Below are 72,089 nucleotides of genomic sequence, written 5' to 3' on the forward strand. Positions count from 1 at the left end.
TTTTTTTTTAACCAAGTTGCAAAACAGTCAAAACATAAAAATTGACTACATTTCTTGAATACAACAACAACAAGAGGCCAACATTGGAAGGAGAGTTTCTCAATCTTTGATAATGTACTTGTACGTCCCTACCCACAACAGTATTGCCCACAAGCCATATTTAGATGAAAATATCACATGGCATGATGGCACTCAACTTCTGTTTTTGGAGGGGTTTTCCCGTAAAGACCCCCAGGGTTGAAATGTCAGCAAGGCTTAGGGAAGTGAGTGGATATTTCTTTAATTGTACAACGATTCAGCTTCCTGGTTATAAATAGAGCTGTTTCAGATCACATGTGGGTCAGGGACATTCCTTGTCATTGTCGTCGTCATCATCATCATCATCATTCATTGCTGTTAGGATGGAAGGAGGCATCTGAGTAGATCAGAGTGGAGGTTGGCCTATACTATACTATTTTTTGTCAGGTGAAACTGAAACCTGACTAGTGAATGCTCATGAAATGTAGAAGACCTATAGTCATTCATGAGTCATTGGTTTCCACACACGCTGCTGTCATGTATTGGTTACTCAGGTCACATGACCAGGAAACAGGTAACAAGAAGCAGGTAACAGAAATCTTTAGAGACACTCAGACACCCAATGTTATGTAACGTAATGTTATGATTGAGACCGGCCGGTTGAGAGGAGCGTTTGTTACTAAATAAAGAAACTAGCGCTTCCTTCACCTGACAAATATCACTACGTGATCATTTATAGTTTAACATTACCTTACAAAGTACATAAAAGCGGCAAATTTAGCATGACGCTACTTTAGGACCCACTGATGGATTCTACCTATATCTATGTGCCACGTCTCTGTTTGTATACGTATGTGTGTACGTACGTCTGTAATCCACATAACTCAAGAACCGTTTGCCCCACTGACTTCAAATTGAACACACACGTTCCACACCCCCACAGCGACGGCAGTGTCTGGTGTCGAGTCCGTCGGAATGCCGGTTGTCCAGAACCAGCACAAAAGCCTCTGCCCGGCCCGGGTTTGGATAAGATTAGGACTGGCTGGGAGGCCGAATTGGGGATCACATTTTCAGACGAGTGGTGGGAGCAGGCAACGGAGAGGGTTAATTCCTCCTCCTCCTGTGCTAGGCTTAGCCTCATTCAGTTCAAAGTTCTCCACAGAACTCATTACAGTAAAGCAAAATTATCTCAAATATATCCGGGCGTGACGGACAGTTGCGATAGATGTTCACAATCACCAGGAAATCTGTCCCATATGTTCTGGTCTTGCCCCAAATTGTTACCATTCTGGAGATCTTTCTTTGACATCATTTCTGAGGTGCTGGAGACAACCATTTTGCCTTGCCCCCAAATTGCAATTTTTGGAATCCCGGAGGAGGATGTAGTTTTACCCAAAAAGCATCTTAATGTTATTGCCTTCGCCTCATTAATCGCCCGCAGGAGGATACTTTTACAGTGGAAGGCAGAGTCCCCTCCCTCGGCCAAATCATGGTTGATTGACGTTATGTCCTTTCTGAAACTTGAAAAAATAAAATTCACAATTCGAGGGTCCTCTGATACATTTTATAACCATTGGCAACCTTTAATATCGTATGTAAGCAGTTTGGAATCACTTTCACCTGACTGAAGACACATGGTGTTGGTGTGCTCTGGTGGTGCAGATCTCTACTTGGTGCAAGATATATAGCCTAATATATTGGAAATCATTACACAGTATTTGAATTATTTTTATTTACTTTTTTTTGTTTTGTTTTTTGTTTGTTTTTTAATTAATTTTATGTCTCTTATTTTACCCCCTTTTAAGTTGTTTATTAATTATTTCTGTGAACGTAACCATGTGATCCCTTTCTTTGTATCTTAGTTATTTACTCAACCTATTGGTTTTATACCTGTATATATGTTTGTGTGTATCTTAGTTATGTACTCAACTTATTGGTTTTATACCTGTATATAATTTATGTTGTTTGTATGTCTGGCCTCGTGGGGAAAGATGGTGGGTGGGTGGGGAGGATTGGGAAAGGAGTTGTGGGAGAAAATATAAAAACAAAGAGTTGTATTTTCTTTCTGTGAAACTTGCATAATATGATGTCATACTCTTTGAATAAAATTTGTTTAAAAAAAAAAAAAAGCCTCTTCCCGGGATCCGGACGATTGATCACACCTGATCACCCCTAGATCTCCATATATGGAGCTGGCCTGTTATGACATCACAGTGATGTTCTGACATCACAGTGATGTTCTGACATCTGCATAGACTATTAGACTCCATATTTGAGCATGCCTGACAAAGGACTCCTTGTATGGGCATAATAGGGACACAGACATACCGGTAATAACTGGGTGGGTCATGCATTTCCAACTTGCATCATTCCAAGTAGGCCACTGCTCTAGTAAAGTATAAAAAAGGAAATATCAAAGTAAAGTAAAAGTACCTAGCGCGCGCGTGCGTGCGTGCGTGTGTGTGCACACGCGTGTGGGTGCGTGTACAGCTAGTATTTAAGATATATTGCTGGATTATTTGGCAGTCTCTATTGCATCTGTCAGTAGGTTATTCAGCCAGTTCACCTGCCAACGTGCCAGCCGGTCATGCCAGCATGCCGGTCACTCAGTCCAGCATGACAGTAATTCTTCACAGGATTATTGGCCGTTATTTGTTTGTTATCTCTGTGCTGCCTTGGTTTTCCGATCTGGGGACCAGTGGTCTCTGGTCACATGCCTGCTACTACTACTTCAACGTCATCAACCCATCAGCACAGGCTCCAGTACAGTTAGCTATCAGCAAAGAGAGAGATAGACTGAGAGCTCTGTGCGTGCGTGCGTGCGTGCGTGCGTGATAGAGCCATCTTATGTAACCAAGATACACTAAGGTCTCGTGCTCTTCCACTGTAAGGTGTGTGTGTGTGTGTGTGTGTGTGTGTGTGTGTGTGTGTGTGTGTGTGTGTGTGTGTGTGTGTGTGTGCGTGTGTGCGTGTGTGCGTGCGTGCGTGCGTGCGTGCGCGCGCGAGAGAGAGAGAGAGAGAGAGAGGCCAGTCCCCTCTCAGCAGTGCGTGCACGTGTCGTGCCATGTATGTGTGCGTGGGTGTGCGTGTGTGTGGGTGCGTGCACGTGCGCGTGTGTGTGAAACAGAGAGATTTGCTGGCTGAACCTGTTAACCTACTGAGTCACACTCAGCATGGCAGCTATCAGGCCAACACTGGTCCTCTTCTGTCCCTCTGTCTGGAGCATTATATCCTGACCTATATCAAAGGCCTGTATGTCACATACCAACCGTTAGGTAAATACTCACCAGTCACCAGGTATTCAAAAGTACAAATTACGAAGTACATTTTATTTTTATTATTTGTTTACTTGAGTACTGTAAGTTCATTACATGCATTTGATGTACTTACAATACTCAAGTAAGTGTATTTAGTTACTGGACACCAAAAGGAGGTCACTGTGACCCCAATGAGATTTGTAATTGTTTATCTTATTGAGGGGCGCTAGCCCCTCCTATGCCCAGCTTTGTGTGTGCGTGTGTACCACATAGCGATAATTTGATTGGCTGAGGACAGAAAAGTGAGGATGCCTAAAGTGATTGGCCGACATTTTATGATGTATGATGATAAGAGCGCACCCCACTTTATTTTTACCGAATCAAAACAGAAGAAAGTTGATCAAACAGCTATAGATCAGGACTTTGTGCTTCTCTTCTTAAAACATTTGCCTTTTATAATGATTCAAGTATGGTTGCATAACTTGCATTTTTTTTTCATTCATTCATCCATCGCATAATTGTAGTTCATTTGTTTACCCATTTACTTTCTCAAAAGCACTTTGCAACAGCTGCATTGAAAAAATGCAATGTAATTGGAATGTATCATTGTTGTTATTATAAACAACAAGATAGCTTAATGGAACTGCACAGTACGTACTGTGAGGTCCTAGCTGGCCTTTCTGGGTCACACTTATTAAGGCCAGGCTAATTTAAGCCCATGTATTTATCTTTGGGAAATATTTTAGCCGTCCATTTGGCTCTGTTGCAGCAAACACAGAGCATATCATTATACCCACTGTCAACAGCTTGCATAGCTACCATACTATTCCCAGACGGAGCCATATAGTCGATGCAGACACGCTGAACTATGCCACAATATTATTTATCCCCCTATACTCTCTAGCACTCAAGTATTAGTAAGTAATATTAAAGTACTGTCCAGATGGCAAACATGAAGTATTCCAGCTGGCATATATTCCCCACTTAGCAACAGTAGTGGAGTGCAGAATGTGGAGCCAACAATGGCATCCAGTGAGAACTGTAATAGCCACCAATTTCTGTGAATGGACCATGAATGGACCATGAATGGACCATGAATGGACCATGCTACAGGAGGTTCAATGTGTTCAGGTTTTAATGACATATTATGCAGAGTATGCACAAACGGTTCTAGAGCATTTTCTGAAGTCGTGGTGTAAAACACTCCCCAGTGACAGTGAGAAGCCGAAGAATCCAGACTATTTGACAGTCATGTGCGGCCCAGCTGGCTCATATCAACAGCTATCAACTGGGACAAACTGCTGTCCATCAGCAGAGCAGCTATTATCTAAACCAGTGGTTTTCAACCTTTTTCATATCAAGGTCCATTATTTATTCATCATTTGAGCCACGGGCCACCATTTCCTGAGTTTTAGCCTCTGCTCACACTCACACCCAAAACTAAAGAATAGTTTGTTATCGTTGGATACGTCTTTGTGCACAATTCCATGCTGTATTGATGTGGTACCATAGGGAGAGATAACAGGCAAACATTTATCAAAATAACAATTCTTCTACATTTCTCTTCAATTGTGTAGACTTCTTGTAAATTAAGTAATGCAGATTTTTAACAATAATTTAACTTTTGAGAGCATAAACCCCTCCCGAGTCCATTTGGTTTCATTTTACACTCTCAAGAGTTAAAGATCTATAAGGGTTCATTTGGTTACCAACTCTCCATCATTAGCTGGGGCCCACCTAACCCCCTCAAGGACCACTGGTGGGCCCCGGACCACTGGTTGAAAACCACTGGTCTAAACACCTCTCAGCTGTCTGTGCTTCTGTGTGTTCTACTTTTTCTTTTCCTATAATGGTACTATTCCAAACTCATAACTGTAATACCACTGGTGGTATACTATACACATAGTTATACGTTGCACTATTCTATTATTATTATTTTAAATGAGAAATTTTATATTTACTGGTATTTTTGTTTTGTTTTTATATATCTGTGTTTTGTTTGAAGCCAGTCGAGTGGTTTTATTTGACCTGCTGGTTGTGACCATAGAGTTATGGTTGTAACTTGTTTCTACAGTTTACTGGAGGTCACAAGTCAATGATTATAATCGGTGCATTAGATTGGTAGCGACCTCCAGTGGTGAAAAGAGATAGCATCAACCATGGCCACCATCAGATCAGTGATCACTCCACCAACCTCTCTCTCTCACTCTCAGGCCCTTTTCCACCCAAAGAACTTTGGTTCTAGAACTGGTTCCATTCCAGATTCTTGGAACCTTAACGTGCTTTCATGGAACCAGTGGACATTTTTTGGTTTCAGTATTCAGTTCCAACCTTAAGGTGCTTTCATGGAACCAGTGGACATTTTTTGGTTTCAGTATTCAGTTCCAAACCAACGTTTAGGGTTCTGAACCAATTCATTTTCAGTGGAAACACACAGGTGTGAAAAAGGGGCCTCTGTGTGTGTGTGTGTGTGTGTGTGTGTGTGTGTGTGTGTGTGTGTGTGTGTGTGTGTGTGTGTGTGTGTGTGTGTGTGTGTGTGTGTGGACTATGGACTATGAACACACACACCGCAAAGTTGCATGGACGCAAACACGCACGCATGCAAACACACGCACGCACGCACGCACGCACGCACGCACAGTCGCACACACACACACACACACACACACACACACACACACACACACACACACACACACACACACACACACACACACAGAAAGTCACAAACTTGAAGGCATAAGTTCTTTCGTTTATTTAGGTCTCAGAGGGTGAAGGTCAGGTGAACGTTCAGGCTTTAGATCTTCTTACTGGTCCTCTTCAGAACCACTGAGCCAGCTGTGGAGGTCTGGAGAGTAAAAGGGACAATTTTACTATATCCTCTATTATTAGAATGTTTTATTATTTACATGTCATGTCATATGACATGACAAAAACATTATATCATTAATGATATAATATAACAATATCATGTTAACCCAATAATGATATAATAATTATAATATAACAATATAATAATAATAATAATAATAATAATAATAATAATAATAATAATAATAATAATAATAATACAACAATATGAATATATTAACTCTAATGCTATGAAGGAGGGTGCTGCTGCTATCAAGGTTTATGTTTACAAAGCAAAACTCTCAGCCTCTATAGGTAGCCTATAAACAAGGTTAAAGTGTGTTGACCTCTACAAGCTTGTCCCCACAGATCTCTGAGGTGTGCTGATAGTTGGGGAATGTGCAACTCAGCTTGCCTCCCTCCATGTGCACTGTGGCCTGGGGAGACATAACACAGCAGTAAGACACACAGACCGTATGTCATAAAAGTGAGTTAAATCTGAAATGCTAACTCTAAATTCTACCTTGAATTTTTTCCCTCCAATAGTCTCCATGTCAGCCTCTTTGTCGATGGTGAACTTGTTGGTGACAGTGGCGTTGGTGGGGTAGACCTGAATCCAGCAGAACTCATTGTCATTCTGTGTGATCTCAGTGATTAACTTGTAGTCTCGCCCCTTCTCAATGATGTCAGCAGGTATGCCTGAAAGACGGAGGAAGTGTGTGTGTGTGTGTGTGTGTGTGTGTGCGTGTGTGTGCGTGCGTGCGTGCGTGCGTGCGTGCGTGCGTGCGTGCGTGCGTGCGTGAGAGAGAGAGAGACAGAGAGACAGAGAGACAGACAGACAGATGTATTTGTTGCATTTTATAATCAGGTATCTATATAGGCCTATACAAAAATTGTATTTGCCTCTGCATTGAATGTATCCTTACTATTAGGAGCAGTGGGCAGCAGACCTGTGCTGAGTGATACCTGGGGTCTAACCAGTGGTGGAAAGTAAATAAGTACAGTACATGTACTCAAGTACTGTCAAGAACTTTACTGGAGTAGGTATTTCCAATTTTCAATACTGTTACTTCTACTCCACTTCACTAATAGGCAGATATTGTACTTTTATTCCACTACAATTATTTGAAAACTTTAGTTTAGTTTACTTTGTAGATTTTGATATTACAAAACATGCATTAACCAATAACCACTTGTCCACTTCCCTATTGCAGGACTTTTGGTGTGGGAGGATTTAGGGCAGGACTGTTTTATGGAAGCCTCAGGTATTTACATTTAATATTTTACATTTACACTTTCCAGACAAACTTAGAACAGAACAAATCTCAATCAAAGTGCTCAGCAGAGTAGACAAAAAATCCCAACTAAGATTGAGCAGCATTGGGTTGTTTGAAATTATTTCCTCTCCTGCAGCGTTGTGCAATAGGTTTAAGAAGCTTCACATATTTAATTCAATGTTTGAATTAAAGTCTGCAGCCTACTCTTATGAACTAGTTCACAACAATGTGATAAAGTACTTTAATAATACAGTAATTCAAGTGGGGTGGGATATAGTGATTGGCACAGCTGTTACCTCAAAGTAGCATTGACTAATGGGCCAAACCCAACTGGCGTGTTTTTTTTTAGAGCTGGTGCTACTACATGCCCGCTGCTCAGTAGCTGCCCAGCTATAGTAAACATCACATTTCTATACAGGGATTAATATAGTAAAAACTAACTAAAGATGCCTTCTTACCGACCAGTTTGCAGAATTCGTCATATCCCTCCTGGGTCTCAGTCTCCCATTTACCAGCGAAGGCCATGGTGTCTAGTGAGTAGAATGGTGGTTGGAGAGGAGGAAGAGGAGGTGCTGATGTGAGCCTGGGAATGGTCAAGGTACTGAGGCATGAAACGGCTTCTACTTATATACAGCTCTGGCCACCTCTCCTCCCCATTCACCTCCCTCCTTTCATCTTCTCTCATATTGAGATTACTTTTTTATTTGATTGCATAATATGTTGTATGTTCTACAATGATGATCCCCCTCCGATTTCAAAGTTATGTACAAGAGATGATACAAATTTAAAGGATCTTGTGAGCAAGCTGCAGTTACAGCATATTCACCTAGACCAGTGGTTATCAAACCTTTTTATTTTATTTAAAGTACTCCCATGACTCTCAGAGTTACAGAAGCTAGGGTCCATTTGGAAACCCCCCAAGGAACCTGAGGGTCCCTGAACCCCACTTTGAGAACTACTGACCGAGACAAAGGTAAGGACAAAGGAAGGCAAAGCTCTCTGTCTACCGAGCAATCTTCATTCCTACTCTCACTTATGGTCATGAAGTGTGGGTCATGACCAACCAGAATAAGGTTGCGAAGTGGCCAAAATGAGTTTTCTTCGACAGGTGGCTGGCATCTCCCCTAGAGATATTGTGAGAAGTTCAGTTACACGAGAGTAGAGTCGCTGATTCTTCGCCTGGAAAGGAACCAGCTTAGGTGGTTCGGGCATCTGGTTAGGATGCCTCTCGGGCGTCTCCCTAGGGAGGTCCTCGAGGAACATCCCACTGGGAGGAGACCGCGGGGCAGACCAAGGCGCAGTTGGAGGAAACACATCGACTCAGTAGCCTTGGAACGTCTCGGGATCCCCCAGGAGGAAGTCACTAACGTTGCTCTGGAGAGGGAAGTCTGGAACACTCTGGTGGAGCTGTTGCCCCTGCGACCCGACTATGGATAAGCGGTCGAAGATGGATGGATGGATGGATGACCGAGACACTAGTGGTGCCCAAGGGCCATAAAGTGATTGTAAAGGTTTATTAAGACATAGAACAATGAGGAAATTCAGTCTGCAGTGTGTCACACTCTGTCCTCTGGGTCAATAACCTCTGCTCTGCAGTATACTGTGCAGTGCCTCAAAGTTTACTGCCAAGAGTCGGTACAAAATGAAATGTCACAAACTTAACTCGGGGAGTTTGAATCAAAAAGAGATATGCAAAATCAGAAAAACTATTGGAATGTCCTTTACTATTAATTGCTTGTAATATTGGTGATTTAGAATGAAGCACATTCTTGCAAATGTGTGAAACGGGTTTAAACTCTGTAAAAAAAGATTATTTAAAAGTTCCCCAATATCCATTTCTGAGCATATTAGAGACAAAATCACCGTTACTAGTCAATAATATATGTTGCAAATAAAGTACATACTGCAGGCCACTGCAGTATGTACTGCATGGATGAAGCCATTAGTTTCACTCATCCATGTGAGTCACTTGCTCACGGCCACGGGGCTGTATAGTATTTGAGTTACTCATTCACGTTCTCTGATTTCATCATTGCAGGGTCACAGTGATTTGATTAGACAACATAATTTTACTACGATCTCAAACAAACTTCATGGCTAAAAGTAATGAAATTGTCCTCTGGCCTGAACCAATCCCCAGGATGTTTAACGGAGTGAAACATCATATCTTAAATGTGAGTTTAGTTTGAAGGTATTTCTGCTTTATTGGAGTACTGTAGAAGAGTACTCATCTGCCCGGCCCCTCACCCTCTGAATACTGTGTAGAATATTCAGAGGGTGAGGGCAGACCACACAGGTTTCGTTTTGTTTTGTTTCGATTCGATTCGATTCGATTCGATTCGATTCGATTCGATTCGATTCGATTCGATCAATTCAATTCAATTCAATTCAATTCAATTCAATTCAATTCAATTCAATTCAACATTAATCTATACATAAAAACATAAAAAAGGAAAAAAATATAAAAAGAACAAAATCAAGAACAAAATCAAGAACAAAATCAAGAACAAAATCAAGAACAAAATCAAACTAGAAATGCACTCTGCCGTGCTGCCAACTTGCGCACAACTTACCCCTCTTATCAACTTACCGTCCCTCCCTCTTTAAAATATAACACATAAAGACGAAACCCACAAAGAAACATTTAAAATAAAATAATAGTTACGCCTTCAGCCAATCCCTGAATCGCCGAGGGGACGATCAAATTTCACAATCCCTGATTGGCCGAGGTAGTCACCGACATACACAGCCGAAAACAGTACTTGCGCTCTGCTCCCGCAAGTAAAACATGATAGGATTTTAAAGTAGTTTTGCCATGGGGATAAACAATTTAGATTTAGAGTGCTAGCCCCTCCTATGCCCAGCTTTGTGTGTCTCTGTGTGTAATACCACGGAAATGATTTGATTGGCTGAGCACGGAATGTGATGTACAGTGTATGTGTATGTGTACTGTATGATGATGTATCACAGTGGTTTTCAACCTTTTTCATTTCATGGTCCATTATTTATTCTGCATTTGAGCCACGGACCACCATTAGATGAGATTTAGCCTCTCAGACCCAAACTAAAGAATATTTTGATATCGTTGGATATCATTAATTGTCCACAATTCCACAGGCAAACGTTGATCAAAATAACAATTCTTCTACATTCTCTAATTCTGTAGACTTATTGTAAATTAAGTTATGCAGTTATGTTTAAAGAATATTGAACTCTTGAGTGTAAAATGAGACCAAATGGACCCTTGCTGGTTTCATTTTACACAGTTAAAGGTCTATAAGTGTCATTTAGCTTTAGGACCACTGGTGGTCCCCGGACCACTGGTTGAAAACCACTGATGTATGTTGATAAGAGTGCACTCACTGTGCTTTTAGCAGTGAAAATATCTGATCTACATTACTTGGGTACCAGTGACCAGGCTATAGCCTACTCTGGAATGATACAAGTCGGGAATGAATGCCTCTCCCAGTTATGCAATACTCTTGTCAGAGTACCTGTTGTATCCATCTGTTCGTTGTGTCCCTTTTATGCCCATATATGGAAATATCTGCACATCACTCCCTCAGATCCTCTGCAATACGCACACACACCAAGTTTGAAGTTGATTGGTCGGACAGTTCTCAAGATACACTTGTGACACACATACACCCACATACGTGTGCAGAGATTCTTCACATTTTTTAAAGATGGAGTGCCGTGATTTTTGTATTTTGTCCAGTTTCTCATGTGTCTATGAGGTGACAGTACTTCATTAGACCCCTTGGTGTGGTTGTTATGTGCAATAATGTCTTCCCTTTGTATTTAGGGTTTCTACCTAGAGGCTGAAATCTTGACAGTCAAACGTGCCAATGAAAAAAACAGTGATATCCTTTAACCCCCTTTATCATACAACAACAGCTGTGGGTGCGGCTTCAGTTAAGGTGGATCACCATTCACCACCCATCACCACCCATCAGGCAAACCATGCAGGCATGGCGTCGTGTCCACATAAAAACGTCATTTTAACAAATACTGTACACTTTTTTATATTCCTCCTTATATAATAAAAATCACACCCGTGTGAACTGAGTGGTGCAAGGTCTTATATAACCTGATCAGCTGTGGTCTGACGTAATGTCAGTGACCATAGTAACCATGCTCATTTTTTTGGGTCCCACGTACAGGTACACACATACATAGATACATAGATACAGACAAAGCTGGTTATTGGAGTGGTTTGCACCACTCAATAATACCTGATGATCATGCTTTAGGGTGGAAAGAAATCAAGGCACTCCATCTTTAAGTTATTAACTTAGTTATTATTAGTAGTAGTAGTATCACTACTGTGTCTGTTTCTGTATCTGCAGTGTTTCATAACTGCGGTAAACCTACTGCTGTGACAACTGAATTTCATCAACCTATATCTATACAGAGAAAATTCACCTGCTAAGCATGTCCAAGAGAAGTCAAAAGGCAGCTTTTTGGATGATTTATTACAGAAAGAACTCAGTTTCTTCTTTTGCTTCACTCCAATAATCTTAGAATAGAGCTTGACAATTATGTTTAGCTTGTTTCTATATTTTATCATAAGACCAACAGATAAAAAATGACAATTGTTTGATTGTTTCAGTAGTCAATTCATGTTGAATTTAAGATTGTCATCAGAAATAGTATAACTTAAGTATTCAAGTACATTCTAGTTACATGAGCAATATCGGATCAGACACTAAACTCAAATTGGGCCTTGGAAACACTTTTTGATATTTTGAAAAACGTCATCCACCAAGCATGTGGCATGCAGACTTGTGAAATGGTAGTCAAAATGCATGTCAAATTGTCAATGATGTGCAACTGCAAATGAATGATTACAAAAAATAATGGCAAACAATTATGGAAACTATTGCATCAGGAAGATCATCATACCGGCGGCCGCAACCAGTGACTTGCGTTGGTGCAACCACACTTGCAATTTCCCCAGAGTTGCACCTTTCTGGTTCATTTATTGAAATCAATGGAGCTTTTCTGACTAAACGAGATTGCCACCGACTTTAATAACTACTTCACAATCACAATCACAAGCAAGGTTAAAAATCTTAGGGCTAAAGCAACAAGACACAGATCAATAGGCCTATACAACTTCCTATGCTATAAGATGGTCAGGGGATCTTATAAGATTATACTAAGATCCCCTGACCTAAAATGCCCTAAAAGAGATTAATATCTGGCCAAGAGATTAAATTAAAGAAGGTGAAACAATTAGGATATAGATAGACGATACATAAAATAGACAGCAAATGTTGGAAAAAGTAGAACATAAAAATAAAATAAATACAACAGTAATCATAAACCAATCAAATAGTTAAACAAGAAGGTGAAATGGCAAAGGGATTATTAAGACTGTCTTATAAATGTACATTTTTTGAAGAGATTTAAAGGACAGTACTCTGTTTGCTAGTGTGAGATTCGCAATATGTAATTATACAGTATCCTGGGTGTGGTACTTTAGTGTGCCATACTCGATGCCAGATATATTGTGTAAAACGATTTAATTGGTATATGTGACAAATGTCACTGTTCATCAAAGATGTTGACCTTTGTATCATAGATGTCCCACTAAGCATTATGGTTGTTTTATATTTACTTTGGCAGAACCATTCTCATTTAGCTTCTTTATATCCAAGCCCATTAAAGTGATAAAACTCTTATGAAAAGGCCTTTATGTTCTTTCTCAGACAAATTTGCATTTGATATACTGTATCTACCATTCTGTCTACCATTTCATAGATGAGCCCTTATGGTACAATGCATGCATTTAATGTTTTTGTATTAGATAAGGTAAACCTCATTGCATACAGGAAATAATTAGGGGTGTGTATGACGTATTTTCTGTTACGCAGAATCTACAACCATCTGGAGTTATCCGGTGCATCTGCCAAAATAATGTTCTTAGAATTCTTAACATTTTAATACACCCTATTCAGCCAACAAGCTCCCCTTTATTTTAACCTGTTCCATAGTTGCATGGGTCATGGATTACCTCACATGTAGACCTCAGCTCAGTATACCATCTTGACCAACACAGGGGCACCTTATAGGGTATGGTTTTATCTGCACCTCTGACTGTAAGCGTAGCAATGAATCATGCCCCTTGTAAATATGTTCTGACAATTATGCCTTTGTTCATTTACATTTCAAATGACAACAACTCAGCTCTCCAGAGGAAGTGGACAGTTTTGTCAGATGGTGTGAGAATGCCCACCAAGACTAAGGAGCTCATTGTTGAATTTATAAAGAAGAAAAACAAAACAAAAAAAGCATAGGTAACGTGATTAAAGGGAGGTAGTTTAGGTGGTTCCCTCATGAAAATACCTGACTGCTCATGTCAATAGCAAGCTGGACTGGAAGAACGTGTCATCTGTTTTTCCTCAGGAAGCTCAGGTTATTTGAAGTCAGAAGATATCTTTTGTCTTTTTTCAAGGTATTTTCTTTTTTAATGTTTTTTTATTTTGTTCATATTTTTATGGAGGGATAGACAGTAGGCTGACAGGAAATGGGGAGAGAGATGGGGGGGTGAAATGCAGTAAAGGCCATTGGGATCGGGAGTCGAACGCACGGCACACTGCCAGACTGGATTACCAGCCAAGGTGCCTGGACCGCTGAGACACGGGCCAGGCCTTTCAAGGTATTATTAGCAAGTGTTATTTTCTAATGCAGTTGTCTCCAATAGTAATAGTAGCTGCATGAGGACAGGCACAAGATGAATGAATTGATCAATAAGGTAGTATTGATTATTGGTTTGACCCCAGTTTCTCAGGAGGTCATTACAGACCTGAGAACCAGAAGAGGGAAGCTTGGGAGTATCCTGTCACATGATGACCATCCTTTGTACAGCACCTCTTTAAAGAATACTAGAAGCTCCACTGAAAGTTGCAGGAGCTCTCTTGTTCCTTCAGCAGTTAGAATTTGTTATTTTATTGATTATTGTATGTGGCAAACTGGCCAAGTGTACATTTTGCACTTTTTGTATTATTTGATATGACTTATTGATTGCACATTTTTGTCTTTTGTTTACCTTTATTGTTGTTGCAGTGTATATTATGTCTTGGTCATATGGCGGCAAAACCAGTTTCCGCTTTGCAGATCAATAAAGTTCATCCTACCTACCCTATCCTACCTTTATTGATTCTCGGGGGAAATGCAGTTATCATAGCAGCGGCAGTAGCGAGGCGAGGCTACAGTTAGGGCACAGGTATGGGTAGAGGTACAATTAATGTAATTGCAATAAGTAAATGTATTACAATTTACAATTAAAATGTAGGCATTTAGCAGGTGCTCTTTATCCAGAGTGACTTACAGAGCGGGAGGGGTTGTAGGGTTGGACCAAACTTGTTACTTTTTGTTCTCTGTACGAGCAGTAACTCGGAGTCAATGGAGGAAGGGGAGACATGTGAAAATGTTGGCTGGTTGAAGAACAAACGTGCTGCAGCATTCTGGTCTCTGGATCATTTGGAGTAGTACACATGCTGGTAGGCCAGGCCAGTAAGGAGCATATTACAGTAAGTTTTGATATGACCGGAGGTCTGGTTATAAGGAGCTGGGCTGACTCCTGGATGAGGAAGAGTCAGATCCTTTTACAGTGTAAACCTACAGGATCGAGTGACCACTGCAATGTGTGCCTTGAATAAGAGCTGACTGTCCATAACAATACCAATGTTCTTGGCCATGGAACAGGAGTCACCAGGATGTTGTCTGTGGAAATTAAATAGTTAGATCCTGCATTGGGCAGGATTTACATGGCTACTACATTCAAATATAAGTACAATGTAATGCACTTGGTAGTTGGTAGTATGGTGGATGAATATATGGATGAACAGCAAAAACAGCAGCACACTGATTCCTGATTCCTTTGACCTTTGATGAAATTACTTTCCAAGCTGTGTTAGCCAGGCTTTCCGTGGAGCTTTGGTACAGGCCAGGTTGTGCTCACACTGCACAGACATTATTGTACTACCATTGTTTATCTTATGCGACTGTGTGCACAGCAGTGCTTGTCTACTTCACAATTGTCTTGCTTTCTTTGTTTTGCACAAGTGCATGATACGTTTTTTGCTAAATGTGCTATATTAATATGTTAATAGCCTATGTTAACATAATACAATCCCTTACAGTGGGGACAGTGGTCTATATTATTTGGAAATTGTATGCCTTTGGGCAATTGGGGGAAAAATGGGAATACATTTTCAAAATTAAAAAGTAAATATCTATGCTGCCCATGATTAGTGCTTTAGGCTGTGTAACATTAATTCATGCTAATATCGTATTTTAGCAGGATTTGATACAAATTGCCAGGTAGATTGTATCCTTTGATGTTTTTGTTCCTTATATTACCAGTTACCACACAATACAATGTCGCCCCTTGTGGACAGTTCACAGAGCCAAACAAAAGTGGCCAATCATAACAGAGGTCTCCAGCGGGCCTTACTTTGAGTGGCGTGAATACTAACCACTCAGCTACGACTCGGCAAGTCACTAACCAATAGTAAGTGCCATTTCGCTGCGGGGGGCGGGCTCAATCGCTATCGCAGGCAGAGGAGGGCCTGGCCACTAGAGCACAAGCGGAAGGAAAATGGCTGCCGTGGCTGCAGAGCCAGGAGCTGCAGTGGTTCCGATAACAACAACAGCAGCAGCGACAGACGACGAAGGCCACCTCGAACCGGGCCTGGGCGGGCCGTCAAACCGGGGAGCTGGCCTCGGGCCCGAGCCGGAGCATGAATACGCGCCGGTTATGGACCTGGTTGACCCCCATTTGAAGGATGGGGATGTGGTGGTAGAGGAATGCGGCCATGTCAGGCCGGAGCTAGAAGCCGCGGCGGGAAAAGCCTTCATCTCCCGTGCTGGCGGCGAGGAGGAAATCGTTACCGCATCCGACGGCGGAGAACTGTTGTCGAAATACGCGCCGTCGCTCTCGGGCGCAGGGGAGCGTCTGATAGCCGTGGAGCGTTTCTCTCCCGCGGCGGTGGTGGTTGAAGCAGAGGTCGGCTCTAATAACGTGCAGGCTGTCTACCACCAGAGCATCACCACGGCGGACTCTCAACCCTCAGCCGTCTTTCTGCACTCGTTCCCCGCTCACCCGCCCGTAGCGGAAGCCGGGCTGTCGTTGGCAGAACCGGCGGAACCGACCACCACCAACGACTATTATCTGAACCGAATCGAACCTAGAATATCCCAACCGGTGGATATTATAGACGGATATACGTCTTTGATAATGCCCGAGCTGGGGCCGCCCGAACCCGCTGAGAATAATCCCGGTTCCGCGATTTATAAGGATGTTGCGGAGGATGCTGGGCTGCGGGACGGTACCGTTACAGCGCTAAAGGACAGCCAGGTCCACGTAGCTCTCAGAACTGCCAACACGGACATGGACACAGCGACAGCATATATCAATAATTGTGATTTCTCATCGTCTAGTGCTGCCGGAACCCAGAACAAAAACTATTCCGCGGTTAAAGACGAGCTCCCGGTAACGGGCCAAGCCGGGTCGGTGACTGTGTCCCCGGCTAACGTTAGCTCCTCGTCGGTTTCGGGATCACGGACTCTGCAGGACCCTTGTCCATCTTCGTCGCCTTGCCGTTCGCCCAAACGGAGGCTCATAGACGCCACACACTTGAAGCAGGAGAAGTTGGGCATGGGACTCGAGCCCACCGCGGACCCCAGCAGCGGCGCCGAGTCGATACCCTCCTTGCCGTGCCATGTGGTTTCCGAGCCGCCTTCTGTGGACCAGCTGACTCCCGGTTCCGAGGTCCGGGTCTCCCTGGACCACATCATCGATGACGCGCTGGTGGTGTCCTTCCGGGTGGGCGAGAAGATATTCTCTGGGGTGCTAATGGACTTGTCCAAAAGGTAACTGGTGGTGACCACTGAAAAATACACAATTTGCAGTAGGCATAATTCAATGTCTCAATGAATGAATGGGGTGTGTTATCACTGTTATCTCTTTACCGAGTAGTACCGACAGTATGGATGGAAGTATGGACCAAATCATATGATATTATTTATGGTATCAAACAATACAAGCATTTTTAGATTGGGTCCTAGACAGTCCTAGAAAAACTGTTACAAATGGGGGTCCATGGCAAACTACAGATACTTAACTTGTACACAGTCAATATATACAGTAAATGCCTGGCGTGATCTTACTTATAATTCTTACAGGCCTATACCTACGCGCAGTCGAGTGTGTAGTTGCAGGAAATAAATGTAATACCACCATCTATGAGAATACATCGTGTGATCATCAGTAGCATCAGATAAATACTTTGGTTACTAGCTATGTCGGCCTATATAAGGGTATTAGGCAAATGAAATATTGGTATATGCTTTTAATGCAATTGTATGGGGGTTACTGTAGGCTTAGTCCTAGGTCTAGTAGGTGGTACTGGAGCACATGCCTGTGCTGCACAGTATGCACTCACACCTCAATAGTTCCTCAATAGGACACCCATGAGGAGATTATGTTCGGTCCATCCTGTAAGGTCTCATGTTTGTTAATATACATGCCATGCATTACATCATGTCCACAAGGTTAGTGCAAACATACCTACATATTCAGCCATGTACATACAGAACAACCTAACACGCTTCAATGGAACGCCTATTTATTAGTTATGTACAAAATATAAAGGATATGAGCACAGAAGTGTAGCTGTAGCCTAATATTTTTACATGCACTAGAGGGCAAATTATGTCTGTGTGTCCAGAGCACTTGAACACAGACTTGACCTACTTCCATAACTTGAATAATGCATTCACAGTCGCATCAGTCCTTCCTTGGTCTCATAAATCTGGTCAAATGTTAGAAGTCTTTTCGGGTTGTGTATGTTTGTATCATACTTGCAGTGTCCACTCTCAAAATGAAAATGTCTTAACCCTATAACACTTTATATTTGTATAGGAAACCTGATGCTTATTGCCATGAAATAACATAACGTAGCTCTAACCATATGGCAGCCCTTGTCGTGATGTAGTCAGATGATAAACGCTTATTTACATAGGCATGCAGTGTTCTGTAGCTTAATATCAGTAGGCTTGGCTCATGATTCATGGAATGCCTGAAGGGTGTTTGCTTCCAAATGCCTATTTCCTGGTAAAATGGTCTTCTGATACTCCTGTTAAAGAGAGCATCACCGTTTCAGGCTTAAGCTAAGCTTATTAAAACCCTGTGTTGGTAATGCCAACCAACCACTATGTGCAATATAAATAGTGGTTCATGTGGTTTGCATCATGGGCCAAAGATGCCATTTTTCAGTCCACCACCACAAAACTATCATTGCCTCAACTATTTTAAATCATGGCAAACATTCTAATAATTTAGAATGTTTGCCATGATTTAAAATAGTAGAGTGGTTCAGTGTATTATGGTAATACAAAATGATATACCCCAGATAAGGAAATCCAGTCCTTGCTGTCTGTTATGTATGAATAATAGTTGTGGAAACTAAAATTTGTGCAGCTTTCTTTCAAGAATCAAGTGGCTATTTGTTACACTAGTCTTATCCAAACATTCCTGACTTCAATGCCCCAAATGTAATGAACAACATAGCAGCAGCTGTGTGATGAAATCTAATATTTTCTGATCACTTTAGTCAGTGTATCCTACACAGTCTAATTAGTATATTTTTGCTTGGAATTTTAGACACATGAATAAAATGACCAGTGGGACAGGGCACTAAGAGCATTGAACATAAGAGACTATTCAGGTATGAACCCAATGACTAAACACCAGGCCATCCTGGGACCTGGTGTATAAAAGAACATAACATGGATGTGGAAAGTTCTAGTTTTTTTCTGTGAATTAACATTCACAGAAGTGTGCAAGTCACATCAACTGACCATCAACAAACATATTTGGTATAATTTGAAGATGTGTACTTTTTAGCACCATAACCTGCAGTCCATTTAGGCATAAATAAAAAGTGACATTATGCCTAAGCACCCATGTTTTATTATTTACAGTCAAAACAGTGCTACTGGTTTGTTCACAGTTCATTGTGTCTTGTATTGGGAAGATGGAGAGAATTAAGATGCCACCTATATTCATGGTGCTACAGCTACACAGAATCACACTAGCTTCTCTCAGTTTAATTAATGGGCTGAATATAGACACTAGCCTTGGAGAAGTGAGAGAGGAGTGAAGATGGGAGGAGGGAGGTGTTGATGAAGGGATGTGAGTGGAGAATGTCAACAGAATTGGGGGTGTACTCAAGTGTAGTAATTGTGGTTATTGCTGTGTGCATTAAACTGTTCGGCTCAGAATTTGATGTTCAAATTACCCTGAAACAGTCTGACTAAAATATAAATGTAATGAATTATGAAGAAAATCGATTATTTCAGAAGGAACAAGGGTGAAAAATAATTGAGCAATAAAAACGAATGAAACTAAATCCTATTTAGTTGGCTATGAAGAGGAAGCTTTTAGTGGATGTGAACGCGTGAATCTATTTTGCGTCCGAGCATAGACATGGTAACGCCCACCTGCCTCTGATTGGCCTAACGACACGGCCCGTCTTGACTGTCCTCCGAGACGAGAGGTTACTCCGTGGTGGGAAATAATACAATAGAATGACAGCTTGGCACGCACGACAGAATGCAGCCTTGTAACTAACTTGTATTTTTGTAGAAGAGGCAAACTAGTATTGTTTAATATGCCGTTTGCTTTGATTGAATAATTGATTGAACACAAGTCTACGTTGTACTATGATTTTATTTGGTTGTGTTCTAAATAAAGTGTTAGTGTTGATTATCGTGTATTAATCTAATTATAGTAAACTAATACTATTATACTAAAAAAGATAAAGATCAAGGGAAAATAGACCTTTTTACTGTACAATGTTAATGTTTCAAGTTTACACATACAAATAAATTACACAATAAATCAACACAAACACTTTATTTGGAACACACCCAAATTAAATCATATTACGGCGTACATGTTCAATCAATTATACCATCAAAGCAAACCGCATGAACAATATTAGTTTGCCTCTAATACAAAAATAAAACTTACAGTTCTCTTCATCATACCGTACTTGTATTATTTTCCACCACAGAGTAATCTCGCATCAGACTAGTATCCAGCATAGCTATATCCACCTCAGTGGACAGTCAAGACGGGCAGTGTCGGTAAACCAATCAGAGGCAGGCGGGGCGTTATCATGTCTATGCTCGGACGCAAAATCTCACACGATGTCAACAGCTGACTGTAGCTGTCCCTTTTGTCTTCACCCATTGTCCTCACTTCCTGCTCCCTGAGAACTTCCTGCTTGCCTGTGATTGGCCAGGAGGGTTCCATGGCATTGTTTTCATAAGGCATTATGTGTGTACAGTCACACAGGCAGGTAACATCATTGTCTTGTCACAGTATGTATAGTATGTAGGTATATTATATACACAACTATAATAAATCATTAACCACAGAAGAATATAAGGATAATGAGGTGGAGAACTAAAATTATACTGGAGAACACGTATGCACAAAGAAAACATGAGTTGTTTGGATAACAAACAAGTCCATAACATTTTTATATGTATACGCATTGTGCGTACATCAGAAAGAAGAACATTTCATGTGCCTTTGACGGGGGCACAAGACTACAGCAATCCCTTTATTTTAAATTGTTTTGTAGTAATAGTACAACATAAACATTATAGAGACTTTAGTTGTTACTGTACAATACTTTAAAACAGTTGTCATGTTGCACACAAGCTTAAAATAGCTCTTGTTTGCACCGCCCTCGTTGAAAACAATGTATTTCCAACTCTGCTCAGTTCAGGCTGCATGAACAGCACTCGAGCGCTTGGTTTCCCCTCTATATCGTAACTTAGATGGCTCTGGTCTGAAGGAAGCCAAACAAAAATAAGTTTTACTGTTATGTACCTGTGTACACAAGATGTAACAAAGTACAACCTTGAACCCTTGAACCTATAAGCATAAAAGGGACAGACATAATAACTGGGTGGGGCATGCATTTCCAACTTGCATCGTTCCAAGTAGGCCAGTGCCCAACGGGCACCGCTCTAGTACAGAATAATAAAGGAGCTCCTGTAGTAAATACTGTAGGACATGGTCATTATTCCGAATCGATGTGTATCGTGAATGATACACCTCATATCATGGCCTCTGTATTGTGGCAGGGAATACCCAGCCCTAAACTATAGTGTGCGCAGCAGTGTCTAGTGATGACTTTATTACGACTTGCGTCTTCATAAAATTTCATTTCGCACTGTTGTTCTACAGTGAAATTGTATGTAGGTGACGGTGTAAGGCTGGAATAAAAGTATTTTTTCAAAGACTTTTAAAAGTCTTTCAGTGTATTATAATGTGAGAGGGTGGCAAACTTTAGTCTTTTAAAAGTCTTTCAAAAAGTATTTTAGTAGACAAATTCACAGAGTGCTGCCTTGTAGGCAAGCATAGTTGTCGCTGTATTCAAGCGGCACCGCTTGACCGCAGCTATGGTTGATTCATCTATAGAAGGCAATAAACACACAAACCATCAGACACATAGCCAACAGTACAATTTCTCCCATATTAGGACAGATCTTTTGAAATACGGTACCCTTTTATAGAAACCATTTGACCCTTTTAGTTCTCAATCTGCTCTTTCCTTCCATCTCATTCAGTCTTCCCTCCTGGTCAGATTGTGTGATGTATTACTCACAATTCTTTCTAGACACATAAACTCAGCCCGAAAGGCAGGGGAAGGCAACAGATGTCGGTGGAATAGACATGGATACTTGGATAGGGCTTTATCTTGCGCCACCCCTTATCCCTAAACTTAACTTATTTGCCATTTTTTGAAAAACATTTTAAAATGGTTTAAATAGCTGATCTACCCTCTTAGCAACAAGTAAGAAAGCGATCACACGGCGCTGGTACCAACAGGACCCACCAACTAAAGAACATTGGATGGACATTACTGAGGAACTGTATGTTATGGAAAAACTAACATTCATACTTAGACTACAAGAAGATAAGTTCTATAAAAAGTGGGATCTCTTCTTTCAGCCTAGCGATAATGTATGAGTATTTCAATGAATGTACCCTTTAATGTGAAAAATGCAGCCTTGTTTTTGCTTTTGTTTTTTTCTTTTGCAAGATAGTAAAATATGGCAAATAAGTTTAGGAAATGGAATAAAGGGGGTGCATACTTAGTTTAGACTAGTCATTGGTTAGACATGGGTTAAGGTTAGGTTTATGTGTGCTGCCCCGTGGGAGGTTAGGTTTAGGGTGAGGGTTTGAGATAGGTTGTAGTTGTAGGTCTAACCAATGACTGGTCTAACCAATGACTAGTCTAAACCAAAAACTGTCTAAACTAAGTACTGCACCCGAGCCCAAGATAGGGCCAATAAAACACAGAACGGAGCTATCATCAGAGAGCCAGTATTATCCGTTTTATTACATCTGAATGTTGAATAATTGAATGCGATGGCCCTCAGTGAGATATATTTTTAACTAATTATATGAGTGTATTTTTTTGATGAAATTCATGCGGTACATACGAACAGTACTTCTATACGTCACACCTCACCTGTGGTATGCTCAGCCAAACTCGCAGATCCCAGATTCCGAATGTTGACGAACTGTACCGTATACTTAACTTTTCTGTCTTGTCTTTTTCATCTGTCTTTGTTCCCCTCAGGTTTGGTCCCTATGGCATTCCCATCACCGTATTCCCCAAGAGGGACTACAAAGACAGACCCCAATTAACTATGCAGCTACAACCAACCCAGCAACAACAGCAGCAGCCTCTCCAGGAACCAGAAAGGCCTGACGGTGTCAACGCAAATACGCATGCAGACCTGGACATCGCCTGCTCCGAAGGCTCCGACCACCAGCGTCTTAGGGGGGAGGGGCAGGCAGTGGCAGCAACCCCACAGCCCTCCCAAACTGCCCCTCCTCCTCACCCCTGGAGCTCCAAGCCTCCTCCGTTGTTCCAGGAAGGGGCGCCGTACCCTCCTCCACTCTTCATCAGGGACACGTACAACCAGGCCTTACCTCAGCCACCCCCCCGCAAGATCAAGCGGCCGAAGCGGCGGTATCGCTGCGAGGAGCCCACGTCCATCATGAATGCCATCAAGCTCCGCCCACGACAGGTGCTCTGTGACAAGTGCAAGTGCGCGGTGGGGAGCGGTAACGGTGGGGTCCCCCGGGAGGCGCGCAGGGGCCCGTCGGCATCATCTGACTCCCGGGGTGAGGACGCCGCCAAGCGGAGGAGGCAGGCTGATGGAGGCTCTGTGGTTAGCAAACGGCTACGTAATGAAACGCCACGAGAGGACAAAGGAGCACGAGGCGTGGCAGACAGACGATCTGCGTCAGGGCTACGAGTGTCTTCGGGATCTTCCTCTGGTCGAATCCCAAGGGGTGTGGCTTCTTCTTCGTCGCCTGTGTCCCACTCGGCTAATAGCAGCCGGGTCCATCTGAAGCTGAACTCTAAGCAGAAGGTTCTGGGAGCGAAAGGTTCTGCTGTGGAATGCTCCAAGGCACGGCATGTTCTGAAAAAGCTGTCCAGGACCTCTCAGCCCAGGATCCAGTCGACACAGAGCGCCTCCCAGCAGCCTCCCCATCACCGGAGACAGCCAAAAGACAGCTCTGCCAACGCCAACCCTCCACTGACGGGGCCCAAGACCATGACACGCTCAGCATCCCTACAGGAGGCCAGCCAGAATCAGAAGATCCACTTCACGCGCCGACTGCAGCACCTCAACACGGCAGTTGTCGGGTCGAATCCCCGCGCCACACCGCTCCCGCCTAGGATGCGCATAAAGCCACAAAGGTATCGTACAGAGGACAACCAGGTTTCACCCCCAAATCCCCCTCCCAAACAGCAGCTACGTCTGCCTTCTGTCAGAGCGAGCGCTCGCACACCTTCTCCAAAGCAGCCCGCTTTAAGTTCTGACCCTCATCCCTCCCCTGTCCAGGCTGTAGCTCAGCCCCTCGTCCAAGTCCCGCCCCCCGCTGCAAACATATCTCCTGATGTGCCTATTTGCCCCCCCGTGTCCTCCCCGTCCTCTTCCCCGTCTGCTTCAGCAGGTGTCACTAGCTTTGCTGTGGAGGTGCAGGAGGTCTCCCCTAGGCAGCCGGAGAGGGAGGGGAGAGAGGCAGAGGAGCATGATAAGCAAGGGATGACAGGAGGTTGTACAGAAGGAGGAGGAGAAGGAGTCAGCCAGGGGAGAGCGAGCCTGGTTGTGTATGTATCTGCTGAGGCCTCTTCATCCCACCCGCAGGCTGACTCCTCCTCCTCTTCAGGCTCCTTGGACCTGGAGGACCTCAAGTCCACCAACTCTGAGTGCAGCTCCACGGAGACCTTTGACCTCCTGCCTCCTGGAGACCTCCTCATCCACTCATCTTACTGCTCCTCTTCCTCGTACTCCTCCTCTTCCACCCCTCCCCCTCCTCCCTCCTTTTCCTCTCAATCCCTTCCTAGCGCCTCATCCTCATCCGCTGCTCTCACTGATACCTCTGCTCCTCCTTCCCTCACACTTCCTCCCCAAGGAAGTGAAGAGGGGCAGGGGGAGGAGATGGCCACTGAGGGAGAAGGAGAAGGGGTGGTTGGGGAGGATGGAGCTGGAGGAGGAGAGGAGCCCAAAAGGCGACGCAAGTCATCAACATGTTCTTCTTCATCTTCTTCCTCTTCTTCCAAAACCCCGACGTTCACCAAGTCGGTGCTGAAGTGCGCGGCGCCAGATGGCCGCACCGTCTGTGTCGGAGACATCGTCTGGGCCAAGATCTACGGCTTTCCCTGGTGGCCGGCTCGCGTCCTGGGCATCACCATCTCCCGGGGCTCTGGCACAGGCCTCGCTGTACTGCAGGAGGCTCGAGTGTCCTGGTTTGGATCGCCCACCACCTCTTTCCTCCCGCTGGCCCAGGTTGCCCCCTTCCTGGAAAGCTTCCAGACTCGCTTTGACAAGAAGAGGAGGGGACCCTACCGACGCGCCATCACTGAGGCTGCACGGGCCGCCAAGCAGCTGACGCCGGAGGTCCGCGCCCTCCTTACGCAGTTTGAGACGTAAGGGCAAGGAGAAACGAAAGGGACGGGAGTTAAGGACAAAGGGAGTTGCAGGCAGAGAGGGTGTGTGTGTGTGTGTGTGTGGGTGTGTTTTGTGAGTTGAGTCCTGAGAGTGTTTGTGTAAATAAGGGTCTATGTTGGGGAGGGCGGGGAACAAGGTAGGGCAGGAAATGGCACTGGTCCACCATCACCACCCCACCTACCCACACACTCAGCCCCACCTCCTGCTGCTTCTAATCTATACAGTCCCTCCAACCCCCCTCATCCCTGGATCAGAGATGAACCCCCCATCCCTCACACTCTCCATATCTCCTTTGCTTCAAAAGACTGAGGCAACAAACAGGATGTATAGATGGATGGAGTCGTGGAGAGAGAGAAAATCATGCTGTTGAATAATAGTAGTTTTAAATGTTTTATTTTTTTCATGATTCTTGATTTTCCTTTTCTATGTAAAGATTTGGCGGGCCCGTCCTCCCCTTTTAGTACAAGCATGTAGGCGAAATCACGATGGTGATAATTTTGTTTTTCTACATTTCTACATTTTCCTGCAGGTTCTGAGGTTATTACTGATGGCTGGATGGATGGTTAAGATGCACTTAGTCAAACACGAAGCTCGACACATTCTCCCCTGTGTCCACACCTTTGTTATTTTCCGCTAGCGGAGCTTGTGGGATGCAGTAGTGGTATGCTGTGGGCAGGTATCTGAGAACCAAGCTTTACATCCTGTTCTGCTGCTCACACTTGTTTGTGCCGTTTGTGGAATCAGACGTTCCCTTAGTTCTTCTGTATTCTTCTACGAAGAGGAAGTGTTAAGGTTGTGCTTTGATCACATTTAGAGAAGCGTACCTATTAATCTACCCATCATCCTCATTCTTTAAGATAAATAATTTCTGTGCTCCCAGGGTGATCTGCCTCTTCCACTGTGAACTTGAAACTTTTACATGTGCGGTATTATTATTATTAATATTATTATTATTATTCACACTAACAAAATTGGCCTTAATGGAGAAATAAGCGTATTTCACCTTTGTTTTGGGGTTGAGGTCGGAGAGAGGACTTGGAAGGGAACGCTAAAACAGAAAAAGCGATTTCTGTACTTTGTGTAATATGGGATGTGACCTTCTCAAGCATTCAGAACCAACAAACAACTGATGTTGTTTTTTAATTAGGAAGTAGCTGTGTCACTTCAACTGGGTCAAGGCCTGTCAATAGATCACAACTTTGCTGTTCCTGGTGGGTCCATTCAAGGTGAGAAAGTTTTCAGGTGCTGCTGGGAAAAGTCTAAACCCCTTCCCAGCTACACAACATACAGTTTAAAAGTAGATACAAGTAGATTTTGTTACATTTACACCTTTAAAGGGGTAATCCATCCTACTTGGAACATGTGTGTAACTTTGTCTCACCTTGTTATGTGGGGAGTGGGGACTCACCAAGCATACGTCTGTGACCCATTTTGTAGCCCTGTCCTAGTTTGAGGAGCACTATTGGGGGAATTGATGTAGAGACAGATTGTCGGGTAGGACACACTGACTAGAACCATTTCAGCACGAGAAATGTCTTGTAATAATGATGGCTTTTATTTGTCCTCCCTGGTTTAATTTTTTAATTTTGTAATGTTTATTTTATGGACTCTTTTTACCATCTGTTTGCAGATCAGAGAATACTGTATAGGGGAATGACAAGACAAACAAACAAGAGCCGTTTGGAAAAGAAGTAAAAAGAAAAAAAAAAAAACATACAGAAAAAAAGAGAAACCCCAGTTGAAGAATTGACTTGTATAAATGTTTTTTTCCTGATGTTTTAAAAAAAACTATTATAAATAAACTTGTCAAACTTCCAAGAATGCTGTTACCTAGTCGTCATTTTGGGAACTTTTTCTCATTGCTATTCACATTGACAGCAAGAGAACAAGGGTCAGCTAGCCTCGACATGGCCTAATGGTCTGTACTTGGCCTTACTGGGGGTTGGGACAGGGGATTTTGGTGGAGGTGGTTAGGCGTCACTGTGCCTTTTTAAATCGGGCACTGTGACCGGTTGTACTACCAAGTACTGGTGTGCTGAATGAAATTGGATCCACAGAAATCTATATTGGGCCTAAGCAGGAAGAGGGGCAGAAGCAGCATAACAGTTGGTGGGTGGGGGCATGCTCTGTTGACCTATCTCTCACCTGCAAACAGATCTGTGGTAAATTGGGTCTTCAGGGTTGTGTGTTTCTCTCAAAGTATCTCGGCAATTTAACCATCTTATTTTTGTTGTTGTCTTTTGTTTATTTATTCAGTTGTTTGAAGATACTCCTGATATGAATATCTCGTAACTCCAATGTTGGGTGTGTTTTGGGTGTTTTATTGTAAGTTGACATCCTGACCCTAACTCCGTCCTCTGCTATGCTAGAGAGGGCATATGAAGCTACACCCACCCAATATCCTAAAAAATAATAACTAATTGGAAAATGTCTATTTTCCACATTCTTTTAAAGTTGACTTTTTGGAGTAATGAGTTACTCGTCTAAAAACAGCAGATTTGTAGGTAAAGCGGTGGTATTCTTGCCAAGTAGCTTTTGGGAGAAGCACAACTCTTATTAGCAGGTTGGGATGATGACGTTGTATACTTGGAATGCAATAACGCATCATTTGGAGGTCCTACACCCTTCTGAAAACCAAACTGGATGGTAAAATCTAAAGTTGCAGGTGAATTTTAGTATGTGCTAGCTAGTAGTCCATACCAAAAGTTGTTTGTAAGTAGTAAGATTTTAAATGACTGCTAATTCATTAGTCACACAGCTATAGATACATAACAGGTCTATGGTAGACCAAAACACACACAGTCAAAGCATCAACTGCAATTAACACATTTTGCATTCCATTGCATTATACAGTAATAATAATATAATATAATCTTTATAGAGCACAAGTGCACACAAGTGCAGTTCAAAGTGCTTTACATAAAAGTAAAAAATTCACATGCAAAAAAAAAAAAAGAATCACCAAATTAATTCCAGCTCTTTCCACACATAATTGAAAACATTTAGTAGAAAATCAATGTTATTAAGGAGACAGTATGTCAATGAGAGTCTTGCTTGCACTTGCTTGCTGTAGGTTTAATTCAGCCCGTAGAAGTTCTACTGTTGTAGCAGTTAGAATAACTAATTCTCAAGTCCAGTAGGTGACTGTACATGTATTTGTCTTGGTGACACTGTTGCAGAGGCATGTTGATGGCTTGAACTAATAACACATGGACACAAGATACAGGGGGAACCACATGATGGGCAATATGTACCCAGTGTTGGTGGAGTTACTTTCCAAAATCTAATGAAAAATAGAAAAGAAAGGAAAAAAGTGATAAGTCACGTTAACATTAACTTTGCTCTTTCTGTGCAAAAGGAATGTAAATGTAATACAATACATTACTTGTACAGAATACCCTCAAAGCTAGCACAAAATGACTAGACATGGTATTAAATGGAAGATGATAGGCTAAATAGAATAGAGAAGAGTACTGCGATAATGTCATTTGGCTATTAAAATGCTATTTCAGCATTAGAATACATACAAAATAAAATAGGTTATATAATAAAAGTCTAAGTCTAATAGTGAATGGCATACAAACTGCATTTTCAGTGTGCAACTGCGTGATTTTATTAGAAGTTAGAACCCAAACAGTTTGTGAAAGTAATGTTACTTGCCATAGTAATTGAATACTATTGCCTAATTTCTATAATGCTTATGTAATGTGTTACCCCCCCAACACTAGATATCTTCAGAGAAAAAATACTTTCTACTTTTAGACTGTCCACAGAAAGAAAGAGGGTGGGTCGGGTGGGCTCAGCCTCATACATTCCATGTGTGTGTAAAAGTAAGGGGTCATATTCAGAGTCAGACAACCTGGGCATGTAAAAACAATGTCTTGTTTTTGCATATCCTTCCAAAATGTACATAGTTTAGCATCCTGTACTGTACATATGCAGTTTAACAGTGGTCTGAATGCAGGATTGTTTACAGTAAAGTGTCCCTGATGCAACTTTTGGGTCCAATGACATGCTTGTGCAAGAGCTCTATCAATGCAAATGTGCACCCACCCCTTCGTGTGTGTGTGTGTGTGTGTGTGTGTGTGTGTGTGTGTGTGTGTGTGTGTGTGTGTGTGTGTGTGTGTGTGTGTGTGTGTGTGTGTGTGTGTGTGTGTGTGTGTGTGTGTGTGTGTGTGTGTGTGTGTGTGTGTGTGTGTGTGTGTGTGTGTGTGTGTGTGTGTGTGTGTGTGTGTGTAGTGTAGAGACTGCAGAGCAAAAGGCTATATATATATATATAGTGTAGAGCCCTTGGGAAGTTGGGAATCCAGTCAGCTAAGTAGCCTATAGTTAATGTTATGTATTGTGCTGTAAAATAAATACGTGTTGAGGATTGTGTGATGCAGAAAACAGGGGAACCATCTTAGGAAGGAGTAGGAAGACTGTAGTTTTGCATTGAGCAGCATATCTTGTACTCCTACGGTTTCTGCCTCAGCAATGGGTGCCTGGCTTTTAAATGCGAGACTGTACGTGCTGTGGTCGAATAGCTCACAGTTTAGCCAGGATGCTTTGTGAATGTGACATAGACTACATTCTCTTGTTTTAGCCTTTGTCTGTTTTATCTGCCGGTGAAGAGTGTACCACTACTGACTCAGCTTTAATGGCTCTGAATAGCACTCAAATGTCTTTGGAAACCTCAGACCCTGTAGGAAAACGAGGCGCCACCGCTGATAGTTATTATTATTTTTGCATCAGACGCTCTGAACTCTGCTTTGAACAATAATCGTAACTTGTTTTCTCTGTTCTCCCTTCATTATTCCCGCTCTGTTTCCCTTTTCTTGTATTCCCTCTCTACTACCTCTCTGTCCCCCCTCCAGTGCTGCAACATTGAAGGGCTGCTGATGGGCGACTACACTTGAACACTGCCATTGGTGGAGAGACTGACGGGCCATGACAAGAGCTGTCCAAAGCTGTCCAATGAGGAGAGGGAAGGATAGCATAATGATATGGACATAATTATTATTATTTAAAAAAAAATGGGGTTGGGGCGGGATGAAGAATTCTATATTTATAAGAGATGCAGAGACACACTCGCCTACTAATCATGCTGTAAAACCCTGGGTTTGTTCTTGAAGGAAATTGCAGACAGTGTCAACATGTTTCAGGAGAGATTTGACTGCTTAAAATAATAATTGGCCAGATTGATGCAAATTATCACGCACATATCACAGAACACTGTGCGGACACAGTATTACAGTATATCCCAGTTCTGAACAGAATGTACACTGAGCTAGACGTAGGACAGACACCAAACTCAACCACAGTAAATGGTATACAGTGTAATTCTATTATAGCTCATGGCAGGTATAGTACCTGAGTTTGTGTTAAACAATATCCCAAATACCAATGCGCATAGGAACACATTCATTTCCCCCTACTGTGTTTACCTTTCAGAACTTCTTAGGTAGTAGTTTTTACCCAGCTACATTGCAAAAAAAAGAAAACGGAAAAAAAGAAAAGAAAAAGTCTATATTAGAATCTCATTCCTGGGTCTAAAATGACTAAATGAGTGTAACAATCTGCCTCTGATGTGAGATAATTTCACTTGTTTCCTATGCAAACCTTTTTTTGGACCCTAAAGTACAATAAACACAGAGGATATTTGACATAATGACAATGATGTAGGCACATAGTTCACATAATTGGCATACAGTACATACAAAAAGAATGGATATACCAACACATGGGCGGACGGCAATCGGATTCAATCAATTTAGGCCAGAACATTTTGGGTTGTTTCGTCTTTTTATCATCTTTTTGACCTAAATTTAACACAATCAACAACCTATGAATGTCCACAGTAAAGCACAGTCCAGTTTCCATGAAGGGCCCCTGAGAACCAAGGGCCCTGGGCCGCCGCCCCAATGGCTAATTTGGCCCTGGAGCATACTGTACATAAAGTCAGTGTTTACATACATTTGGGGAGATGTGGCTAGTGCTCAGAGTATAATGTACACTAAAAGATGGTGTCCCAGCAAATTAAGGTACTTTGAATTAACTAATTTACTTGTCTGAAGGAAATTCCACAAACAAGCAGATACATTTTCTCATTGATATTGATTTGAATCGATATTGAGTTAACCACGCAACATTGGTATATTATTTCATTTGTTTTATGAATAGGAAATGACTCCATACATGGCTACATTCAATGTGGATATTTGTTTGCAGGCTAGTGGTCAGTCTAACATTTATAGACAAATCAAACAAAATAGTCAATTTGTTTAACCCTCTATCTTGTGTGGTTGTCTAGATTTGCTATGCCTGAATTCTTCATAGTTAGTTATAATCTGACTGAAGTGAAAACTTGAATAAAATAAATACATTTTAAATGTGGACAGGGAATGCACTTTAACTACAATCTCTTTGGTTCCCAACCAATCTGTGATCCATGTAATTTGGCATGGCATCCACTCATGTCAACTTTGAACATTAAAATTATATTTATATAGGATATTTTGTTTGGTTTATTTGTAAAGGGGCAGATACAGTAGGCCCATTATCCCTGAAAGCACATATTCACATAAACATAGTTATATGACGCCACAACCATTCTGACAATGCTTCTATAAAAAGCCCTGTTTTGATAAATAAAATTCGCACAATGCAATATAATATACTGTTGTTTACACCAAACGACCATTAGCATAAAGTATGGGAAAACAACAGAGAAAAAGCATGTGTTGTACGAGAACCAACTCCGTACTTAAAGGACCATACTGGAGTCAATACGTTTATTAACAGCCTCAGCCATATATCGTACATAAACAATGGGACAATTGTCCCTTCAATGGCTTTATTTTTTAGACATGTTTATATTTTGTCCAGTTATTTAATGAATAATTGATGTTGGCCGAATGTAATTGTGTGGTTAATATGTTTGCATTGCATTCATAAGCAACCTTTTCTCCAGGGTCTATTCTTTGTCACTTTTCTCACACACACACCCCTATACCTAAACTTCAATTTAATTTTCATACCTCACTGACATGGCCTGAATTTAAACAAAATCTTTGGAAAATGGTCTGCAGCAATGTATAACATGAGTCATAGTCAATGGGATAAACACGCCAGACCACCAGTAAGGTCCTTTAATATACTGACAGAGTATACTGTTCAAGACTGAGCATGTTGGTTCTCTGGTCAAGTTTATATGCAGGGTAGCCTAGGAAACTACCCAAACTTTCAGCCAACCAAAGTGGTTGCAAGACACCCACCAGCCACAGTCAGGATTTGGCTGTAGCTGGTATTTATACTAGTCACCCTTGCAGGTAATCAACCACCACTTGAATTATTATCCGATTCTGTTTTATAAACTAAGACTAATAGTGAATGGCACTTGACTGAGAAAATGGTTGTATGTGCACAGCAAAACGCCCAAAGTCATGATTTTGTAGTGTAAATTAGGCACTATGGCCTGTAGCCTAGAGTGACTGAATATCACATACAAAAACGCTTGAATTGCATTCTGAAAGTGTTCAAATAAACTCAGGATTTTACTGTGCATCTAATATACTGGTAGGCTTCATACCTACGTTGATCTGTGATCTTGACGATGAAAAAAGCAAATATGTGAACATAAAATAGGAAGAATAGAATATAATTAAGTAGAAAAATATATAAATAAATGCAATACGGATTGCATGTGCTATGCTATAGGTGCAGAGGGCTGCCCAGGCTTTGCTGTCGCTAAAATGTCTATAGAATGATTCCCTGTCCTCTGACTGCAAACCCAAACCCTTTCGTCCCACTGGTATGTCATGCTAGTTTTTGTGGCAATTGAGAGGGGTCATGTGCAGTCCACAGTGGAGAAATGGTTGTAAATGTGTGTTCCTAAAAGATAATTAAAGATTTATTATGAGGCAATTACTTTACCCATAGCCTCACTGGAGATCTTACAGTATGTATAACCTTTACCTTAAATAGAACAAGGGGGGGGGGGGGGGGGGGGATTTGTGATTACAGTATCTACAATATATTATATATTTAAAAAACTGAGTTTTGTGGCCATTGTGACCTGAACGTTGATACAGATAGCTAATTTTGTAACAAAGGTCATAAACATGACTTCCCTTTTCTGGGCTGCCTGAAACTGATTATACTACAGTATATACCGGAGACAAACAACAGTGTGTATTCTATCCTGTTCACACAGAAAGCTACATCAGAGAACTCATGGTCGGAAACACTTTTCTATAACTTGGCCATGTTGATCACAGCTGTGTCATTCATTTGCTTATGAGCATGAAACATCCGATTGCAGATCTATTGCACTCGAGCAAAGTCTAAGAAATCAGCTGTCTCAACCCAGGCATTGACCAATAGAACGACTGCATCAGGCATTGTTGAACAAAACAATATAGTTGGTCATATAGTTCCTTTTTGTTGCCTTACCTGTGTATCACAGCCAGGGCACTAAGGTCACACGCTGTGTCCTTATCTTGTAGGTGACCTACTCACACACACACACACTCTCACACAGAAAAGCTACACAGACATACTGTAGGTTCACGTGTCCCCTCAAGGAGGGAGCATTTCAAAGACAAAAACTAAACACAATAATAGCTGAATTATGGAACCCAACATTCATTCACTTAACACCGGTTTACATTTCCTTCAATTCAGACTACATTCGCACTGAACTGAAGGCACAGCAGGTGTTTCATATACTGACACTGTACAGCCCCACTGTGGCTAGTGGTCATAATGTAGTCTATATTCAAACACTTTTCTTTCTTGATCTTGACTTGTACATAGCAATGCGTTTGAGAACAATCGACAGGTCTGTGCGGGGTCCAGTTCATCGTCATGAGAATTTTCATGTGAACCCAGTTTGTTATTGACCGAAGCTATCTGTATATCTCTAACAATCAGTAAACTTGCTTTTTGCCTTCGTAAAAGCTCTCACTGTCCCTTCTTTACAGCAATGCATCTATTTAAGGATTTGTTTTCTACTGTTAGGCATGAGCGAAGACTACCTTAACATCAGTAAGAATCAGTGTTTACTGTACATTAAGACATCATAACCTTTGTACATACAGTATGGAGTTGGGTAGGGTACTTGATTAGTGATTTATGTTGTACAGTCCAGTTGTCCGAAACCACCACTGCCAAACTGAACTTATGTGTTGCGTTTCACAACAGTACCCAAGTAGCAATATTTAACGCCCAACCCACACTGGACACGTTTGTATCGCAGAATGTCATGCTTTTATCATTTGGCAACAGTTATTGTCTGTTGGTAAGCATGGCAAAAATGTTTAGAAGCCATAATGCCCTGTACAACACTAGAGAGCTGAGTATTTTACATTGCACATGCATGATGTAACACCAGCTCAGTGGCCTTGTGGTTAGTGTCTGGCATGTCCGCCCTAGATTGGGAGGTCAGGGTTAAATCCCTTGACAAAGTCATCCCAAAAACTATAAAACTGGGACACAATGGACCACCTGCTTGGCAGCATCAAGGGTTGGACTGGGGAAAGTCCCTGCAACATGTCTAGGGGGTGTACTTGTACATTGTGTATGTACTTGAAGCCACCTCACAGTACAGATGGGCCACGTGGCTTGGTAACCATTTGTTCCCAAGGCTTCCTACTTATGGAATAAAGGCCTATTCATAGTCCAGAGGTGACCACCGAAACTACATGACGTGCAGACCACTAACCACCGTTTTGATGGTCTTAACTCTGGGAAAGAGGTTCTTTGTCGCCACCTTGTGCATATTGTTGAATGGTCATTGACAAAATGGGACAAGATGAGATGACACACTCATCCTAAAATCTTATTTTAAAGGCACAACATCTTTGTTAAAATGTACATTTTGTTATCATGTCCATGTCGGAAAATAATCTTTGACAAAGTATTATTACGCAGCGATGATTTATTCCATGTTTCATTATCCCAGTTTTCCTGTATATTAACATTCTTATGAAAAATACTGGTTACCCCAAATTTCTATTCTACTCTTTGCTGAAGGTTACACTGACCAATGATATAAATAACTGGATTGCCTTTCTTCCAATAATATCCCTCCATGGGAAGGAACTTATCTATACTAGATGTTCAGTGTGGTATCTGGACTTCTAGCAGTGAATTACCCGTAAACTTTTTACTACAAAAGGAAGAGATAATACCAAAAAGCAAGACACTCAGTCAACATTTTATTGTCTTAACACAGTAGATGACATTTCTCACAGTGCTAGACTTGACATGCACACAATCTCTCACACAGGCTCACAATCACTCACCATGTCCGACAAGTGTATACACTTGTGTAGAAGAGGTAAACACACACAGACAATAATATTTTGCATCATTAGCAGAAGCTTAGCCATGAGGTTCATTTGAAGTTCAAATGCATCCCATCATCTAGCTCCAACAGAGAAACCATGGCAACTGTCTTATGCCGCATTTAAAGCAAGCATGTAAGAAGTGTCTGGCTATATTATTAAAGAGGTGTATTTGCCACTCACTCAAACATGTACAAGCAGCTCCTTAGGGCTTAGAGTAGGTTGTGTGTTATCTGTTGTTGTTGTCTTTTTGGACAAAATTGACAGAGTAGGATCCTGTGTTGCTATCCTGGTTGACCTGAAAGTTGTTGGTAGACAGTCCAAAAGGACGCAGGAACATGTTCCCTAGGTCCTTCAGCTTACCTGGAGAGACACAGCATTTATGTATTCTTTGAATTACATTATTATTATTATGGACAGTAAAACCTTACTAACTCCATAATAATTATTCATAATTTCTACATTATAATAAATAAGGGACAGATGGGACATTTTGGGGGAGGGGTCAGAATAAATTATGGACTTAAATGAACAATGCAGGTTGCATTTCACTTGGTGAAGTGGCTGATGAACAGGGTCACATTCTAGAACCTTGGATAAGGAAATAAAGTGGAACATACTCATCATTTCTTCTTTCATCTTCTCGTTTCTCTCATGGATCTGTTGAGGCAACCTCTGTAGAGGGATGGGAGGGATGGGAGAGTATGATGAGTGCATGTGTTGCTGTGCAGCTCACAGTGGCCAACAGAAAAAGACTGCAGAGCAGTGGGTTGCTGTTTTAATCGCAATCACGATCTCGGCTTCCCACAACGAAATTAACATGAAAAGATTAACGAATAATCGTGGTAAATAATCCTAATCTCAATATTGAGCAAAATAATCATAACTAGATAAAGGTCTCCACCAGGGCAGGTCAGGTTGTGGCCTCCTGGTGGCGCTATAATAGGCCAATGTGAAAAGGGTGCCATTTCTTCTTACGCATGGCAATTGGATGATTTGAGGCATTTTGTTCCAAAAATGTGTTTAGCAAAAAATAATTTGGGGCAGAGGTTCATCGTTGGCATCCAGGGAGACAATTTGGCATCGACCGGGTTAGCGGTGCCGTTGATTAGCTGGTAACAGACGGATGGACGTGCACACGCACGCACGGACGGAGTGCAAAACATACTCTCTCCACATGCCTTCGGCCTGGTGGAGACAATAATCTTTAGACGATAATTATGCAGCCCTAGGCAGTTTTAAAACACAACTGTGAAAATTGTGAATGTGCAGCGAGGTAGGGCAAAAAAGGCCAGTGTGCTGATAAAACATTTCTTAAAACACCCACCATGCATGCCTCCCTGGCTGTGTGCTGTCCTGGGTCTTTGTCCAGGACCGTCTTATAGTCTTCCAAAGCCTCATCCAGCTTGTCTGTTTTCTCATAAAGTTCTGCCCTCCTCAGGATAGCCCGTACATATTCTGGGTTAAGCTCTATGGCTGCAGTGACAATGAACATGGAATATAAAATATCTATGAAAGTAGGAAAAAATATATAATAATTAATCACACACAAGTATTTGGTGTTCCTCACCCCTGGAGCAGTCTGCAATGGCCTGATCTTTCAGCTCCTGGAGCAGAGAAGGGAACAGGAGTCAGAACAGAACATGTTGATTTTATCAAGTTACAAACGGCTCAAAGTGAGCAAATTGGAGGGGTAACAAGAGGAGACATTGGGCCCAACAATAAAATATAGTTTATTTCTATATGAATTAAGGTCCTTTCATTTTTATCCCACGATTTTGTAACCCATTTTCACCCCTGTGTCAATTATCTAATGTGGTCCTGGGCTCTACACACCCGCCAACCTGGGGAGAGCAATGGACTTAAACTCATGCTTCCTTCATGCATGAGTGTCCAAGTCGCTCCTTTACACCTGACGGGGGAGTTTCCCTGGTTGGACGTAGCACGTGGAAGGAACACGTTATTCCAACCAGTTCCTTTCCCCTCCATCAGGCGCCCTGGCTGGCCAGGGGGAGGCAGTTTAGAGACCAGGATTACTGCATGTTTTTGTGAGGGTACCTAGGGGACACAGGGAGAACATGCAAACTCCACACAGAAAGGCCCTTTCGCCAACCCCGCATCGGGTATGGGCACTGATGACGTGGAGGAGAGGACACGCCGCCAGCGCCCACAGCGCCCTGAACGGGAATCGAACCCAGGACCTTCTAGCTGTGAGGCGACAGCACTACCGCACCACCGTGCCCCTTCGTTAAGGTCCTTTCAGATGGGGAACGTCCAGGTCTAGTTAGTCGTGTGCACGAAATGAGCATGCGAGCGACAATTTCATGGGACCGTGGCCACGGAAATACGCTTGCGTTGTCGGCCATCAAATTCTCTGCACGTACAAAACGCACGCCTCTCATTGAAAATTAATCACTAGGCGCGTCAGTCTCTCCCCGTCTGAAAAGACCTCAAGAGAGTGTGACCTGTGACGCCCCTCCTTCCTAATCCTGTCTGACTGTCTATCTTGCCTTTCGTACCAAGTGGATGCGTGAAGCTGCCCGGTTGGAGAAAAGAACCGCCCGCTCTTTACTGAAGCACACTGGACACACACCCAATGCCTCTGTATAGGACCGCTCTGACTCAGCGTGCTCTGGGGAGAGACATGGATAAGAATGCAACACACTCCGTCAAAACACAGTGTGGAATACATCTGAATTCACATCAAAGTCTAAATGTATAATCTAACAAAGAGCAGACATACATACATACAAGTCATACATACATACATACATACATACATACATACATACATGCATACATACATACATACATACATACATACATACATACATACATACATACACAACAGTGTCACCACTGTCTTTAACTGTGGTTTTTGCACTGCATTTCAGGTCCTGTGGTCCATGTCATCCCATAATGTATGATAGCTGTAAATATGTCTCTGCATCTAAACAACAACTCGATGTCTGTCATTAATTTGTATTCTGTGATTACAATGACAGACATACTCACCTCCAGCTTTGAACTGAGTGTTGCCTTTCTCTTTCAGAACCAAGCTCTCCTGTCTGCGACTCTGAGAAACACACACAAACATCTTGATATTACACTCTCTCTCTCTCTGTATGTCTCTGTCTGTGTTATTGTGAAATCCACGATCTCGACCACGGTCGAAAAATGATGATGATGTGTTAAAACAAAAAAAAACAAATGATCAATTACAATCATTTTTTTATTTTATGCATTATTATTACTCTATGGACCCCCTGTGTCTGGAATTGCCATTTTATGCTCTAGTCTAAATTAATCACAGATTAAAAGAAAAAGAAAATCAGCAGATTATTGCGACGTGTTGTCTGGCTACAGGAGACAGACACATCGATCACCGTTTCCTACATGTACATAGGGCAAAAACAGGCATCAGCTTCTCTCACCTCTCTCTCCTCTTCAGTCAAGTTCTTCTCCACTTCCCTCAAGTAGTCATCATCAAACTCTGGTGCCTTGTTCTCTTCTTCTTTCAATTCTAATTCTGTGTCCGAATCCATCCCACCTCCATCCTCAGTGCACTCATCCCACAGTGCTGCCTCTGCTGCTCCACCTCCAGCTGCTCCGGGATCATCAGCAGGTTCCTCCGCTCCTTGCCTGGTGCCTGTCTGTCCAGGGTCAGGTTCCTCCGCTCCTTGCCTGGTGCCTGTCTGTCCAGGGTCAGGTTCCTCCGCTCCTTGCCTGGTGCCTGTCTGTCCAGGGTCGGGGAGTTCGCTCTGTGTGTCTATATGTGCCAGAGTCTGATGACCTCCTGCTGCCTGGTGGTTTTCTCCCTCCAACACTCTGCTCCCGTCTGCATCCTTTTCTCTCTTCGTATCGCTGTCACCCTTACCTCCCTCTGTCCTTCTCGTCTTGTCTGAAAGCTCTAGAGTCTCCTGGCAGTCGTAGAAGTCTTCCTCGGCCAGCTCTTCCAGATCCAGGAGGCTGGAGACAGCAGGGCCTACAGAACTCATACTGGAAGACAAAGAAGCAGTGTTGTTGAATCTTCCTAAATTGCTACAGGCTACAGTCAGCCAATTCATTGCTGCCTCTTGACAGTCAATTTCATGGAATCCTACCTGCCATCTCCAGGACCATCTCCAGGATGGCACTGTACGCCAGGGGAATCTAACCGCACAGCCTCTCTCTGGGACATCTGTTCTGACTCTGAGAGACCCTCAGACCCTGCTATTGAAGGCTCCATCAGCAGATACCTGATAGGAAACAAAGACATAACCCCGAGCCACCAGTGAGGCCTTTGTCGACAGGAAAATAGCAATCAGAACCTTTTTAATCATAGGATCATATTGGGACTGGTTAGCCAACTCTGGTCGCCAAAGAGGAAGGTTATCTCTGGCTTTCCGAGGTTAAAAATAGCTAGGTTAAAAGCCTTTAGATTATCACCGATCCATACAGTTCTACGGAATCTTCGTCCACATTACCTGCCCAAAAGCAACTTCTAAGAAAAAGAGCCGGGGCGGGGAGGCTAACCCAGCCATTATTATGGTGAAACAAGGAGCGTTTAATAGCGAATCGATTTAGAGGGTGTAATAATAATGAGTGTTCGCTAAAGTGCCAATAATACTAATATGTTTATTTGTTAAGACATTGTTTCATTACCTCTTTAACAGTAGCAACGCTAATGTTGTTTTGTACTGTACGATGACATTTCCTTCCTTCGCCAATATCACTTCCGCATTGATGCCCAATCAGAGACGTAGACGTCATTTGGAAAAGGCTCGCAGGGAAATGAAGTCTCTAAGGGAACCACAAACTGAAGGAGGTTTTGTTTCAGAGTCTGCTTTCATTCACATTCATTGCCAATGGAACCAATCAACCGGTCGTGGCAGTTTTCCTCATAGATATATATATATATAAACTATGGTTTTCATACTAAAATGTGAGATTCACAGATAGACAGCCCGTTTGTGATGTGCCAAATGTCACCAGCAGAGGTCCCCATACCCATGCATGCAGACTACAGAGTTTGGAGTGTCATTGGCCCTCAACATCAATGTCCATGTGTTGGCTCTCACAGCATGAATGTTGGCTGTCGACAGCTCCTGGTCTCATTCTCATGTACATCATCTTGCCACTCACTTTTTGTATGCATGTATGTGTGCGTGCGCACGTGTGAGAAATATACACATAATATAAATAAATAAATATACACATAAAACGGAGCTGAACGTGAATCCCCCCCCACCGCCCACCCCTTTTTTCCCCTCACTGTATATGTTTCTTTTCCCTTTTTACCTCCTTTATGATGAATTCCTGTTCTGTCTATAGAAGTGTCTATTTGTACGTCTCTAAATGTTTTGATGATTTGAACATGGTGGACCCTATTGGAAACAAGTGTAATGCTTAATTGGGTCGTCCACTCACAGTTAACAGCCTTTGTATTGAGTTTGTGCTTGAAATGTACTGTAATTCTGCAAACTGTTAATAAATTCTTCAATCAATCAATCAATCATATATGGTCTTGTATAAATTCATCCTGACCTATACATTCCTCAAAGCGTCTTTGTTCACTTTAACTCATCACCCTATAGGTTACATTCATGTAAACAGGTGTTTTAGGCCTACAAAATACATAATAGGCTAGGCAATATTTGCATTTTCTTATAGGCTACTGAAGTCCACAGCACTTGAAATATACATTGTAGACTGACATCCACAGCACCTGAAATATAGCATATTGACATTCACCAGCCTTTATATATTTTATACTGTAATCAAAGTCAAACTGGAGACTACATTATCTTTGCTTCAACCCTCAATGTTTGCTATTGTTACTGTGAAACCTTTCACATTGCTCCCCATTCTGAGTCTGCTGCACCAAAAATGTAATTTCAGTACACATGTGTTATATGTAATCTCAATCAGAACAGAGATTAGGCTAGTGACAATGGCCCCAACATTTGGGGGCACTCATGAGCTTTGAAAAAAACAAATTATGTTTTATAGATTAAAGCTTAGAGTAGACAATATGAACCAAACTTGAGTTCCTTCAGATGCCTTCAGACCTCATGAGGTCATTTTTGTCAGCGGGATACTCTCCTACATGTAGGATTAATTCTAGTATAATGGTCTCGAAAAGACTACAACTGAAAATATGATATGTCTTGATTGACACTGATTGTATAACACCCCTGCAAAAACAATACAGAGGTACAGGAGTAGACTGTTGGAGATCATGTAATCAGTGCAGTGACCCATCTTCATGTTTTTTGGTACTGTCCCATTCTGAATTTATATTGAAGGAAATTCATGAACATTTTGAAGCTGTATTTGTAATCAACATCCACTTGCAGTTTGATAACTTATACCTATACAATTCAATTAATGTACTGTTAATGTTTCAAAGTTTCTTCCATTCATGGTTCTTTGTTCTTTTCATTCAACTTCGCCCCCACCACCCACCCCTAATGAATTGTGAGATTCAACCAGATAGTTTGTGATGTGTTCCTCGACAAAATGTCACCACCAGCAGTGGTTACCATTCCATGCATAGTTTGGAAAAGGAAAAGAATAATTGTTGCAGTCCTGAGTCAACACTGGAGTTACATTGGCCCCTCTTCAACAATTATGTGTTTGCCATCACAGCATGTTTGCTGCCAAAGTTTGTGCTATTGCCATTGAGAATGCATTGGGCGTTTAAGTTAAATAACTCAGAAACTACAAATAATTTAAAAGTAAAAGGTTCCAGCATGTGTCTCCACAGTAAGCTGAATTATAAAATGTGTGAATGGAGTTTCTAGGTGAAAGTGATTTTTTTGACGTGCCATAGTGCTGCCATTGAGCCCCATTGTAAATTCCTCAAATTTGAAAGCACTATATTTCTAAAACTATGGAACATTTCAAAGATTCCTTTTCAGGCAAACATGTCCACCGTAAGATGAACCTAAATAGGTTTGAATGGGGTTTCTAGGTGTAAGTATGTAGGACTAGTAGCATGCCAAAGCTTGTGCTATTGCCATTGAGAATGCATTGGGCGTTTAAGTTAAATAACTCCGAAACTACAAATCATTTCCAACTAAAAAGTTCCAGCATGTGTCTCCACAGTAAGCTGAATTATAAAAAGTGTGAATGGAGTTTCTAGGTGAAAGTGCTTTTTTGACGTGCTAATATCTGCCATTGAGCCCCATTGTAAATTTCTCAAATTTGAAAGCACTATATTTCTAAAACTATAAAACATTTCAAAGATTTATTTTCAGGCAAACATGTCCACCGTAAGATGAACCTAAATAGGTTTGAATGGGGTTTCTAGGTGTAAGTATGTAGGACTAGTAGCATGCCAAAGTTTGTGCTATTGCCATTGAGAATGCATTGGGCATTTAAGTTAAATAACTCAGAAACTACAAATCATTTCAAAGTAAAAAGTTCCAGCATGTGTCTCCACAGTAAGCTGAATTATAAAATGTATGAATGGAGTTTCTAGGTGAAAGTGATTTTTTGACGTGCCAATATCTGCCATTGAGCCCCATTGTAAAAGTCTCAAATTTGAAAGCACTATATTTCTAAAACTATGAAACATTTCAAAGATTTCTTTTCAGGCAAACATGTCCATCGTAAGATGAACCTAAATAGGTTTGAATGGGGTTTCTAGGTGTAAGTATGTAGGACTAGTAGCATGCCAAAGTTTGTGCTATTGCCATTGAGAATGCATTGGGCGTTTAAGTTAAATAACTCAGAAACTACAAAACATTTCAAAGTAAAACGTTCCAGCATGTGTCTCCACAGTAAGCTGAATTATACAAAGTGTGAATGGAGTTTCTATGTGAAAGTCCTTTTTTGACGTGCCAATATCTGCCATTGGGCCCCATTATACATTTTTCAAATTTGAAAGCACTATATTTCTAAAACTATGAAACATTTCAAAGATTCCATTTCAGGCAAACATGTCCACCGTAAGATGAACCTAATAGGTTTGAATGGGGTTTCTAGGTGTAAGTATGTAGGACTAGCAGCATGCCAAAGTTGGTGCTATTGCCATTGAGAATGCATTGGGCGTTTAAGTTAAATAACTCCGAAACTACAAATCATTTCAAAGTAAAAAGTTCCAGCATGTGTCTCCATAGTAAGCTGAATTATAAAAAGTGCGAATGGAGTTTCTAGGTGAAAGTGCTTTTTTGACGTCCCAATATCTGCCATTGAGCCCCATTGTGAATTTCTCAAATTTGAAAGCACTTTATTTCTAAAACTATGAAACATTTCAAATATTTCTTTTCAGGCAAACATGTCCACCGTAAGATGAACCTAAATAGGTTTGAATGGGGTTTCTAGGTGTAAGTATGTAGGACTAGTAGCATGCCAAAGTCTGTGCTATTGCCATTGAGAATGCATTGGGCGTTTAAGTTAAATAACTCAGAAACTACAAAACATTTCAAAGTAAAACGTTCCAGCATGTGTCTCCACAGTAAGCTGAATTATACAAAGTGTGAATGGAGTTTCTATGTGAAAGTCCTTTTTTGACGTGCCAATATCTGCCATTGAGCCCCATTGTAAATTTCTCAAATTTGAAAGCACTATATTTCTAAAACTATGGAACATTTCAAAGATTCCTTTTCAGGCAAACATGTCCACCGTAAGATGAACCTAAATAGGTTTGAATGGGGTTTCTAGGTATAAGTATGTAGGACTAGCAGCATGCCAAAGTTGGTGCTATTGCCATTGAGAATGCATTGGGCGTTTAAGTTAAATAACTCAGAAACTACAAATCATTTCAAAGTAAAAAGTTCCAGCATGTGTCTCCATAGTAAGCTGAATTATAAAAAGTGTGAATGGAGTTTCTAGGTGAAAGTGCTTTTTTGACGTGCCAATATCTGCCATTGAGCCCCATTGTGAATTTCTCAAATTTGAAAGCACTATATTTCTAAAACTATGAAACATTTCAAAGATTTCTTTTCAGGCAAACATGTCCACCGTAAGATGACCCTAAATAGGTTTGAATGGGGTTTCTAGGTGTAAGTATGTAGGACTAGTAGCATGCCAAAGTTTGTGCTATTGCCATTGAGAATGCATTGGGCGTTTAAGTTAAATAACTCAGAAACTACAAAACATTTCAAAGTAAAACGTTCCAGCATGTGTCTCCACAGTAAGCTGAATTATAAAAAGTGTGAATGGAGTTTCTAGGTGAAAGTGCTTTTTTGACGTGCCAATATCTGCCATTGAGCCCCATTGTAAATTTCTCAAATTTGAAAGCACTATATTTCTAAAACTATGGAACATTTCAAAGATTCCTTTTCAGGCAAACATGTCCACCGTAAGATGAACCTAAATAGGTTATAGGCCCATAGCCCATGGCCTTGGATGGCATACTAAAGCATGCCTGTTTTCATCATTTTTGAGGATTTGAAAAAAAGAAGACGAAAATCACCCCGAGACCATGGACTATAGCCCATGGTCTCGGAGTGATTTTCATCTTTTTTTCAAATCCTCGTTTTTCATCCATTTTGACCATGGGCTATAGCCCATGGTCTCGGACGGCATACTATAGCATGCCGTTTCCGGTTTTCATCATTTTTGAGGATTTGAAAAAAAGACGAAAATCACCCCGAGACCATGGACTATAGCCCATGGTCTCGGAGTAATTTTCATCTTTTTTTCAAGTCATCGTTTTTCATCCTTTTTGACCATGGGCTATAGCCCATGGTCAAAAAGGATGAAAAACGATGACTTGAAAAAAAGATGAAAATTACCCCGAGACCATGACGGCTATAGCCCATGGTCTCGGACGGCATACTATAGCTTGCCGTTTCCGTTTTTCATCATTTTTGATGATTTGAAAAAAAGACGAAAATCACCCCGAGACCATGGACTATATATAGCCCATGGTCTCGGAGTATAAACTTTCATCTTTTTTTCAAATCCTCGTTTTTCATCCTTTTTGAAGCCCATGGTCTCGGACGGCATACTATAGCTTGCCGTTTCCGTTTTTCATCATTTTTGAGGATTTGAAAAAAAGACGAAAATCACCCCGAGACCATGGACTATAGCCCATGGTCTCGGAGTATAAATTTGCATCTTTTTTTCAAATCCTCGTTTTTCATCCTTTTTGACCATGGGCTATAGCCCATGGTCTCGGACGGCATACTATAGCATGCCGTTTCCGGTTTTCATCATTTTTGAAAATTCCTTTTCAGGCAAACATGTCCACCGTAAGATGAACCTAAATAGGTTATAGGCCCATAGCCCATGGCCTTGGATGGCATACTATAGCATGCCTTTTTTCATCATTTTTGAGGATTTGAAAAAAAGAAGACGAAAATCCCCCCGAGACCATGGACTATAGCCCATGGTCTCGGAGTGATTTTCAACTTTTTTTCAAATCCTCGTTTTTCATCCTTTTTGACCATGGGCTATAGCCCATGGTCTCGGACGGCATACTATAGCATGCCTTTTCCGGTTTTCAACATTTTTGAGGATTTGAAAAAAAGACGAAAATCACCCCGAGACCATGGACTATAGCCCATGGTCTCGGAGTAATTTTCATCTTTTTTTCAAATCCTCGTTTTTCATCCTTTTTGACCATGGGCTATAGCCCATGGTCTCGGACGGCATACTATAGCTTGCCGTTTCCGTTTTTCATCATTTTGGAGGATTTGAAAAAAAGACGAAAATCACCCCGAGACCATGGACTATAGCCCATGGTCTCGGAGTAATTTTCATCTTTTTTTCAAATCCTTGTTTTTCATCCTTTTTGACCATGGGCTAGGACGGCATACTATAGCTTGCCGTTTCCGTTTTTCATAATTTTTGAGGATTTGAAAAAAAGACGAAAATCACCCCGAGACCATGACGGCTATAGCCCATGGTCTCGGACGGCATACTATAGCTTGCCGTTTCCGTTTTTCATCATTTTTGATGATTTGAAAAAAAGACGAGACCATGGACTATAGCCCATGGTCTCGGAGTATACATTTTCATCTTTTTTTCAAATCCTCGTTTTTCATCCTTTTTGACCATGGGCTATAGCCCATGGTCTATAGCCCATAGACCATGGGCTATAGCCCATGGTCTCGGACGGCATACTATAGCATGCCGTTTCCGGTTTTCATCAAACATGTCCACCGTAAGATGAACCTAAATAGGTTATAGGCCCATAGCCCATGGCCTTGGATGGCATACTATAGCATGCCTTTTTTCATCATTTTTGAGGATTTGAAAAAAAAAAGACGAAAATCACCCCGAGACCATGGACTATAGCCCATGGTCTCGGAGTATAAATTTTCATATTTTTTTCAAATCCTCGTTTTTCATCCTTTTTGACCATGGGCTATATATAGCCCATGGTCTCGGACGGCATACTATAGCTTGCCGTTTCCGTTTTTCATCATTTTTGATGATTTGAAAAAAAGACGAAAATCACCCCGAGACCATGGACTATAGCCCATGGTCTCGGAGTAATTTTCATCTTTTTTTCAAATCCTCGTTTTTCATCCTTTTTGACCATGGGCTGGTCCACCGTAAGATGAACCTAAATAGGTTATAGGCCCATAGCCCATGGCCTTGGATGGCATACTATAGCATGCCTTTTTTCATCATTTTTGAGGATTTGAAAAAAAGAAGACGAAAATCACCCCGAGACCATGGGCTATAGTCCATGGTCTCGGGGTGATTTTCGTCTTCTTTTCAAATCCTCGTTTTTCATCCTTTTTGACCATGGGCTGGTCTCGGACGGCATACTATAGCTTGCCGTTTCCGTTTTTCATCATTTTTGAGGATTTGAAAAAAAGACGAAAATCAGTGATTTTCAACTTTTTTTCAAATCCTCGTTTTTCATCCTTTTTGACCATGGGCTATAGCCCATGGTCTCGGACGGCATACTATAGCATGCCGTTTCCGGTTTTCAACATTTTTGAGGATTTGAAAAAAAGACGAAAATCACCCCAAGACCATGGACTATAGCCCATGGTCTCGGAGTAATTTTCATCTTTTTTTCAAATCCTCGTTTTTCATCCTTTTTGACCATGGGCTGGTCTCGGACGGCATACTATAGCTTGCCGTTTCCGTTTTTCATCATTTTTGAGGATTTGAAAAAAAGACGAAAATCACCCCGAGACCATGGACTATAGCCCATGGTCTCGGAGTAATTTTCATCTTTTTTTCAAATCCTTGTTTTTCATCCTTTTTGACCATGGGCTATAGCCCATGGTCTCGGACGGCATACTATAGCTTGCCTTTTCCTTTTTTCATAATTTTTGAGGATTTGAAAAAAAGACGAAAATCACCCCGAGACCAAGGACTATAGCCCATGGTCTCGGAGTAATTTTCATCTTTTTTTCAAATCCTCGTTTTTCATCCTTTTTGACCATGGGCTATAGCCCATGGTCTCGGACAGCATACTATAGCTTGCCGTTTCCGTTTTTCATCATTTTTGAGGATTTGAAAAAAATACTAAAATCATCCCGAGACCATGGACTATAGCCCATGGTCTCGGAGTATAAATTTTCATCTTTTTTTCAAATCCTCGTTTTTCATCCTTTTTGACCATTGGCTATAGCCCATGGTCTCGGACGGCATACTATAGCATGCCGTTTCCGGTTTTCATAATTTTTGAAAATTCCTTTTCAGGCAAACATGTCCACCGTAAGATGAACCTAAATAGGTTATAGGCCCATAGCCCATGGCCTTGGATGGCATACTATAGCATGCCTTTTTTCAACATTTTTGAGGATTTGAAAAAAAGACGAAAATCACCCCGAGACCATGGACTATAGCCCATGGTCTCGGAGTAATTTTCATCTTTTTTTCAAATCCTCGTTTTTCATCCTTTTTGACCATGGGCTATAGCCCATGGTCTCGGACGGCATACTATAGCTTGCCGTTTCCGTTTTTCATCATTTTTGAGGATTTGAAAAAAAGACGAAAATCACCCCGAGACCATGGACTATAGCCCATGGTCTCGGAGTAATTTTCATCTTTTTTTCAAATCCTCGTTTTTCATCCTTTTTGACCATGGGCTATAGCCCATGGTCTCGGACGGCATACTATAGCTTGCCGTTTCCGTTTTTCATCATTTTTGAGGATTTGAAAAAAAGACGAAAATCACCCCGAGACCATGGACTATAGCCCATGGTCTCGGAGTAATTTTCATCTTTTTTTCAAATCCTCGTTTTTCATCCTTTTTGACCATGGGCTGGTCTCGGACGGCATACTATAGCTTGCCGTTTCCGTTTTTCATCATTTTTGAGGATTTGAAAAAAAGACGAAAATCACTCCGAGACCATGGACTATAGCCCATGGTCTCGGAGTGATTTTCAACTTTTTTTCAAATCCTCGTTTTTCATCCATTTTGACCATGGGCTATAGCCCATGGTCTCGGACGGCATACTATAGCATGCCGTTTCCGGTTTTCATCATTTTTGAGGATTTGAAAAAAAGACGAAAATCACCCCGAGACCATGGGCTATAGCCCATGGTCTCGGAGTAATTTTCATCTTTTTTTCAAATCCTCGTTTTTCATCCTTTTTGACCATGGGCTATAGCCCATGGTCTCGGACAGCATACTATAGCTTGCCGTTTCCGTTTTTCATCATTTTTGAGGATTTGAAAAAAAGACTAAAATCATCCCGAGACCATGGACTATAGCCCATGGTCTCGGAGTATAAATTTTCATCTTTTTTTCAAATCCTCGTTTTTCATCCTTTTTGACCATGGGCTATAGCCCATGGTCTCGGACGGCATACTATAGCATGCCGTTTCCGGTTTTCATCATTTTTGAAAATTCCTTTTCAGGCAAACATGTCCACCGTAAGATGAACCTAAATAGGTTATAGGCCCATAGCCCATGGCCTTGGATGGCATACTATAGCATGCCTTTTTTCATCATTTTTGAGGATTTGAAAAAAAGAAGACGAAAATCACCCCGAGACCATGGACTATAGCCCATGGTCTCGGAGTGATTTTAAATTTTTTTTCAAATCCTCGTTTTTCATCCTTTTTGACGGACGGCATACTATAGCTTGCCGTTTCCGGTTTTCAACATTTTTGAGGATTTGAAAAAAAGACGAAAATCACCCCGAGACCATGGACTATAGCCCATGGTCTCGGAGTAATTTTCATCTTTTTTTCAAATCCTCGTTTTTCATCCTTTTTGACCATGGGCTGGTCTCGGACGGCATACTATAGCTTGCCGTTTCCGTTTTTCATCATTTTTGAGGAGTTTTTCCTTTTTTTGTTCAGAATTGAAAAATTTGAAAACTCGAAGCCAAAACCCAGCTTTTAAAAGCTGCGTCAAAGTTGAGTTTTCAGGAGAAAAAAAGCATGCAAAAAAAAGTTGTTGTCTGGTATCAGATTGGTTACCATATGGTACCAGAACAAAACAAACAACAAAGCAGTGTGAATTGTCTGGAACCAGTGCCGCAGTGTGTTAGAACGCTGCCAAATGATCGGGAGATGGTGAGTTCAAACCCCACTCAAGTCTTTACTTTCAAGACCGATTTCAGAAGAAGAAAACCAACAAAAAAGCAGTTGAATTGTCTGGAACCAGTGGCGCAGTGTGTTATTACACTGCCACATGATCCGGAGATGGTGAGTTCAAACCCCACTCAAGTCTTTACTTTCAAGACCTATTTCAGAAGAAGAAAACCCAAAAAAAAGCAGTGTGAATTGTCTGGAACCAGTGGCGTAGTGTGTTAGAACGCTCCCACATGATCGGAGATGGTGAGTTCAAACCCCACTCAAGTCTTTACTTTCAAGACTGATTTCAGAAGAAGAAAACCAACAAAAAAGCAGTGTGAATTGTCTGGAACCAGTGGTGCAGTGTGTTAGGACGCTGCCACATGATCGGGAGATGGTGAGTTCAAACCCCACTCAAGTCTTTACTTTCAAGACCGATTTCAGGAGAAGAAAACTAACGACCTATCAACCAACACATTCAAGGCATATCAATCCCATTAATCCGTTTTCTTATGAAGGCAACCCGGATTTTGTTGAGGGTGGGTTGGGTGTTTCACGGTTTCTCATCAACTCCATGTTAAATCACCCAATTACCCCCCAACGGACACTAGCCCTAACCCTAACCCTAACCCTAACCCTAACCCTAATTGTCTGGTACCAGATTGGTTACCATATGGTACCAGAACAAAACCAACAAAAAAGCAGTGTGAATTGTCTGGAACCAGTGGCGCAGTATGATAGAACGCTCCCACATGATCGGGAGATGGTGAGTTCAAAGTTACCCCACTCAAGTCTTTACTTTCAAGACCGATTTCAGAAGAAGAAAACCAACAAAAAAGCAATTGAGTTGTCTGGAACCAGTGGTGCAGTGTGTTAGGACGCTGCCACATGATCGAGAGATGGTGAGTTCAAACCCTACTCAAGTCTTTACTTTCAAGACCGATTTCAGAAGAAGAAAACCAACAAAAAAGCAGTTGGGGTTGTCTGGAACCAGTGGCGCAGTGTGTTAGAACGCTGCCACATGATAGGGAGATGGTGAGTTCAAACCCCACTCAAGTCTTTACTTTCAAGACCGATTTCAGAAGAAGAAAACCAACAAAAAAGCAGTTGAATTGTCTGGAACCAGTGGCGCAGTGTGTTATTACACTGCCACATGATCCGGAGATGGTGAGTTCAAACCCCACTCAAGTCTTTACTTTCAAGACCGATTTCAGAAGAAGAAAACCAACAAAAAAGCAGTGTGAATTGTCTGGAACCAGTGGCGTAGTGTGTTAGAACGCTCCCACATGATCGGAGATGGTGAGTTCAAACCCCACTCAAGTCTTTACTTTCAAGACCGATTTCAGAAGAAGAAAACCAACAAAAAAGCAGTGTGAATTGTCTGGAACCAGTGGCGCAGTATGATAGAACGCTCCCACAGGATCGGGAGATGGTGAGTTCAAAGTTACCCCACTCAAGTCTTTACTTTCAAGACCGATTTCAGAAGAATAAAACCAACAAAAAAGCAATTGAGTTGTCTGGAACCAGTGGTGCAGTGTGTTAGGACACTGCCACATGATCGAGAGATGGTGAGTTCAAACCCTACTCAAGTCTTTACTTTCAAGACCGATTTCAGAAGAAGAAAACCAACAAAAAAGCATTCGGGGTTGTCTGGAACCAGTGGCGCAGTGTGTTAGGACGCTGCCACATGATCGGGAGATGGTGAGTTCAAACCCCACTGAAGTCTTTACTTTCAAGACCGATTTCAGAAGAAGAAAACCAACAAAAAAGCAGTTGAGTTGTCTGGAACCAATGGCACAGTGTGTTAGGACGCTGCCACATGATCGGGAGATGGTGAGTTCAAACCCCACTCAAGTCTTTACTTTCAAGACCGATTTCAGGAGAAGAAAACTAACGACCTATCAACCAACACATTCAATGGCATATCAATCCCATTAATCCGTTTTCTTATCAAGTTGAAGGCATCCCGGATTTTGTTGAGGGTGGGTTGGGTGTTTCACGGTTTCTCATCAACTCCATGTTAAATCACCCAATTACCCCCCAACGGACACTAGCCCTAACCCTAACCCTAACCCTAACCCTAACCCTAATTGTCTGGTACCAGATTGGTTACCATATGGTACCAGAACAAAACCAACAAAAAAGCAGTGTGAATTGTCTGGAACCAGTGGCGCAGTATGATAGAACGCTCCCACATGATCGGGAGATGGTGAGTTCAAAGTTACCCCACTCAAGTCTTTACTTTCAAGACCGATTTCAGAAGAAGAAAACCAACAAAAAAGCAATTGAGTTGTCTGGAACCAGTGGTGCAGTGTGTTAGGACGCTGCCACATGATCGAGAGATGGTGAGTTCAAACCCTACTCAAGTCTTTACTTTCAAGACCGATTTCAGAAGAAGAAAACCAACAAAAAAGCAGTTGGGGTTGTCTGGAACCAGTGGCGCAGTGTGTTAGAACGCTGCCACATGATAGGGAGATGGTGAGTTCAAACCCCACTCAAGTCTTTACTTTCAAGACCGATTTCAGAAGAAGAAAACCAACAAAAAAGCAGTTGAATTGTCTGGAACCAGTGGCGCAGTGTGTTATTACACTGCCACATGATCCGGAGATGGTGAGTTCAAACCCCACTCAAGTCTTTACTTTCAAGACCGATTTCAGAAGAAGAAAACCAACAAAAAAGCAGTGTGAATTGTCTGGAACCAGTGGCGTAGTGTGTTAGAACGCTCCCACATGATCGGAGATGGTGAGTTCAAACCCCACTCAAGTCTTTACTTTCAAGACCGATTTCAGAAGAAGAAAACCAACAAAAAAGCAGTGTGAATTGTCTGGAACCAGTGGCGCAGTATGATAGAACGCTCCCACAGGATCGGGAGATGGTGAGTTCAAAGTTACCCCACTCAAGTCTTTACTTTCAAGACCGATTTCAGAAGAATAAAACCAACAAAAAAGCAATTGAGTTGTCTGGAACCAGTGGTGCAGTGTGTTAGGACACTGCCACATGATCGAGAGATGGTGAGTTCAAACCCTACTCAAGTCTTTACTTTCAAGACCGATTTCAGAAGAAGAAAACCAACAAAAAAGCATTCGGGGTTGTCTGGAACCAGTGGCGCAGTGTGTTAGGACGCTGCCACATGATCGGGAGATGGTGAGTTCAAACCCCACTGAAGTCTTTACTTTCAAGACCGATTTCAGAAGAAGAAAACCAACAAAAAAGCAGTTGAGTTGTCTGGAACCAATGGCACAGTGTGTTAGGACGCTGCCACATGATCGGGAGATGGTGAGTTCAAACCCCACTCAAGTCTTTACTTTCAAGACCGATTTCAGGAGAAGAAAACTAACGACCTATCAACCAACACATTCAATGGCATATCAATCCCATTAATCCGTTTTCTTATCAAGTTGAAGGCATCCCGGATTTTGTTGAGGGTGGGTTGGGTGTTTCACGGTTTCTCATCAACTCCATGTTAAATCACCCAATTACCCCCCAACGGACACTAGCCCTAACCCTAACCCTAACCCTAACCCTAACCCTAATTGTCTGGTACCAGATTGGTTACCATATGGTACCAGAACAAAACCAACAAAAAAGCAGTGTGAATTGTCTGGAACCAGTGGCGCAGTATGATAGAACGCTCCCACATGATCGGGAGATGGTGAGTTCAAAGTTACCCCACTCAAGTCTTTACTTTCAAGACCGATTTCAGAAGAAGAAAACCAACAAAAAAGCAATTGAGTTGTCTGGAACCAGTGGTGCAGTGTGTTAGGACGCTGCCACATGATCGAGAGATGGTGAGTTCAAACCCTACTCAAGTCTTTACTTTCAAGACCGATTTCAGAAGAAAAAAACCAACAAAAAAGCATTTGGGGTTGTCTGGAACCAGTGGCGCAGTGTGTTAGGACGCTGCCACATGATCGGGAGATGGTGAGTTCAAACCCCACTAAAGTCTTTACTTTCAAGACCGATTTCAGAAGAAGAAAACCAACAAAAAAGCAGTTGAGTTGTCTGGAACCAATGGCACAGTGTGTTAGGACGCTGCCACATGATCGGGAGATGGTGAGTTCAAACCCCACTCAAGTCTTTACTTTCAAGACCGATTTCAGGAGAAGAAAACTAACGACCTATCAACCAACACATTCAACGGCATATCAATCCCATTAATCCGTTTTCTTATCAAGTTGAAGGCATCCCGGATTTTGTTGAGGGTGGGTTGGGTGTTTCACGGTTTCTCATCAACTCCATGTTAAATCACCCAATTACCCCACAACGGACACTAGCCCTAACCCTAACCCTAACCCTAACCCTAACCCTAACCCTAATTGTCTGGTACCAGATTGGTTACCATATGGTACCAGAACAAAACCAACAAAAAAGCAGTGTGAATTGTCTGGAACCAGTGGCGCAGTATGATAGAACGCTCCCACATGATCGGAAGATGGTGAGTTCAAAGTTACCCCACTCAAGTCTTTACTTTCAAGACCGATTTCAGAAGAAGAAAACCAACAAAAAAGCAATTGTGTTGTCTGGAACCAGTGGTGCAGTGTGTTAGGATGCTGCCACATGATCGAGAGATGGTGAGTTCAAACCCTACTCAAGTCTTTACTTTCAAGACCGATTTCAGATGAAGAAAACCAACAAAAAAGCAGTTGGGGTTGTCTGGAACCAGTGGCGCAGTGTGTTAGGACGCTGCCACATGATCGGGAGATGGTGAGTTCAAACACCACTAAAGTCTTTACTTTCAAGACCGATTTCAGAAGAAGAAAACCAACAAAAAAGCAGTTGAGTTGTCTGGAACCAATGGCACAGTGTGTTAGGACGCTGCCACATGATCGGGAGATGGTGAGTTCAAACCCCACTCAAGTCTTTACTTTCAAGACCGATTTCAGGAGAAGAAAACTAACGACCTATCAACCAACACATTCAAAGGCATATTAATCCGTTTTCTTATCAAGTTGAAGGCATCCCAGATTTTGTTGAGGGTGGGTTGGGTGTTTCACGGTTTCTCATCAACTCCATGTTAAATCACCCAATTACCCCCCAACGGACACTAGCCCTAACCCTAACCCTAACCCTAACCCTAGTTGTCTGGTACCAGATTGGTTACCATATGGTCCTAGAACAAAACAAACAATAAAGCAGTGAGAATTGTCTGGAACCAGTGGCGCAGTGTGTTAGAACGCTCCCACATGTTCGGGAGATGGTGAGTTCAAACCCCATTCAAGTCTTTACTTTCAAGACCGATTTCAGAAGAAGAAAACCAACAAAAAAGCAGTTGAATTATCTGGAACCAGTGGCGCAGTCTGTTAGAACGCTCCCACATGATCGGGAGGTGGTGAGTTCAAATCCAACTCAAGTCTTTACTTTCAAGACCGATTTCAGAAGAAGAATACCAACAAAAAAGCAGTTGAGTTGTCTGGAACCAGTGGCACAGTCTGTTAGGACGCTGCTACATGATCGTGAGATAGTGAGTTCAAACCCCACTCAAGTCTTTACTTTCAAGACCGATTTCAGGAGAAGAAAACTAACAACCTATCAACCAACACATTCAACGGCATATCAATCCCATTAATCCGTTTTCTTATCAAGTTGAAGGCATCCCGGATTTTGTTGAGGGTGGGTTGGGTGTTTCACGGTTTCTCATCAACTCCATGTTAAATCACCCAATTACCCCACAACGGACACTAGCCCTAACCCTAACCCTAACCCTAGTTGTCTGGTACCAGATTGGTTACCATATGGTACCAGAACAAAACAAACTAGAAAGCAGTGAGAATAGTCTGGAACCAGTGGCGCAGTGTGTTAGAACGCTCCCACATGATCAGGAGATGGTGAGTTCAAACCCCACTCAAGTCTTTACTTTCAAGACCGATTTCAGAAGAAGAAAACCAACAAAAAAGCAGTTGAGTTGTCTGGAACCAGTGGCGCAGTGTGTTAGGACGCTGCCACATGATCGGGAGATGGTGAGTTCGAACCCCACTCAAGTCTTTACTTTCAAGACCGATTTCAGAAGAAGAAAATCAACAAAAAAGCAAGGTGAATTGTCTGGAACCAGTGGCGCAGTGTGATAGAACCCTCCCACATGATCGGGAGATGGTGAGTTCAAACCCCACTCAAGTCTTTACTTTCAAGACCGATATCAGAAGAAGAAAAACAACAGAAAAGCAGTTTAATTGTCTGGAACCAGTGGCGCAGTGTGTTAGGACGCTGCCACATGATCGGGAGATGGTGAGTTCAAACCCAACTCAAGTCTTTACTTTCAAGACCGATTTCAGAAGAAGAAAACGAACAAAAAAGCTGTGTGAATTGTCTGGACCCAGTGGCACAGTCTGTTAGGACGCTGCCACATGATCAGGAGATGGTGAGTTCCATCCCCACTCAAGTCATTACTTTCAAGACCGATTTCAGAAGATGAAAACCAACAAAAAAGCAGTGTGTATTGTCTAGACCCAGTGGCTCAGTGTGTTAGGATGCTGCCACATGATCAGGAGATGGTGGGTTCAAACCCCACTCAAGTTCAAACAAAAAAATAATGTTCCAGGTTGCAATCCCACCCCAGTATTTACTGTGACACTTTGCTTTCCACACTGACATCAAGTAGCACAGAAAAGCTGTGTTGTAGTAACCATCAGTTAGCTCAGTGTGATGAGAGGCTGTCCTTGGGAGCCACAGGTCCAGGGTTCAAATCCAACATTAGGCATAACTCTGACACTTTGCTTTGCACACTGATTTCCTGAAGGACAACTTTAAAGCAGCCCAGAAATTCACCATGATTGTGTGCCGGTAAGTGGCCCAGCGGATAAGTCAGATGATATCCGTAGTATACCTAGTAGATGTGTGCCGGTTCAAACCCGACATACTCCTAGTAGGCGGTGATGGTTCAAATCACTGACACCTAGAGTAGGAGTGGCCCAGTGGATAAATCGGATGATAGCCGTAGAATACCTAGTAGAAGTATGCCGGCCGACATACTCCTAGTAGGATGGTTCTAGTTCAAATCACCAACATCTACAGTAAGTAGGAGTGTGTGCAGTTAAGTGGCCTGGTGGATAAATCAGATAATATCCATAGAATACCTAGTAGAAGTCTGCCGGTTCAAACCCGACATAGGATGGTGCTGGTTCAAATCATCATCACCTAGATTAGGTAGGACCGTGTGCCGTTAATTGGCCCGGTGGATAAATCAGATAATATCCGTAGAATACCTAGTGGGATGGTGCTGGTTCAAATCACCATCACCTAGAGTAGGTAGGACCGTGTGCCGTTAATTGGCCCGGTGGATAAATCAGATAATATCCGTAGAATACCTAGTAGGATGGTACTGGTTCAAATCACCATCACCTAGAGTAGGTAGGGGGTCAGGTAAGAGTATGTATGGGCAGAGTAGGTTGAGGTGTAGATAGGGGGAGAGTAGGCGAGGGTTGGTCAGTTAGGGGGAGGAGTAGGTGAGGGGGGTAAGGTAGGGGGAGATTAGGCGAGGGGGGTGGGCAGGCGAGGTGGATAGTAGGCGAGGGGGGGGCCAGGCAGGGGAAGAGTAGGAGAGGAGTGAGGCCAGGCAGGGGGTGGTAGGCAGGGGGAGAGTAGGCGAGGGGGAGGCCAGGCAGGGGGAGAGTAGGCGATGGGGGCCAGGCAGGGGGAGAGTAGGCGAGGGGGAGGCCAGGCAGGGGGAGAGTAGGAGAGTAGTGAGGCCAGGCAGGGGGAGAGTAGGCGAGGGGGAGGCCAGGCAGGGGGAGAGTAGGAGAGGGGGGAGGCCAGGCAGGGGGAGAGTAGGAGAGGGGGGAGGCCAGGCAGGGGAAGAGTAGGCGAGGGGGGAGGCCAGGCAGGGGAAGAGTAGGCGAGGGGGTGGCAGGCAGGGGGAGAGTAGGAGAGGGGGGAGGCCAGGCAGGGGGAGAGTAGGCGAGGGGGAGGCCAGGCAGGGGGAGAGTAGGAGAGGGGGGAGGCCAGGCAGGGGGAGAGTAGGCGAGGGGGAGGCCAGGCAGGGGGAGAGTAGGAGAGGAGCGAGGCCAGGCAGGGGGAGAGTAGGTATGGGAGCGTCCAGGCAGGCGGGGTCTTCCTGATTTTTTTTTTTATAATTACTAAATAAGTTTAAAAAAAATCTTTCTTTTTTTATAAAAATATTATTTTATTATAATTTTTTTATTTTTTCTAAAATGACTTAAAAAAAATTACTCCTACTCTCCCCCCTCACCTACTCCTCCCCTGACTGGCCTCCCTCCTCTCCTACTCTCCCCCTGCCTGGCCTCCCCCCTCTCCTACTCTCCCACTGCCTGGCCTCCCTCCTCTCCCCCTGCCTGGCCCCCCTCACCTACTCTCCCACTGCCTGGCCTCCCTCCTCTCCTACTCTCCCCCTGCCTGGCCCCCCTCTCCTACTCTACCCCTGCCTGCCACCCCCCTCTCCTACTCTCCCCCTGCCTGCCCCCCCTCGCCTACTCTTCCCCTGACTGGCCTCCCTCCTCTCCTACTCTCCCCCTGCCTGGTCTCCCACCTCTGCCCCTGCCTGGCCTCCCCCCTCTCCTACTGCCTGGCCTCCCTCGCCTACTCTACCCCTGCCTGCCACCCCCCCTCACCTAATCTCCCCTACCTGACCCCCCTGACCTACTCCTCCACCCAACTGACCAACCATCACCTACTCTCACCCTATCTACACCTCAACCTACTCTGCCCCTACATACTCTTACCTGACCCCCTACCTACTCTAGGTGATGGTGATTTGAACCAGCACCATCCTACTAGGTATTCTACGGATATTATCTGATTTATCCACCGGGGCAATTAACGGCACACGGTCCTACCTACTCTAGGTGATGGTGATTTGAACCAGCACCATCCCACTAGGTATTCTACGGATATTATCTGATTTATCCACCGGGCCAATTAACGGCACACGGTCTTACCTAATCTAGGTGATGATGATTTGAACCAGCACCATCCTATGTCGGGTTTAAACCGGCAGACTTCTACTAGGTATTCTATGGATATTATCTGATTTATCCACCAGGTCACTTAACTGCACACACTCCTACTTACTGTAGATGTTGGTGATTTGAACTAGAACCATCCTACTAGGAGTATGTCAGCCGGCATACTTCTACTAGGTATTCTACGGATATCATCTGATTTATCCACTGGGCCACTCCTACTCTAGGTGTCAGTGATTTGAACCATCACCGCCTACTAGGAGTATGTCGGGTTTGAACCGGCACACATCTACTAGGTATACTACGGATATCATCTGACTTATCCGCTGGGCCACTTACCGGCACACAATCATGGTGAATTTCTGGGCTGCTTTAAAGTTGTCCTTCAGGAAATCAGTGTGCAAAGCAAAGTGTCACAGTTATGCCTAATGTGGGATTTGAACCCTGGACCTGTGGCTCCCAAGGACAGCCTCTCATCACACTGAGCTAACTGATGGTTACTACAACACAGCTTTTCTGTGCTACTTGATGTCAGTGTGGAAAGCAAAGTGTCAAAGTAAAGACTGGGGTGGGATTGCATCCTGGACCTTTATTTTTTTGTTTGAACCTGAGTGGGGTTTGAACCCACAATCTCCTGATCATGTGGCAGCATCCTAACACACTGAGCCACTGGGTCTAGACAATACACACTGCTTTTTTGTTGGTTTTCATCTTCTGAAATCGGTCTTGAAAGTAATGACTTGAGTGGGGATGGAACTCACCATCTCCTGATCATGTGGCAGCGTCCTAACAGACTGTGCCACTGGGTCCAGACAATTCACACAGCTTTTTTGTTCGTTTTCTTCTTCTGAAATCGGTCTTGAAAGTAAAGACTTGAGTGGGGTTTGAACTCACCATCTCCCGATCATGTGGCAGCGTCCTAACACACTGCGCCACTGGTTCCAGACAATTCAACTGCTTATTTGTTGTTTTTCTTCTTCTGAAATCGGTCTTGAAAGTAAAGACTTGAGTCGGGTTTGAACTCACCATCTCCTGATCATGTGGGAGCGTTCTAACACAATGTGCCACTGGTTCCAGACAATTCACACTGCTTTTTTGTTGGTTTTCTTCTTCTGAAATCGGTCTTGAAAGTAAAGACTTGAGTGGGGTTTGAACTCACCATCTCCCGATCATGTGGCAGCGTTCTAACACACTGCACCACTGGTTCCAGACAATTCAAACTGCTTTCTTGTTTGTTTTGTTCTGGTACCATATGGTAACCAATCTGGTAACAGACAACTAGGGTTAGGGTTAGGGTTAGGGTTAGGGTTAGGGTTAGGGCTAGTGTCCGTTGGGGGGTAATTGGGTGATTTAACATGGAGTTGATGAGAAACCGTGAAACACCCAACCCACCCTCAACAAAATCCGGGATGCCTTCAACTTGATAAGAAAACGGATTAATGGGATTGATATGCCTTTGAATGTGTTGGTTGATAGGTCGTTAGTTTTCTTCTCCTGAAATCGGTCTTGAAAGTAAAGACTTGAGTGGGGTTTGAACTCACCATCTCCCGATCATGTGGCAGCGTCCTAACACACTGTGCCACTGGTTCCAGACAACTCAACTGCTTTTTTGTTGGTTTTCTTCTTCTGAAATCGGTCTTGAAAGTAAAGACTTGAGTGGGATTTGAACTCACCATCTCCCGATCATGTGGGAGCGTTCTAACAGACTGCGACACTGGTTCCAGACTATTCACACTACTTTTTTGTTGCTTTTCTTCTTCTGAAATCGGTCATGAAAGTAAAGACTTGAGTGGGGTTTGAACTCACTATCTCCCGATCATGTGGCAGCGTTCTAACACACTGCGCCACTGGTTCCAGACAATTCTCACTGCTTTCTTGTTTGTTTTGTTCTGGTACCATATGGTAACCAATCTGGTACCAGACAACTAGGGTTAGGGTTAGGGTTAGGGTTAGGGTTAGGGTTAGGGTTAGGGTTAGGGTTAGGGCTAGTGTCCGTTGGGGGGTAATTGGGTGATTTAACATGGAGTTGATGAGAAACCGTTAAACACCCAACCCACCCTCAACAAAATCCGGGTTGCCTTCAACTTGATAAGAAAACGGATTAATGGGATTGATATGCCTTGAATGTGTTGGTTGATAGGTCGTTGGTTTCTTCTTCTGAAATCCGTCTTGAAAGTAAAGATTTGAGTGGGGGTTTGAACTCACCATCTCCCGATCATGTGGCAGCGTCCTAACACACTGCGCCACTGGTTCCAGACATCACAACTGCTTTTTTGTTGGTTTTCTTCTTCTGAAATCGGTCTTGAAAGTAAAGACTTGAGTGAGGTTTGAACTCACCATCTCTCGATCATGTGGCAGCGTCCTAACACACTGCACCACTGGTTCCAGACAACTCAACTGCTTTTTTGTTGGTTTTCTTCTTCTGAAATCGGTCTTGAAAGTAAAGACTTGAGTGGGGTTTGAACTCACTATCTCCCAATCATGTGGCAGCGTTCTAACACACTGCGCCACTGGTTCCAGACAATTCTCACTGCTTTCTTGTTTGTTTTGTTCTGGTACCATATGGTAACCAATCTGGTACCAGACAACTAGGGTTAGGGTTAGGGTTAGGGTTAGGGTTAGGGTTAGGGTTAGGGCTAGTGTCCGTTGGGGGGTAATTGGGTGATTTAACATGGAGTTGATGAGAAACCGTGAAACACCCAACCCACCCTCAACAAAATCCGGGTTGCCTTCAACTTGATAAGAAAAAAGATTAATGGGATTGATATGCCTTGAATGTGTTGGTTGATAGGTCGTTGGTTTCTTCTTCTGAAATCCATCTTGAAAGTAAAGATTTGAGTGGGGGTTTGAACTCACCATCTCCCGATCATGTGGCAGCGTCCTAACACACTGCGCCACTGGTTCCAGACAACTCAACTGCTTTTTTGTTGGTTTTCTTCTTCTGAAATCGGTCTTGAAAGTAAAGACTTGAGTGGGGTTTGAACTCACCATCTCTCGATCATGTGGCAGCGTCCTAACACACTGCACCACTGGTTCCAGACAACTCAACTGCTTTTTTGTTGGTTTTCTTCTTCTGAAATCGGTCTTGAAAGTAAAGACTTGAGTGGGGTTTGAACTCACTATCTCCCGATCATGTGGCAGCGTTCTAACACACTGCGCCACTGGTTCCAGACAATTCTCACTGCTTTCTTGTTTGTTTTGTTCTGGTACCATATGGTAACCAATCTGGTACCAGACAACTAGGGTTAAGGTTAGGGTTAGGGTTAGGGTTAGGGTTAGGGTTAGGGCTAGTGTCCGTTGGGGGGTAATTGGGTGATTTAACATGGAGTTGATGAGAAACCGTGAAACACCCAACCCACCCTCAACAAAATCCGGGTTGCCTTCAACTTGATAAGAAAACGGATTAATGGGATTGATATGCCTTGAATGTGTTGGTTGATAGGTCGTTGCAGGTTTCTTCTTCTGAAATCCGTCTTGAAAGTAAAGATTTGAGTGGGGGTTTGAACTCACCATCTCCCGATCATGTGGCAGCGTCCTAACACACTGCACCACTGGTTCCAGACAACTCAATTGCTTTTTTTTGGTTTTCTTCTTCTGAAATCGGTCTTGAAAGTAAAGACTTGAGTGGGGTTACTTTGAACTCACCATCTCCCGATCATGTGGGAGCGTTCTATCATACTGCGCCACTGGTTCCAGACAATTCACACTGCTTTTTTGTTGGTTTTGTTCTGGTACCATATGGTAACCAATCTGGTACCAGACAACTAGGGTTAGGGTTAGGGCTAGTGTCCGTTGGGGGGTAATTGGGTGATTTAACATGGAGTTGATGAGAAACCGTGAAACACCCAACCCACCCTCAACAAAATCCGGGCTATAGCCCATGGTCTCGGACGGCATACTATAGCATGCCGTTTCCGGTTTTCATCATTTTTGAGGATTTGAAAAAAAGACGAAAATCACCCCGAGACCATGGACTATAGCCCATTGTGAGTGTTAGATGCTCAGCGACACCTTTTCCATACTCGTGTATATTCCCTTGAGTAGAAAGACTTCACAGGACTCCAATGTAAATATTGCACAAAAAGATTTATTCCAAAAAATATGTTCCTGTACTGCTCTGCACACACTCTGCCTCTCTACTGCCCTGCACACACTCAAGTCATAATTAGCTGAATCTGCCCTGACCTGCAAACACTCAGGTGTTAGCAATTGCAATTAAGATCTCAGTTACACAGCCAGAGTTCTCTTCTTAAAGCTACAGTAACATCATTGTGTTTAACCTAAAGCACATCACCATGAATTAAACAAACTTATTTAAACCTTTTAACATAGCTAATGTAACAAACATATAATGCAATATACATGAACTGTTAAACCAAAATACAAATCACAACAATAAAGCAGTAATTATTCAAATAATCATATTATTCAAACTTGGCTCCCACACCCATGGTCTCGGAGTAATTTTCATATTTTTTTCAAATCCTCGTTTTTCATCCTTTTTGACCATGGGCTATAGCCCATGGTCTCGGACGGCATACTATAGCTTGCCGTTTCCGTTTTTCATCATTTTTGAGGATTTGAAAAAAAGACGAAAATCACCCCGAGACAATGGACTATAGCCCATGGTCTCGGAGTAATTTTCATCTTTTTTTCAAATCCTCGTTTTTCATCCTTTTTGACCATGGGCTGTCTCGGACGGCATACACTATAGCTTGCCGTTTCCGTTTTTCATCATTTTTGAGGATTTGAAAAAAAGACGAAAATCACCCCGAGACAATGGACTATAGCCCATGGTCTCGGAGTATAAAATTTCATCTTTTTTTCAAATCCTCGTTTTTCATCCTTTTTGACCATGGGCTATAGCCCATGGTCTCGGACGGCATACTATAGCATGCCGTTTCCGGTTTTCATCATTTTTAAGGATTTGAAAAAAATACGAAAATCACCCCGAGACCATGGACTATAGCCCATGGTCTCGGAGTAATTTTCATCTTTTTTTCAAATCCTCGTTTTTCATCCTTTTTGACCATGGGCTCGGACGGCATACTATAGCTTGCCGTTTCCGTTTCTCATCCTTTTTGAGGATTTGAAAAAAAGACGAAAATCACCCGAGACCATGGACTATAGCCCATGGTCTCGGAGTAACTTTCATATTTTTTTCAAATCCTCGTTTTTCATCCTTTTTGGTCTCGGAAGGCATACTATAGCTTGCCGTTTCCATTTCTCATCATTTTTGAGGATTTGAAAAAAAGACGAAAATCACCCCGAGACCATGGACTATATATAGCCCATGGTCTCGGAGTATAAATTTTCATCTTTTTTTCAAATCCTCGTTTTTCATCCTTTTTGACCATGGGCTATAGACCATGGTCTCGGACGGCATACTATAGCTTGCCGTTTCCGTTTTTCATAATTTTTGAGGATTTGTAAAAAAGACGAAAATCACCCCGAGACCATGGACTATAGCCCATGGTCTCGGAGTAATTTTCATCTTTTTTTCAATTCCTCGTTTTTCATCCTTTTTGACCATGGGCTCGGACGGCATACTATAGCTTGCCGTTTCCGTTTCTCATCCTTTTTGAGGATTTGAAAAAAAAGACGAAAATCACCCGAGACCATGGACTATAGCCCATGGTCTCGGAGTAATTTTCATATTTTTTTCAAATCCTCGTTTTTCATCATTTTTGGTCTCGGAAGGCATACTATAGCTTGCCGTTTCCATTTCTCATCATTTTTGAGGATTTGAAAAAAAGACGAAAATCACCCCGAGACCATGGACTATATATAGCCCATGGTCTCGGAGTATAAATTTTCATCTTTTTTTCAATTCCTCGTTTTTCATCCTTTTTGACCATGGGCTATATCCCATGGTCTCGGACGGCATACTATAGCATGCCGTTTCCGGTTTTCATCATTTTTGAGGATTTGAAAAAAAGACGAAAATCACCCCGAGACCATGGACTATAGCCCATGGTCCTGGAGTAATTTTCATCTTTTTTTCAAATCCTCGTTTTTCATCCTTTTTTCATGGACGGCATACTATAGCATGCCGTTTCCGGTTTTCATCATTTTTAAGGATTTTTAAAAAAGACGAAAATCAACCCGAGACCATGGACTATAGCCCATGGTCTCGGAGTATACATTTTCATCTTTTTTTCAAATCCTCGTTTTTCATCCTTTTGGTCTCGGACGGCATACTATAGCATGCCGTTTCCGGTTTTCATCATTTTTAAGGATTTGAAAAAAAGACGAAAATCACCCCGAGACCATGGACTATAGCCCATGGTCTCGGAGTAATTTTCATCTTTTTTTCAAATTCTCGTTTTTCATCCTTTTTGACCATGGGCTATAGACCATGGTCTCGGACGGCATACTATAGCTTGCCGTTTCCGTTTTTCATAATTTGAGGATTTGTAAAAAAGACGAAAATCACCCCGAGACCATGGACCCCGAGACCATGGACTATAGCCCATGGTCTCGGAGTAATTTTCATCTTTTTTTCAATTCCTCGTTTTTCATCCTTTTTGACCATGGGCTATAGCCCATGGTCTCGGACGGCATACTATTGCATGCCGTTTCCGGTTTTCATCATTTTTGAGGATTTGAAAAAAAGACGAAAATCACCCCGAGACCATGGACTATAGCCCATGGTCCTGGAGTAATTTTCATATTTTTTTCAAATCCTCGTTTTTCATCCTTTTTGACCATGGGCTATAGCCCATGGTCTCGGACAGCATACTATAGCTTGCCGTTTCCGTTTTTCATCATTTTTGAGGATTTGAAAAAAAGACGAAAATCACCCCGAGACAATGGACTATAGCCCATGGTCTCGGAGTAATTTTCATCTTTTTTTCAAATCCTCGTTTTTCATCCTTTTTGACCATGGACTATAGCCCATGGTCTCGGACGGCATACTATAGCTTGCCGTTTCCGTTTTTCATCATTTTTGAGGATTTAAAAAAAAGACGAAAATCACCCCGAGACAATGGACTATAGCCCATGGTCTCGGAGTAATTTTCATATTTTTTCAAATCCTCGTTTTTCATCCTTTTTGACCATGGGCTATAGCCCATGGTCTCGGACGGTATACTATAGCTTGCCGTTTCCGTTTTTCATCATTTTTGAGGATTTGAAAAAAAGACGAAAATCACCCCGAGACCATGGACTATAGCCCATGGTCTCGGAGCAATTTTCATCTTTTTTTCAAATCCTCGTTTTTCATCCTTTTTGACCACTATAGCCCATGGTCTCGGACGGCATACTATAGCATGCCGTTTCCGGTTTTTATCATTTTTGAGGATTTGAAAAAAAGACGAAAATCACCCCGAGACCATGGACTATAGCCCATGGTCTCGGAGTAATTTTCATCTTTTTTTCAAATCCTCGTTTTTCGTCCTTTTTGACCATGGGCTATAGCCCATGGTCTCGGACGGCATACTGTAGCATGCCGTTTCCGGTTTTCATAATTTTTAAGGATTTGAAAAAAAGACGAAAATATCATTACAAATCATTACAAAGTAAAAAGTTCCAGCATGTGTCTCCATAGTAAGCTGAATTATAAAAAGTGTGAATGGAGTTTCTAGGTGAAAGTGCTTTTTTGACGTGCCAATATCTGCCATTGAGCCCCATTGTGAATTTCTCAAATTTGAAAGCACTATATTTCTAAAACTATGAAACATTTCAAAGATTTCTTTTCAGGCAAACATGTCCACCGTAAGATGAACCTAAATAGGTTTGAATGGGGTTTCTAGGTGTAAGTATGTAGGACTAGCAGCATGCCAAAGTTGGTGCTATTGCCATTGAGAATGCATTGGGCGTTTAAGTTAAATAACTCCGAAACTACAAATCATTTCAAAGTAAAAAGTTCCAGCATGTGTCTCCACAGTAAGCTGAATTATAAAAAGTGTGAATGGAGTTTCTAGGTGAAAGTGCTTTTTTGACGTGCCAAACATGTCTATTTATTTTTGATATCTTGGTTCTATGCTGTTTTGTGTCCCGCTGTCATTGTGTGTGATGTCATTTGTGTGTATTTTGGAGTACAGACCCTTATACCTTTAATGTATTAGGTCTGACCCCCAATACATGTATTGGACATTATGCCCTCCAGGGACATGCTTTATTTAAATATAATTGTCCATTATTCATTTGTTGCCTCAGTCAGTACACTTTAAAGGTTTTCAATTTTCATTGTATATATTGCCTTACTCTATACTGATTGATTTATTCTATTGTAGCTATCTTATTCTATTTGGTGTATGTATGTAGCAGCCTCTGCCTGATAGCGTCAAAAGTCTAGTTTCTCCCCCAGTTTATAGGGGTATGTCTTTGGTCTAGGGGTTAAGATGTTGGACATTCACGCGGGTTGCCCGAGTTTGAATCCCGTGCGTATATACAAATGTTCCTTTTATCATGGAAAAATATACCACCTGTACTCACCTGTGGGCAGTCCCTCTCCATGGTAACGGATTGGCGCGGGGCATTTGATTGGCCCCCGCTGATCCCAGAGTTGTACCAATACTGACTGTTTGTCAGTTCTTCTTTATGCCTGATGAAGGTCTGACGACCGAAACGTTGCTCAATAAATATCTAAACTCAAGTGAAGACAGTGTGCAGGATTCTTTTTTCTCTACTTCTCAGTTCCAGTTATCCGACGCAAGGACTTTTTCTTATAGCCTACCTAACTGAAGGCTAAAATACAAAACAACACTTCAACAATTCTGAGAGATGGCAGTGTACTGGTCTGATGATCAGGCTCTCAACACAGAGGTTCCATGTTCAAGTCCCAGATTCCCATGTCATCTAGTTCAATTATGGAGAACTTTGAAATATAGGCTATATATTTCTAGTAAAGTGCATGAGCAAGTATAAATTCAACATTGCACAAGTTAATATGATGTCTTTTCTCTCTGCATAAAGCCACACAACGTCCAACACTCAGCAGTCAGCTCACTCTAATTCAATGTATTATGAATATAATGAAATACAAATGTGTCTTATAAACCATATGAGGGTTGGGCACTTTGTGTGCAGGACACGAAAATAAAAGAATCAATCAAAAATCAATCAATCAATCATAGCAAAAAGAGTTGAAAGTGAACAGCGCCGACAACGTTGTCCAGTTGAAAATGAACTACGACACGCCACCCATACGACATTGATACGCTGACCTCTCTTTGGACGGCGTATCAACGGCGTATCAACGTCTGCTCACGCCGTCGGACTTTTTTGGACTATTTTTGTGTTTTCAGACAGTTGAAAGTGAACTGAAAATGATCTACGCCGACACGCCGTGCACACGACGTTGATACGCCGTCTCTCTCTTGGACAGCGTAGTAACGGCGTATGGACGTCCGCTCACGCCGCCGGTGTTTTTGTGGAAATGTAAGAGATTTCCTCAGTGATAGAATGAATAAGTTATCTTTAATGGATTTAACAGATGGAATGAATTATTACAACTAGGCCTAGTCTTTAGTGGATTTATTTGATACAATTAAGCGATGGAATGAATAATTACAGCTAAATGTCTTTAGTAAAGAAAAGTCAGATGTAAATAAACATTAATATAAATAACTAATTTGTAAACCTGACAAATTGCTCTGTTTGTGCTTGGTTAATTTGGGGCTGGTTCATCTGCTCTTTAGTCCACTGGTAAGGTATGTGCCTTCTTGATATGAGGTCCCGGGTTCGCCTCCCAGCCAAGGATACACTTTGAACCACAGTGTTTCTTTCTACCGTAGCTACATTAGTTTTTACATCACTGAGTGGAATCAAACCAAGGAGGATCTCTAACACTTAAAGACTTGAAGAGACGGGAGACCACTGTTATAATGAACTCAATTAGAACTTTTAATGATTTGTGGGTTCAAGCTTCAAGGTTCTGTACCATAATGATCTGACGACGAACTAGAAGAAAATGTATTCGTGTGAAATGAAATGATTACTATATTTACCCAGGGTATCTGGGCTAAGCTCAAGAACTTGTTTCCAGCCAGGCCCTGCTCATAGAACATTTCATCGTAGTGGTTCAATGCCTTGTTCAAGGGCACTTCAGCGGTGGTAATTTTAACCTGTCGGACCGCTGATTCGAACTGGCGACGTTCCGGTATCAAGCCCGCTCCACAATCCATTCGGCCACCGCTGCCGTGGTCCTGCTGCTTGAGCTGAGCAGAAGGCGAGTTTTTTTTCCTAGGATGGCTGGGGAGGTCAGAAGCAGAGAAAGGTGAAAAGGAGGAGGCAGCAGCCATGGCGTCACCCTCAGCTGTGACAATCTACTCTCTGAGTCTGGAGGTGATGGAAGGAACCCATCATCATCATCAGCCACACTCAGCGACGGATACAGGTCCAGTGGGAACCGCAATGTTAAATTACCATCCCCAAAACGTAAATTGGAATAAATGTAAAGTAGGCCTATATGATTTGAACTCCACAGTAAGCTGAATTATAAAATGTGTGAATGGAGTTTCTAGGTGAAAGTGATTTTTGACATGCCATATAGAGCTGCCATTGAGCCCCATTATAAATTTCTCAAATTTGAAAGCACTATATTTCTAAAACTATTAAACATTTAATGTCCACCGTAAGGTTCTAGGTGTAAGTACAGTATGTAGGACTAGTAGCATGCCAAAGTTTGTGCTATTGCCATTGAGAATGCATTGGGCGTTTAAGTTAAATAACTCAGAAACTACAAATCATTTCAAAGTAAAAAGTTCCAGCATGTGTCTCCACAGTGTGGAGTTTTAGTCCAGTTGTTTTAGTACAAAATCAAAACAACAGGGGACACGAAGAGGTGTCACTGACAACAAATAGGCCAATAGAAAACTGGCCAATGAAACAAAAGAGAAAAACATGACAGCTTGAAATGTAAATGTCATTTAGAAGAAGAGGCTTCATGCCTGAGTGATTTATTTTTTAATGAAAATAGTAAAAACCCAAATAACAAATAAAGATATAGTTTGAAAAAATAGACCAAATATACATAAACCTAAATTCTTTCACTAAACCTAACCTCACAGGAAGCCACGAGCTAGTCATAAAACCTGCCACTGGCGAGTTGAGGAGCCATTGGGGTGAATTAACCCTAAACCCCAATAAAGCTAAATAAACCAAAATCCTAAACAATATGGTAAACTTAAACTCGGGATAAACTGGAGAAAATCTAAGAATGGTTAGATCAGGCTTCCTTCAAATACATGGCAAATGCACTCATTCCTTCGTCCGTATGGGACGCCTTTAAGCGCAGAGCCTCGGTTTCGATGGCCGCTGATGGGCCGCTTGTTTTACAGCGCCGGCTAATACCGAATGCCAACCTACCTCAAACCCTAACCTAACCATAACCGCAAGCACGGAGCAGCGCATCCCTCACCAACCTGTATCCGGTAGTTTTAACAGACCCCTCACCAACCTTAATCCGGTCGTTTTAACGGACCCCTCACCAACCTTAATCCGGTCGTTTTAACGGACCCCTCACCAACCTTAATCCGGTCGCCTGTAAAACAAGCGCCCCCTCAGTGACCATCGACTCCCAGGCTCTGCGTAAAAGGTCATCCCAGGAGGGGAATATCTATTCTACATCCGAGCATGATTGGCCTACTGACACTGCCCGTCTTTCCCCAATGGTCTCACCAGACTGTCTGTAACCAGTTCCATTCTGATGCTGACTGAGCAACAATCAGGTTGTGAATGTCTTGAGAGAGCTTTTGCTTTTACCCATCATAAGATTTCTTGTGTGACTGCTTGGTAACAAAACAATAGTTTTTTTTAGTATATCCCATGTAAGAGCCATTTGAGCCATAGCACTTGCAGGGCTTGTCAACCTTGGAAGTATTTAGACCTCCTTGGTGGTGTAGCGAATCTTATGTAGACCATGTGTTGCCAGTGGCAGAGGCAAACAAACTTTTTTTTAGACTGTGTTCTGAAGATCTGACTGTATCCTGTGTGCGTTGACGGTTTATGTTATGCTAATTTATTTTATGCACGAAGTATAGGACTTTGAACAGCTAATAAATATAATTTAATATGAACTCAGTGAACGTTTAAACCTTCTGACTTCCAGGTCTCAGTGAACTATCGCTGTGCTGGATGTTGTTTTTAATGATTTTCATCATAAAAAATAAATTTAAAAAAAACGACGTACTAGTCCAGTAGGCCTATAGTAGGCTTATGTCATCGAAAACTATGAAAAACGACATAGGCCTACTATAGTTTTTCATGGTTTTCATATATTCTTTATTGTCAATAACCATGAAAAACGACATACTATAGTATGTCGTTTTTCATGGTTTTCGGCGATAAAATCATTATGAAAATGATTTTCATCATTTCTTTTATAGTCGAAAACCATGAAAAACCACATACTCAAAGTTGTCGCTACTACCACCACGATCTGAGATATTGCTTGTAGATCTGCTATTTTTGCGGAATGTTTTCCCTAGAATAGGGAAGCTAGCGTTCATGTCATATTGTATTTATTTCTATTACAAAAACTAAACCATTGGGACAAGTGATGTTATAGTTAACACTTTAATATTTACAATAATGTCTTTGTGATAATTACACAAATAGTGAATATTTCTTTGTAAGAATGGACTCATGTAAGAGGCAGAACGTACAGTTACAGTTGCATGACATGGACCATAAATGTAATTATTTTATACACAGTAAAATCCTCAGTGTACATTTATCCATTTGTAACTCAGAGTTTGTACAAATGTAGCTAAATGGACCCTCACAAGGTCCATTGGTTACATTTGTATCCACTCAACACTGAGGAATTTGGAGTGCAGTTGTTTCTTGTATGCACTCATTGTTAAGTCAGTGACATGTGAGGGTATTTAAAGTGAAACCAAAATGAAAACAATTGAATCAGTGGTAGGTAAGAAAGTTTAACAATGGAAAAGGGAAAAAAAACAGACATGATGTAAAGAAACAATACCATTTCACTGCAGTGACAGA

The 72,089-nt window shown here is 42.3% G+C and overlaps 4 protein-coding genes across 10 annotated transcripts in view; 1 reads left to right on the forward strand and 3 right to left on the reverse strand.

Moving 5' to 3' along the window:
- Positions 1-6,018: 6,018 nt before the first annotated feature.
- Positions 6,019-7,984, reverse strand: LOC306928347 (gastrotropin-like). The gene is made up of 4 exons (XM_079508384.1): positions 7,861-7,984; positions 6,649-6,824; positions 6,473-6,562; positions 6,019-6,123 (listed from the first exon to the last, which is right to left on the reverse strand). The coding sequence occupies exons 1-4, from the start codon at positions 7,925-7,927 to the stop codon at positions 6,073-6,075; spliced, it is 384 nt and encodes a 127-aa protein (XP_079364510.1). The 5' UTR covers positions 7,928-7,984; the 3' UTR covers positions 6,019-6,072.
- A 7,997-nt stretch (positions 7,985-15,981) lies between these two features.
- On the forward strand, positions 15,982-33,373 carry pwwp2a (PWWP domain containing 2A). Of its 4 annotated transcripts, XR_013790677.1 has the most exons (4): positions 15,982-17,284; positions 23,080-25,446; positions 26,616-26,694; positions 27,099-27,289. XR_013790677.1 is itself a non-coding variant. In XM_079508372.1 (3 exons), exons 1-3 carry the CDS (start codon positions 16,011-16,013, stop codon positions 30,347-30,349), a joined length of 3,666 nt encoding a protein of 1,221 aa, XP_079364498.1. In that variant the 5' UTR covers positions 15,982-16,010; the 3' UTR covers positions 30,350-33,373. The 4 variants fall into 4 exon arrangements, 2 of the variants coding, with proteins under 2 accessions (XP_079364498.1, XP_079364499.1); XR_013790676.1 differs by having other exon boundaries at positions 23,080-26,694; XM_079508372.1 differs by lacking the exons at positions 26,616-26,694; positions 27,099-27,289 and adding an exon at positions 30,325-33,373.
- Positions 33,374-35,654: 2,281 nt separating this feature from the next.
- On the reverse strand, positions 35,655-40,572 carry LOC306928344 (tetratricopeptide repeat protein 1-like). The gene is made up of 9 exons (XM_079508380.1): positions 40,441-40,572; positions 39,900-40,034; positions 39,231-39,795; positions 38,812-38,872; positions 38,316-38,428; positions 37,367-37,403; positions 37,124-37,272; positions 36,417-36,471; positions 35,655-36,159 (listed from the first exon to the last, which is right to left on the reverse strand). The coding sequence occupies exons 2-9, from the start codon at positions 40,022-40,024 to the stop codon at positions 36,026-36,028; spliced, it is 1,239 nt and encodes a 412-aa protein (XP_079364506.1). The 5' UTR covers positions 40,025-40,034; positions 40,441-40,572; the 3' UTR covers positions 35,655-36,025.
- Positions 40,573-71,654: 31,082 nt separating this feature from the next.
- The window catches only part of LOC306928343 (tripartite motif-containing protein 3-like), a 37,396-nt gene continuing 36,961 nt past the window's right edge, over positions 71,655-72,089 (reverse strand). For all 4 annotated transcript variants that reach the window (XM_079508377.1, XM_079508376.1, XM_079508379.1 and 1 more), the window contains one exon: positions 71,655-72,089. This exon is cut by the window's right edge and continues 2,001 nt beyond it. The gene's annotated coding sequence lies outside the window, so the exon portion shown is untranslated.

The sequence above is a fragment of the Electrona antarctica genome (assembly GCF_951216825.1).
Source record: "Electrona antarctica genome assembly, chromosome: 8".
Classification (NCBI taxonomy): domain Eukaryota; kingdom Metazoa; phylum Chordata; class Actinopteri; order Myctophiformes; family Myctophidae; genus Electrona; species Electrona antarctica.

Bases quoted from the DNA above. Each gene is read 5' to 3' on its own strand.
- LOC306928347 (XM_079508384.1), bottom strand. From the start codon at position 7,927: ATGGCCTTCGCTGGTAAATGGGAGACTGAGACCCAGGAGGGATATGAC. The intron at 6,563-6,648 runs GTAGAATTTAGA...ATGTCTCCCCAG, and splicing joins TTGGAGGGAAAAAATTCAAG to GCCACAGTGCACATGGAGGG. The intron at 6,124-6,472 runs GTCAACACACTT...TTTACTCTCCAG, and splicing joins GTGGGGACAAGCTTGTAGAG to ACCTCCACAGCTGGCTCAGT.
- pwwp2a (XM_079508372.1), top strand. From the start codon at position 16,011: ATGGCTGCCGTGGCTGCAGAGCCAGGAGCTGCAGTGGTTCCGATAACA. The intron at 17,285-23,079 runs GTAACTGGTGGT...TGTTCCCCTCAG, and splicing joins CTAATGGACTTGTCCAAAAG to GTTTGGTCCCTATGGCATTC. The intron at 25,447-30,324 runs GTAAGGGCAAGG...TCCCCCCTCCAG, and splicing joins CTCCTTACGCAGTTTGAGAC to TGCTGCAACATTGAAGGGCT.
- LOC306928344 (XM_079508380.1), bottom strand. From the start codon at position 40,024: ATGGAGCCTTCAATAGCAGGGTCTGAGGGTCTCTCAGAGTCAGAACAG. The intron at 39,796-39,899 runs GTAGGATTCCAT...TTTGTCTTCCAG, and splicing joins GATGGTCCTGGAGATGGCAG to TATGAGTTCTGTAGGCCCTG. The intron at 36,160-36,416 runs GTATGTTCCACT...GTGTCTCTCCAG, and splicing joins GATGAAAGAAGAAATGATGA to GTAAGCTGAAGGACCTAGGG.